Below are 72,089 nucleotides of genomic sequence, written 5' to 3'. Positions count from 1 at the left end.
ATACCGAAAATATGCCAATTACTGTAAACGGCTATGGGTCATATTTTGCCCAAACCCCCCTGCAGTTTTCAAAATGTCTGAAGTGTCGGAAATTTGACTCCTGAGCGTGATTTTTTATCCGAATTCTGACTCTCTGCAACTTTTTTCAGTTTCAAATTACGAATTTTTATACTGAAAATATGCCAATTACTGAAAACGGCGATTGGTCATATTTTGCCCAAACCCCCCTGCAGTTTTCGAAATGTCGGAAATTTGACTCCTAAGCGTGATTTTTGAGCCGAATTCTGACTCTCTGCACCTATTTTCAGTTTCAAATTACGACGTTTCATACCGAAAATATGCCAATTACTGAAAACGGCGATGGGTATATTTTGCCCAAACCCCCCTGCAGTTTTTAAAATGTCTGAAATGTCGGAAATTTGGCTCCTGAGTGTGATTTTTGAGCTGAATTCTGACTCTCTGCACCTATTTTCAGTTTCAAATTACGACGTTTCATACCGAAAATATGCACATTACTGAAAACGGCGATGGGTCATATTTTGCCAAAACCCCCCTGCAGTTTTCAAAATGTCTGAAATGTCGGAAATTTGACTCCTGAGCGTGATTTTTTATCCGAATTCTGTCTCTCTGCACCTATTTTTATTTTCAAAATACGACTTTTCATACCGAAAATATGCCAATTACGTTAAACGGCGATGGGTCATATTTTGTCCAAACTCCCCTGCAGTTTTCAAAATGTCGGAAATGTCGGAAATTTGACTCCTGAGAGTGATTTTTTTATCCGAATTCTGACTCTCTGCACCTGTTTTCAGTTTCAAATTACGAAGTTTCATAACGAAAATATGCCAATTACTGTAAACGGCGATGGGTCATATTTTGCCCAAACCCCCCTGCAGTTTTCAAAATGTCTGAAGTGTCGGAAATTTGACTCCTGAGCGTGATTTTTTATCCGAATTCTGACTCTCTGCAACTTTTTTCAGTTTCAAATTACGACTTTTTATACCGAAAATATGCCAATTACTGAAAACGGCGATGGGTCATATTTTGCCCAAACCCCCCCTGCAGTTTTCAAAATGTCTGAAATGTCGGAAATTTGACTCCTGAGCGTGATTTTTTATCCGAATTCTGACTCTCTGCAACTTTTTTCAGTTTCAAATTACGACTTTTTATACCGAAAATATGCCAATTACTGAAAACGACGATGGGTCATATTTTGCCCAAACCCCCCTGCAGTTTTTAAAATGTCTGAAATGTCGGAAATTTGGCTCCTGAGCGTGATTTTTGAGCCGAATTCTGACTCTCTGCCCCTATTTTCAGTTTCAAATTACGAAGTTTCATACCGAAAATATGCACATTACTGAAAACGGCGATGGGTCATATTTTGCCCAAACCCCCTGCAGTTTTTAAAATGTCTGAAATGTCGGAAATTTGACTCCTGAGCGTGATTTTTGAGCCGAATTCTGACTCTCTGCACCTATTTTTATTTTCAAAATACGACGTTTCATACCGAAAATATTCCAATTACTGTAAACGGCGATGGGTCATATTTTGCCCAAACCCCCCTGCAGTTTTCAAAATGTCTGAAATGTCGGAAATTTGACTCCTGAGCGTGATTTTTTATTCAAATTCTGTCTCTCTGCACCTATTTTCAGTTTCAAATTACGACTTTTTATACCGAAAATATGCCAATTACTGAAAACGGCGATTGGTCATATTTTGCCCAAACCCCCCTGCAGTTTTCAAAATATCGGAAATGTCGGAAATTTGACTCCTGAGCTTGATTTTTTATCCGAATTCTGACTCTCTGCACCTATTTTCAGTTTCAAATTACGACGTTTCATACCGAAAATATGCCAATTACTGTAAACGGCTATGGGTCATATTTTGCCCAAACCCCCCTGCAGTTTTCAAAATGTCTGAAGTGTCGGAAATTTGACTCCTGAGCGTGATTTTTTATCCGAATTCTGACTCTCTGCAACTTTTTTCAGTTTCAAATTACGAATTTTTATACTGAAAATATGCCAATTACTGAAAACGGCGATTGGTCATATTTTGCCCAAACCCCCCTGCAGTTTTCGAAATGTCTGAAATTTGACTCGTAAGCGTGATTTTTGAGCCGAATTCTGACTCTCTGCACCTATTTTCAATTTCAAATTACGACGTTTCATACCGAAAATATGCCAATTACTGAAAACGGCGATGGGTCATATTTTGCCCAAACCCCCCTGCAGTTTTTAAAATGTCTGAAATGTCGGAAATTTGGCTCCTGAGCGTGATTTTTGAGCCGTATTCTGACTCTCTGCACCTATTTTCAGTTTCAAATTACGACGTTTCATACCGAAAATATGCACATTACTGAAAACGGCGATGGGTCATATTTTGCCCAAACCCCCCTGCAGTTTTCAAAATGTCTGAAATGTCGGAAATTTGACTCCTGAGCGTGATTTTTTATCCGAATTCTGTCTCTCTGCACCTATTTTCAGTTTCAAATTACGACTTTTCATACCGAAAATATGCCAATTACTCTAAACGGCGATGGGTCATATTTTTTTCCAAACTCCCCTGCATTTTTCAAAATGTCGGAAATGTTGGAAATTTGACTCCTGAGCGTGATTTTTTATCCGAATTCTGACTCTCTGCACCTATTTTCAGTTTCAAATTACGACGTTTCATACCGAAAATATGCCAATTACTGTAAACGGCGATGGGTCATATTTTGCCCAAACCCCCCTGCAGTTTTCAAAATGTCTGAAGTGTCGGAAATTTGACTCCTGAGCGTGATTTTTTATCCGAATTCTGACTCTCTGCAACTTTTTTCAGTTTCAAATTACGACTTTTTATACCGAAAATATGCCAATTACTGAAAACGGCGATGGGTCATATTTTGCCCAATCCCCCCCTGCAGTTTTCAAAATGTCTGAAATGTCGGAAATTTGACTCCTGAGCGTGATTTTTTAGCCAAATTCTGACTCTCTGCACCTATTTTTAGTTTCAAATTACGAAGTTTCATACCGAAAATATGCCAATTACTGAAAACGGCAATGGGTCATATTTTGCCCAAACCCCCCTGCAGTTTTTAAAATGTCTGAAATGTCGGAAATTTGGCTCCTGAGCGTGATTTTTGAGCCGAATTCTGACTCTCTGCACCTATTTTCAGTTTCAAATTACGAAGTTTCATACCGAAAATATGCACATTACTGAAAACGGCGATGGGTCATATTTTGCCCAAACCCCCTGCAGTTTTTAAAATGTCTGAAATGTCGGAAATTTGACTCCTGAGCGTGATTTTTGAGCCGAATTCTGACTCTCTGCACCTATTTTTATTTTCAAAATACGACGTTTCATACCGAAAATATTCCAATTACTGTAAACGGCGATGGGTCATATTTTGCCCAAACCCCCCTGCAGTTTTCAAAATGTCTGAAATGTCGGAAATTTGACTCCTGAGCGTGATTTTTTATCAAAATTCTGTCTCTCTGCACCTATTTTCAGTTTCAAATTACGACTTTTCATACCGAAAATATGCCAATTACTGAAAACGGCGATAGGTCATATTTTGCCCAAACCCCCCTGCAGTTTTCAAAATGTCTGAAATGTCGAAAATTTGACTCCTGAGCGTGATTTTTTATCCGAATTCTGACTATCTACACCTGTTTTCAGTTTCAAATTACGACTTTTTATACCGAAAATATGCCAATTACGTTAAACGGCGATGGGTCATATTTTGTCCAAACTCCCCTGCAGTTTTCAAAATGTCGGAAATGTCGGAAATTTGACTCCTGAGAGTGATTTTTTTATCCGAATTCTGACTCTCTGCACCTGTTTTCAGTTTCAAATTACGAAGTTTCATAACGAAAATATGCCAATTACTGTAAACGGCGATGGGTCATATTTTGCCCAAACCCCCCTGCAGTTTTCAAAATGTCTGAAGTGTCGGAAATTTGACTCCTGAGCGTGATTTTTTATCCGAATTCTGACTCTCTGCAACTTTTTTCAGTTTCAAATTACGACTTTTTATACCGAAAATATGCCAATTACTGAAAACGGCGATGGGTCATATTTTGGCCAAACCCCCCCTGCAGTTTTCAAAATGTCTGAAATGTCGGAAATTTGACTCCTGAGCGTGATTTTTGAGCCAAATTCTGACTCTCTGCACCTATTTTTAGTTTCAAATTACGAAGTTTCATACCGAAAATATGCCAATTACTGAAAACGGCAATGGGTCATATTTTGCCCAAACCCCCCTGCAGTTTTTAAAATGTCTGAAATGTCGGAAATTTGGCTCCTGAGCGTGATTTTTGAGCCGAATTCTGACTCTCTGCACCTATTTTCAGTTTCAAATTACGACGTTTCATACCGAAAATATGCACATTACTGAAAACGGCGATGGGTCATATTTTGCCCAAACCCCCTGCAGTTTTTAAAATGTCTGAAATGTCGGAAATTTGACTCCTGAGCGTGATTTTTGAGCCGAATTCTGACTCTCTGCACCTATTTATTTTTTTCAAAATACGACGTTTCATACCGAAAATATGCCAATTACTGTAAACTGCGATGGGTCATATTTTGCCCAAACCCCCCTGCAGTTTTCAAAATGTCTGAAATGTCGGAAATTTGACTCCTGAGCGTGATTTTTTATCCAAATTCTGTCTCTCTGCACCTATTTTCAGTTTCAAATTACGACTTTTCATACCGAAAATATGCCAATTACTGAAAACGGTGATGGGTCATATTTTGCCCAAACCCCCCTGCAGTTTTCAAAATGTCTGAAATGTCGAAAATTTGACTCCTGAGCGTGATTTTTTATCCGAATTCTGACTATCTACACCTGTTTTCAGTTTCAAATTACGACCTTTTATACCGAAAATATGCCAATTACTGAAAACGGCGATTGGTCATATTTTGCCCAAACCCCCCTGCAGTTTTTAAAATGTCTGAAATGTCGGAAATTTGACTCCTAATCGTGATTTTTGAGCCGAATTCTGACTCTCTGCACCTATTTTCAGTTTCAAATTACGACGTTTCATACCGAAAATATGCCAATTACTGAAAACGGCGATGGGTCATATTTTGCCCAAACCCCCCTGCAGTTTTTAAAATGTCTGAAATGTCGGAAACTTGGCTCCTGAGTGTGATTTTTGAGCTGAATTCTGACTCTCTGCACCTATTTTCAGTTTCAAATTACGAAGTTTCATACCGAAAATATGCACATTGCTGAAAACGGCGATGGGTCATATTTTGCCACAACTCCCCTGCAGTTTTCAAAATGTCGGAAATGGCGGAAATTTGACTCCTGAGCCTGATTTTTTATCCGAATTCTGACACTTTGCACCTATTTTCAGTTTCAAATTACGACTTTTTATACCGAAAATATGCCAATTACAGAAAACAACGATGGGTCATATTTTGCCCAAACACCCCTGCAGTTTTTAAAATGTCTGAAATGTCGGAAATTTGACTCCTGAGCGTGATTTTTGAGCCGAATTCTGACTCTCTGCACCTATTTTTAGTTTCAAATTTCGACGTTTCATACCGAAAATATGCCAATTACTGAAAACGGCGATGGGTCATATTTTGCCCAAACCCCCCTGCAGTTTTTAAAATGTCTGAAATGTCGGAAATTTGACTCCTGAGCGTGATTTTTTATCCGAATTCTGTCTCTCTGCACCTTTTTTCAGTTTCAAATTACGACTTTACATACCGAAAATATGCCAATTACTGTAAACGGCGATGGGTCATATTTTGCCCAAACTCCCCTGCAGTTCTCAAAATGTCTGAAATGTCGGAAATTTGACTCCTGAGCGTGATTTTTGAGCCAAATTCTGACTCTCTGCACCTAATTTTAGTTTCAAATTACGACGTTTCATACCGAAAATATGCCAATTACTCGAAACGGCAATGGGTCATATTTTGCCCAAACCCCCCTGCAGTTTTTAAAATGTCTGAAATGTCGGAAATTTGGCTCCTGAGCGTGATTTTTGAGCCGAATTCTGACTCTCTGCACTTATTTTCAGTTTCAAATTACGACGTTTCATACCGAAAATATGCACATTACTGAAAACGGCGATGGGTCATATTTTGCCAAAACCCCCTGCAGTTTTTAAAATGTCTGAAATGTCGGAAATTTGCCTCCTGAGCGTGATTTTTGAGCCGAATTCTGACTCTCTGCACCTATTTTTATTTTCAAAATACGACGTTTCATACCGAAAATATGCCAATTCCTGTGAACGGCGATGGTTCATATTTTGCCCAAACCCCCCTGCAGTTTTCAAAATGTCTGAAATGTCGGAAATTTGACTCCTGAACGTGATTTTTTATCCAAATTCTGTCTCTCTGCACCTATTTTCAGTTTCAAATTACGACTTTTCATACCGAAAATATGCCAATTACTGAAAACGGCGATGGGTCATATTTTGACCAAACCCCCCTGCAGTTTTCAAAATGTCTGAAATGTCGAAAATTTGATTCTTGAACGTGATTTTTTATCCGAATTCTGACTCTCTACACCTGTTTTCAGTTTCAAATTACGACTTTTTATACCGAAAATATGCCAATTACTGAAAACGGCGATTGGTCATATTTTGCACAAACCCCCCTGCAGTTTTCAAAATGTCTGAAATGTCGGAAATTTGACTCCTAAGCGTGATTTTTGAGCCGAATTCTGACTCTCTGCACCTATTTTCAGTTTCAAATTACGACGTTTCATACCGAAAATATGCCAATTACTGAAAACGGCGATGGGTCATATTTTGCCCAAACCCCGCTGCAGTTTTTAAAATGTCTGAAATGTCGGAAATTTGGCTCCTGAGTGTGATTTTTGAGCTAAATTCTGACTCTCTGCACCTATTTTCAGTTTCAAATTACGACGTTTCATACCGAAAATATGCCAATTACGAAAGACGGCGATGGGTCATATTTTGCCCAAACCCCCCTGCAGTTTTCAAAATGTCTGAAATGTCGGAAATTTGACTCCTGGGCGTGATTTTTTATCCTAATTCTGTCTCTCTGCACCTATTTTCAGTTTCAAATTACGACTTTTCATACCGAAAATATGCCAATTACTGTAAACGGCGATGGGTCATATTTTGCCCAAACTCCCCTGCAGTTTTCAAAATGTCGGAAATGTCGGAAATTTGACTCCTGAGCGTGATTTTTTATCCGAATTCTGACTCTCTGCACCTATTTTCAGTTTCAAATTACGACTTTTTATACCGAAAATATGCTAATTACTGAAAACGGCGATGGGTCATATTTTGCCCAAACCCCCCTGCAGTTTTCAAAATGTCTGAAATGTCGGAAATTTGACTCCTAAGTGTGATTTTTTATCCGAATTCTGTCTCTCTGCACCTATTTTCAGTTTCAAATTACGACTTTTCATATCGAAAATATGCCAATTACTGAAAACGGTGATGGGTCGTATTTTGCCCAAACCCCCCTGCAGTTTTCAAAATGTCTGAAATGTCGAAAATTTGACTTCGAAGCGTGATTTTTTATCCGAATTCTGACTCTCTACACCTGTTTTCAGTTTCAAATTACGACTTTTTATACCGAAAATATGCCAATTACTGTAAACGGCGATTGGTCATATTTTGCCCAAACCCCCCAGCAGTTTTCAAAATGTCGGAAATTTGACTCCTAAGCGTGATTTTTGAGCCGAATTCTGACTCTCTGCACCTATTTTCAGTTTCAAATTACGACGTTTCATACCGAAAATATGCCAATTACTGTAAACGGCGATAGGTCATATTTTGCCCAAACCCCCCTGCAGTTTTCAAAATGTCTGAAATGTCGGAAATTTGACTCCTAAGTGTGATTTTTTATCCGAATTCTGTCTCTCTGCACCTATTTTCAGTTTCAAATTACGACTTTTCATACCGAAAATATGCCAATTACTGAAAACGGTGATGGGTCGTATTTTGCACAAACCCCCCTGCAGTTTTCAAAATGTCTGAAATGTCGAAAATTTGACTTCGAAGCGTGATTTTTTATCCGAATTCTGACTCTCTACACCTGTTTTCAGTTTCAAATTACGACTTTTTATACCGAAAATATGCCAATTACTGTAAACGGCGATTGGTCATATTTTGCCCAAACCCCCCTGCAGTTTTCAAAATGTCTGAAATTTGACTCCTAAGCGTGATTTTTGAGCCGAATTCTGACTCTCTGCACCTATTTTCAGTTTCAAATTACGACGTTTCATACCGAAAATATGCCAATTACTGTAAACGGCGATAGGTCATATTTTGCCCAAACCCCCCTGCAGTTTTCAAAATGTCTGAAATGTCGGAAATTTGACTCTTGAGCGTGATTTTTGAGCCGAATTCTGACTCTCTGCACCTATTTTCAGTTTCAAATTACGACGTTTCATACCGAAAATATGCACATTACTGAAAACGGCGATGGGTCATATTTTGCTCAAACCCCCTGCAGTTTTTAAAATGTCAGAAATGTCGGAAATTTGACTCCTGAGCGTGATTTTTGAGCCGAATTCTGACTCTCTGCACCTATTTTTATTTTCAAAATTCGACGTTTCATACCGAAAATATGCCAATTACTGTAAACGGCGATGGGTCATATTTTGCCCAAACCCCCCTGCAGTTTTCAAAATGTCTGAAATGTCGGAAATTTGACTCTTGAGCGTGATTTTTTATCCAAATTCTGTCTCTCAGCACCTATTTTCAGTTTCAAATTACGACTTTTCATACCGAAAATATGCCAATTACTGAAAACGGCGATGGGTCATATTTTGCCCAAACCCCCCTGCAGTTTTCAAAATGTCTGAAATGTCGAAAATTTGACTCCTGAGCGTGATTTTTTAACCGAATTCTGACTATCTACACCTGTTTTCAGTTTCAAATTACGACTTTTTTTTACCGAAAATATGCCAAATACTGAAAACGGCGATTGGTCATATTTTGCCCAAACCCCCCTGCAGTTTTCAAAATGTCAGAAATGTCGGAAATTTGGCTCCTGAGTCTGATTTTTGAGCTGAATTCTGACTCTCTGCACCTATTTTCAGTTTCAAATTACGACATTTCATACCGAAAATATGCACATTACTGAAAACGGCGATGGGTCATATTTTGCCAAAACCCCCCTGCAGTTTTCAAAATGTCTTAAATGTCGGAAATTTGACTCCTGAGCGTGATTTTTTATCCGAATTCTGTCTCTCTGCACCTATTTTCAGTTTCAAATTACGACTTTTCATACCTAAAATATGCCAATTACTGTAAACGGCGATGGGTCATATTTTGCCCAAACTCCCCTGCAGTTTTCAAAATGTCGGAAATGTCGGAAATTTGACTCCTGAGTCTGATTTTTTATCCGAATTCTGACTCTTTGCACCTATTTTCAGTTTCAAATTACGACTTTTTATACCGAAAATATGCCAATTACTGAAAACGGCGATTGGTCATATTTTGACCTAACCCCCCTGCAGTTTTCAAAATGTCTGAAATGTCGGAAATTTGACTCCTAAGCGTGATTTTTGAGCCGAATTCTGACTCTCTGCACCTATTTTCAGTTTCAAATTACGAAGTTTCATACCGAAAATATGCCAATTACTGAAAACGGCGATGGGTCATATTTTGCCCAAACCCCCGTGCAGTTTTTAAAATGTCTGAAATGTCGGAAATTTGGCTCCTGAGTGTGGTTTTTGAGCTGAATTCTGACTCTCTGCACCTATTTTCAGTTTCAAATTACGACGTTTCATACCGAAAATATGCACATTACTGAAAACGGCGATGGGTCATATTTTGCCAAAACCCCCCTGCAGTTTTCAAAATGTCTGAAATGTCGGAAATTTGACTCCTGAGCGTGATTTTTTATCCGAATTCTGTCTCTATGCACCTTTTTTCAGTTTCAAATTACAACTTTTCATACCGAAAATATGCCAATTACTGTAAACGGCGATGGGTCATATTTTGCCCAAACCCCCCTGCAGTTTTTAAAATGTCTGAAATGTCGGAAATTTGACTCCTGAGCGTGATTTTTGAGCCAAATTCTGACTCTCTGCACCTAATTTTAGTTCCAAATTACGACGTTTCATACCGAAAATATGCCAATTACTCAAAACGGCAATGGGTCATATTTTGCCCAAACCCCCCTGCAGTTTTTAAAATGTCTGAAATGTCGGAAATTTGGCTCCTGAGCGTGATTTTTGAGCCGACTTCTGACTCTCTGCACTTATTTTCAGTTTCAAATTACGACGTTTCATAACGAAAATATGCACATTACTGAAAACGGCGATGGGTCATATTTTGCCAAAACCCCCTGCAGTTTTTAAAATGTCTGAAATGTCGGAAATTTGACTCCTGAGCGTGATTTTTGAGCCGAATTCTGACTCTCTGCACCTATTTTTATTTTCAAAATACGACGTTTCATACCGAAAATATGCCAATTCCTGTAATCAGCGATGGTTCATATTTTGCCTAAACCCCCCTGCAGTTTTCAAAATGTCTGAAATGTCGGAAATTTGACTCCTGAACGTGATTTTTTATCCAAATTCTGTCTCTCTGCACCTATTTTCAGTTTCAAATTACGACTTTTCATACCGAAAATATGCCAATTACTGAAAACGGCGATGGGTCATATTTTGCATAAACACCCCTGCAGTTTTCAAAATGTCTGAAATGTCGAAAATTTGACTCCTGAACGTGATTTTGTATCCGAATTCTGACTCTCTACACCTGTTTTCAGTTTCAAATTACGACTTTATACCGAAAATATGCCAATTACTGAACACGGCGATTGGTCATATTTTGCAAAAACCCCCCTGCAGTTTTCAAAATGTCTGAAATGTCGGAAATTTGACTCCTAAGCGTGATTTTTGAGCCGAATTCTGACTCTCTGCACCTATTTTCAGTTTCAAATTACGACGTTTCATACCGAAAATATGCCAATTACTGAAAACGGCGATGGGTCATATTTTGCCCAAACCCCCCTGCAGTTTTTAAAATGTCTGAAATGTCGGAAATTTTCCTCCTGACCATGATTTTTGAGCCGAATTCTGACTCTCTGCACCTATTTTCAGTTTCAAATTACGACGTTTCATACCGAAAATATGCCAATTACTGAAAACGGCGATGGGTCATATTTTGCCCAAACCCCCCTGCAGTTTTCAAAATGTCTGAAATGTCGGAAATTTGACTCCTAAGTGTGATTTTTTATCCGAATTCTGTCTCTCTGCACCTATTTTCAGTTTCAAATTACGACTTTTCATACCGAAAATATGCCAATTACTGAAAACGGTGATGGGTCGTATTTTGCACAAACCCCCCTGCAGTTTTCAAAATGTCTGAAATGTCGAAAATTTGACTTCGAAGCGTGATTTTTTATCCGAATTCTGACTCTCTACACCTGTTTTCAGTTTCAAATTACGACTTTTTATACCGAAAATATGCCAATTACTGTAAACGGCGATTGGTCATATTTTGCCCAAACCCCCCTGCAGTTTTCAAAATGTCTGAAATTTGACTCCTAAGCGTGATTTTTGAGCCGAATTCTGACTCTCTGCACCTATTTTCAGTTTCAAATTACGACGTTTCATACCGAAAATATGCCAATTACTGTAAACGGCGATAGGTCATATTTTGCCCAAACCCCCCTGCAGTTTTCAAAATGTCTGAAATGTCGGAAATTTGACTCTTGAGCGTGATTTTTGAGCCGAATTCTGACTCTCTGCACCTATTTTCAGTTTCAAATTACGACGTTTCATACCGAAAATATGCACATTACTGAAAACGGCGATGGGTCATATTTTGCTCAAACCCCCTGCAGTTTTTAAAATGTCAGAAATGTCGGAAATTTGACTCCTGAGCGTGATTTTTGAGCCGAATTCTGACTCTCTGCACCTATTTTTATTTTCAAAATTCGACGTTTCATACCGAAAATATGCCAATTACTGTAAACGGCGATGGGTCATATTTTGCCCAAACCCCCCTGCAGTTTTCAAAATGTCTGAAATGTCGGAAATTTGACTCTTGAGCGTGATTTTTTATCCAAATTCTGTCTCTCAGCACCTATTTTCAGTTTCAAATTACGACTTTTCATACCGAAAATATGCCAATTACTGAAAACGGCGATGGGTCATATTTTGCCCAAACCCCCCTGCAGTTTTCAAAATGTCTGAAATGTCGAAAATTTGACTCCTGAGCGTGATTTTTTAACCGAATTCTGACTATCTACACCTGTTTTCAGTTTAAAATTACGACTTTTCTTTACCGAAAATATGCCAAATACTGAAAACGGCGATTGGTCATATTTTGCCCAAACCCCCCTGCAGTTTTCAAAATGTCAGAAATGTCGGAAATTTGGCTCCTGAGTGTGATTTTTGAGCTGAATTCTGACTCTCTGCACCTATTTTCAGTTTCAAATTACGACATTTCATACCGAAAATATGCACATTACTGAAAACGGCGATGGGTCATATTTTGCCAAAACCCCCCTGCAGTTTTCAAAATGTCTTAAATGTCGGAAATTTGACTCCTGAGCGTGATTTTTTATCCGAATTCTGTCTCTCTGCACCTATTTTCAGTTTCAAATTACGACTTTTCATACCTAAAATATGCCAATTACTGTAAACGGCGATGGGTCATATTTTGCCCAAACTCCCCTGCAGTTTTCAAAATGTCGGAAATGTCGGAAATTTGACTCCTGAGTCTGATTTTTTATCCGAATTCTGACTCTTTGCACCTATTTTCAGTTTCAAATTACGACTTTTTATACCGAAAATATGCCAATTACTGAAAACGGCGATTGGTCATATTTTGACCTAACCCCCCTGCAGTTTTCAAAATGTCTGAAATGTCGGAAATTTGACTCCTAAGCGTGATTTTTGAGCCGAATTCTGACTCTCTGCACCTATTTTCAGTTTCAAATTACGAAGTTTCATACCGAAAATATGCCAATTACTGAAAACGGCGATGGGTCATATTTTGCCCAAACCCCCGTGCAGTTTTTAAAATGTCTGAAATGTCGGAAATTTGGCTCCTGAGTGTGGTTTTTGAGCTGAATTCTGACTCTCTGCACCTATTTTCAGTTTCAAATTACGACGTTTCATACCGAAAATATGCACATTACTGAAAACGGCGATGGGTCATATTTTGCCAAAACCCCCCTGCAGTTTTCAAAATGTCTGAAATGTCGGAAATTTGACTCCTGAGCGTGATTTTTTATCCGAATTCTGTCTCTATGCACCTTTTTTCAGTTTCAAATTACAACTTTTCATACCGAAAATATGCCAATTACTGTAAACGGCGATGGGTCATATTTTGCCCAAACCCCCCTGCAGTTTTTAAAATGTCTGAAATGTCGGAAATTTGACTCCTGAGCGTGATTTTTGAGCCAAATTCTGACTCTCTGCACCTAATTTTAGTTCCAAATTACGACGTTTCATACCGAAAATATGCCAATTACTCAAAACGGCAATGGGTCATATTTTGCCCAAACCCCCCTGCAGTTTTTAAAATGTCTGAAATGTCGGAAATTTGGCTCCTGAGCGTGATTTTTGAGCCGACTTCTGACTCTCTGCACTTATTTTCAGTTTCAAATTACGACGTTTCATACCGAAAATATGCACATTACTGAAAACGGCGATGGGTCATATTTTGCCAAAACCCCCTGCAGTTTTTAAAATGTCTGAAATGTCGGAAATTTGACTCCTGAGCGTGATTTTTGAGCCGAATTCTGACTCTCTGCACCTATTTTTATTTTCAAAATACGACGTTTCATACCGAAAATATGCCAATTCCTGTAATCAGCGATGGTTCATATTTTGCCTAAACCCCCCTGCAGTTTTCAAAATGTCTGAAATGTCGGAAATTTGACTCCTGAACGTGATTTTTTATCCAAATTCTGTCTCTCTGCACCTATTTTCAGTTTCAAATTACGACTTTTCATACCGAAAATATGCCAATTACTGAAAACGGCGATGGGTCATATTTTGCATAAACACCCCTGCAGTTTTCAAAATGTCTGAAATGTCGAAAATTTGACTCCTGAACGTGATTTTGTATCCGAATTCTGACTCTCTACACCTGTTTTCAGTTTCAAATTACGACTTTTTATACCGAAAATATGCCAATTACTGAACACGGCGATTGGTCATATTTTGCAAAAACCCCCCTGCAGTTTTCAAAATGTCTGAAATGTCGGAAATTTGACTCCTAAGCGTGATTTTTGAGCCGAATTCTGACTCTCTGCACCTATTTTCAGTTACAAATTACGACGTTTCATACCGAAAATATGCCAATTACTGAAAACGGCGATGGGTCATATTTTGCCCAAACCCCCCTGCAGTTTTTAAAATGTCTGAAATGTCGGAAATTTTCCTCCTGACCATGATTTTTGAGCCGAATTCTGACTCTCTGCACCTATTTTCAGTTTCAAATTACGACGTTTCATACCGAAAATATGCCAATTACTGAAAACGGCGATGGGTCATATTTTGCCCAAACCCCCCTGCAGTTTTTAAAATGTCTGAAATGTCGAAAATTTGGCTCCTGAGTGTGATTTTTGAGCCGAATTCTGACTCTCTGCACCTATTTTCAGTTTCAAATTACGACGTTTCATACCAAAAATATGCACATTACTGAAAACGGCGATGGGTCATATTTTGCCCAAACCCCCCTGCAGTTTTCAAAATGTCTGAAATGTCTGAAATTTGACTCCTAAGTGTGATTTTTTATCCGAATTCTGTCTCTCTGCACCTATTTTCAGTTTCAAATTACGACTTTTCATACCGAAAATATGCCAATTACTGAAAACGGTGATGGGTCGTATTTTGCCCAAACCCCCCTGCAGTTTTCAAAATGTCTGAAATGTCGAAAATTTGACTCCGAAGCGTGATTTTTTATCCGAATTCTGACTCTCTACACCTGTTTTCAGTTTCAAATTATGACTTTTTATACCGAAAATATGCCAATTACTGAAAACGGCGATAGGTCATATTTTGCCCAAACCCCCCTGCAGTTTTCAAAATGTCTGAAATTTGACTCCTGAGCGTGATTTTTGAGCCGAATTCTGACTCTCTGCACCTATTTTTAGTTTCAAATTACGACGTTTCATACCGAAAATATGCCAATTACTGAAAACGGCAATGGGTCATATTTTGCCCAAACCCCCCTGCAGTTTTTAAAATGTCTGAAATGTCGGAAATTTGGCTCCTGAGCGTGATTTTTGAGCCTAATTCTGACTCTCTGCACCTATTTTCAGTTTCAAATTACGACGTTTCATACCGAAAATATTTACATTACTGAAAACGGCGATGGGTCATATTTTGCCCAAACCCCCCTGCAGTTTTCAAAATGTCTGAAATGTCGGAAATTTGACTCCTGAGCGTGATTTTTTATCCGAATTCTGTCTCTCTGCACCTATTTTCAGTTTCAAATTACGACTTTTCATACCGAAAATATGCCAATTACTGTAAACAGCGATGGGTCATATTTTGTCCAAACTCCCCTGCAGTTTTCAAAATGTCGGAAATGTCGGAAATTTGTCTCCTGAGCGTGATTTTTTATCCGAATTCTGACTCTCTGCACCTATTTTCAGTTTCAAATTACGACGTTTCATACCTAAAATATGCCAATTACTGTAAACGGCGATGGGTCATATTTTGCCCAAACCCCCCTGCAGTTTTCAAAATGTCTGAAGTGTCGAAAATTGGACTCCTGAGCGTGATTTTTTATCCGAATTCTGACTCTCTGCAACTTTCTTCAGTTTCAAATTACGACTTTTTATACCGAAAATATGCCAATTACTGAAAACGGCGATGGGTCATATTTTGCCCAAACCCCCCCTGCAGTTTTCAAAATGTCGGAAATGTCGGAAATTTGACTCCTGAGCGTGATTTTTGAGCCAAATTCTGACTCTCTGCACCTATTTTTAGTTTCAAATTACGAAGTTTCATACCGAAAATATGCCAATTACTGAAAACGGCAATGGGTCATATTTTGCCCAAACCCCCCTGCAGTTTTTAAAATGTCTGAAATGTCGGAAATTTGGCTCCTGAGCGTGATTTTTGAGCCGAATTCTGACTCTCTGCACCTATTTTCAGTTTCAAATAACGACGTTTCATACCGAAAATATGCCAATTACTGAAAACGGCGATGGGTCATATTTTGCCCAAACCCCCCTGCAGTTTTTAAAATGTCTGAAATGTCGAAAATTTGGCTCCTGAGTGTGACTTTTGAGCCGAATTCTGACTCTCTGCACCTATTTTCAGTTTCAAATTACGACGTTTCATACCGAAAATATGCACATTACTGAAAACGGCGATGGGTCATATTTTGCCCAAACCCCCCTGCAGTTTTCAAAATGTCTGAAATGTCGGAAATTTGACTCCTAAGTGTGATTTTTTATCCGAATTCTGTCTCTCTGCACCTATTTTCAGTTTCAAATTACGACTTTTCATACCGAAAATATGCCAATTACTGAAAACGGTGATGGGTCGTATTTTCCTCAAACCCCCCTGCAGTTTTCAAAATGTCTGAAATGTCGAAAATTTGACTCCGAAGCGTGATTTTTTATCCGAATTCTGACTCTCTACACCTGTTTTCAGTTTCAAATTACGACTTTTTATACCGAAAATTTGCCAATTACTGAAAACGGCGATTGGTCATATTTTGCCCAAACCCCCCTGCAGTTTTCAAAATGTCTGAAATTTGACTCCTAAGCGTGATTTTTGAGCGGAATTCTGACTCTCTGCACCTATTTTCAGTTTCAAATTACGACGTTTCATACCGAAAATATGCCAATTACTGAAAACGGCGATGGGTCATATTTTGCCCAACCCCCCCCCCCCCCCCCCTGCAGTTTTCAAAATGTCTGAAATGTCGGAAATTTGACTCCTGAGCGTGATTTTTTAGCCAAATTCTGACTCTCTGCACCTATTTTTAGTTTCAAATTACGACGTTTCATACCGAAAATATGCCAATTACTGAAAACGGCAATGGGTCATATTTTGCCCAAACCCCCCTGCAGTTTTTAAAATGTCTGAAATATCGGAAATTTGGCTCCTGAGCGTGATTTTTGAGCCGAATTCTGACTCTCTGCACCTATTTTCAGTTTCAAATTACGACGTTTCATACCGAAAATATGCACATTACTGAAAACGGCGATGGGTCATATTTTGCCCAAACCCCCCACCAGTTTTCAAAATGTCTGAAATGTCGGAAATTTGACTCCTGTGCGTGATTTTTTATCCGAATTCTGACTCTCTGCAACTTTTTTCAGTTTCAAATTACGACTTTTCATACCGAAAATATGCCAATTACTGTAAACAGCGATGGGTCATATTTTGTCCAAACTCCCCTGCAGTTTTCAAAATGTCGGAAATGTCGGAAATTTGACTCCTGAGCGTGATTTTTTATCCGAATTCTGACTCTCTGCAACTTTTTTCAGTTTCAAATTACGACTTTTTATACCGAAAATATGCCAATTACTGAAAACGGCGATGGGTCATATTTTGCCCAAACCCCCCCTGCAGTTTTCAAAATGTCTGAAATGTCGGAAATTTGACTCCTGAGCGTGATTTTTGAGCCAAATTCTGACTCTCTGCACCTATTTTTAGTTTCAAATTACGAAGTTTCATACCGAAAATATGCCAATTACTGAAAACGGCAATGGGTCATATTTTGCCCAAACCCCCCTGCAGTTTTTAAAATGTCTGAAATGTCGGAAATTTGGCTCCTGAGCGTGATTTTTGAGCCGAATTCTGACTCTCTGCACCTATTTTCAGTTTCAAATTACGACGTTTCATACCGAAAATATGCACATTACTGAAAACGGCGATGGGTCATATTTTGCCCAAACCCCCTGCAGTTTTTAAAATGTCTGAAATGTCGGAAATTTGACTCCTGAGCGTGATTTTTGAGCCGAATTCTGACTCTCTGCACCTATTTTTATTTTCAAAATACGACGTTTCATACCGAAAATATGCCAATTACTGTAAACGGCGATGGGTCATATTTTGCCCAAACCCCCCTGCAGTTTTCAAAATGTCTGAAATGTCGGAAATTTGACTCCTGAGCGTGATTTTTTATCTAAATTCTGTCTCTCTGCACCTATTTTCAGTTTCAAATTACGACTTTTCATACCGAAAATATGCCAATTACTGAAAACGGCGATGGGTCATATTTTGCCCAAACCCCCCTGCAGTTTTCAAAATGTCTGAAATGTCGAAAATTTGACTCCTGAGCGTGATTTTTTATCCGAATTCTGACTATCTACACCTGTTATCAGTTTCAAATTACGACTTTTTATACCGAAAATATGCCAATTACTGAAAACGGCGATTGGTCATATTTTGCCCAAACCCCCCTGCAGTTTTCAAAATGTCTGAAATGTCGGAACTTTGGCTCCTGAGTGTGATTTTTGAGCTGAATTCTGACTCTCTGCACCTATTTTCAGTTTCAAATTTCGACGTTTCATACCGAAAATATGCCAATTACTGAAAACGGCGATGGGTCATATTTTGCCCAAACCCCCCTGCAGTTTTTAAAATGTCTGAAATGTCGGAACTTTGGCTCCTGAGTGTGATTTTTGAGCTGAATTCTGACTCTCTGCACCTATTTTCAGTTTCAAATTACGACGTTTCATACCGAAAATATGCCAATTACTGAAAACGGCGATGGGTCATATTTTGCCCAAACCCCCCTGCAGTTTTTAAAATGTCTGAAATGTCGGAACTTTGGCTCCTGAGTGTGATTTTTGAGCTGAATTCTGACTCTCTGCACCTATTTTCAGTTTCAAATTTCGACGTTTCATACCGAAAATATGCACATTACTGAAAACGGCGATGGGTCATATTTTGCCAAAACCCCCCTGCAGTTTTCAAAATGTCGGAAATTTGACTCCTGAGCGTGATTTTTTATCCGAATTCTGTCTCTCTGCACCTATTTTCAGTTTCAAATTACGACTTTTCATACCGAAAATATGCCAATTACTGTAAACGGCGTTGGGTCATATTTTGCCACAACTCCCCTGCAGTTTTCAAAATGTCTGAAATGTCGGAAATTTGACTCCTGAGCCTGATTTTTTATCCGAATTCTGACTCTTTGCACCTATTTTCAGTTTCAAATTACGACTTTTTATACCGAAAATATGCCAATTACTGAAAACAACGATGGGTCATATTTTGCCCAAACCCCCCTGCAGTTTTTAAAATGTCTGAAATGTCGGAAATTTGACTCCTGAGCGTGATTTTTTAGCCGAATTCTGACTCTCTGCACCTATTTTTAGTTTCAAATTACGACGTTTCATACCGAAAATATGCCAATTACTGAAAACGGCGATGGGTCATATTTTGCCCAAACCCTCCCTGCAGTTTTCAAAATGTCTGAAATGTCGGAAATTTGACTCCTGAGCGTGATTTTTGAGCCAAATTCTGACTCTCTGCACCTATTTTTAGTTTCAAATTACGACGTTTCATACCGAAAATATGCCAATTACTGAAAACGGCAATGGGTCATATTTTGCCCAAACCCCCCTGCAGTTTTTAAAATGTCTGAAATGTCGGAAATTTGGCTCCTGAGCGTTATTTTTGAGCCGAATTCTGACTCTCTGCACCTATTTTCTGTTTCAAATTACGACGTTTCATACCGAAAATATGCACATTACTGAAAACGGCGATGGGTCATATTTTGCCCAAACCCCCTGCAGTTTTTAAAATGTCTGAAATGTCGGAAATTTGACTCCTGAGCGTGATTTTTGAGCCGAATTCTGACTCTCTGCTCCTATTTTTATTTTCAAAATACGACGTTTCATACCGAAAATATGCCAATTACTGTAAACGGCGATGGGTCATATTTTGCCCAAACCCCCCTGCAGTTTTCAAAATGTCTGAAATGTCGGAAATTTGACTCCAGAGCGTGATTTTTTATCCAAATTCTGTCTCTCTGCACCTATTTTCAGTTTCAAATTACGACTTTTCATACCGAAAATATGCCAATTACTGAAAACGGCGATGGGTCATATTTTGCCCAAACCCCCCTGCAGTTTTCAAAATGTCTGAAATGTCGAAAATTTGACTCCTGAGCGTGATTTTTTATCCGAATTCTGACTATCTACACCTGTTTTCAGTTTCAAATTACGACTTTTTATACCGAAAATATGCCAATTACTGAAAACGGCGATTGGTCATATTTTGCCCAAACCCCCCTGCAGTTTTCAAAATGTCTGGAATGTCGGAAATTTAACTCCTAAGCGTGATTTTTGAGCCGAATTCTGACTCTCTGCACCTATTTTCAGTTTCAAATTACGACGTTTCATACCGAAAATATGCACATTACTGAAAACAGCGATGGGTCATATTTTGCCAAAACCCCCCTGCAGTTTTCAAAATGTCTGAAATGTCGGAAATTTGACTCCTGAGCGTGATTTTTTATCCGAATTCTGTCTCTCTGCACCTATTTTCAGTTTCAAATTACGACTTTTCATACCGAAAATATGCCAATTACTGTAAACGGCGATGGGTCATATTTTGCCCAAACTCCCCTGCAGTTTTCAAAATGTCGGAAATGTCGGAAATTTGACTCCTGAGCCTGATTTTTTATCCGAATTCTGACTCTTTGCACCTATTTTCAGTTTCAAATTACGACTTTTTATACCGAAAATATGCCAATTACTGAAAACAACGATGGGTCATATTTTGCCAAAACCCCCCTGCAGTTTTTAAAATGTCTGAAATGTCGGAAATTTGACTCCTGAGCGTGATTTTTGAGCCGAATTCTGACTCTCTGCACCTATTTTCAGTTTCAAATTACGACTTTTTATACCGAAAATATGCCAATTACTGTAAACAGCGATGGGTCATATTTTGTCCAAACTCCCCTGCAGTTTTCAAAATGTCGGAAATGTCGGAAATTTGACTCCTGAGCGTGATTTTTTATCCGAATTCTGACTCTCTGCAACTTTTTTCAGTTTCAAATTAGGACTTTTTATACCGAAAATATGCCAATTACTGAAAACGGCGATGGGTCATATTTTGCCCAAACCCCCCCTGCAGTTTTCAAAATGTCTGAAATGTCGGAAATTTGACTCCTGAGCGTGATTTTTGAGCCAAATTCTGACTCTCTGCACCTATTTTTAGTTTCAAATTACGAAGTTTCATACCGAAAATATGCCAATTACTGAAAACGGCAATGGGTCATATTTTGCCCAAACCCCCCTGCAGTTTTTAAAATGTCTGAAATGTCGGAAATTTGGCTCCTGAGCGTGATTTTTTAGCCGAATTCTGACTCTCTGCACCTATTTTCAGTTTCAAATTACGACGTTTCATACCGAAAATATGCACATTACTGAAAACGGCGATGGGTCATATTTTGCCCAAACCCCCTGCAGTTTTTAAAATGTCTGAAATGTCGGAAATTTGACTCCTGAGCGTGATTTTTGAGCCGAATTCTGACTCTCTGCACCTATTTTTATTTTCAAAATACGACGTTTCATACCGAAAATATGCCAATTACTGTAAACGGCGATGGGTCATATTTTGCCCAAACCCCCCTGCAGTTTTCAAAATGTCTGAAATGTCGGAAATTTGACTCCTGAGCGTGATTTTTTATCTAAATTCTGTCTCTCTGCACCTTTTTTCAGTTTCAAATTACGACTTTTCATACCGAAAATATGCCAATTACTGAAAACGGCGATGGGTCATATTTTGCCCAAACCCCCCTGCAGTTTTCAAAATGTCTGAAATGTCGAAAATTTGACTCCTGAGCGTGATTTTTTATCCGAATTCTGACTATCTACACCTGTTATCAGTTTCAAATTACGACTTTTTATACCGAAAATATGCCAATTACTGAAAACGGCGATTGGTCATATTTTGCCCAAACCCCCCTGCAGTTTTCAAAATGTCTGAAATGTCGGAAATTTGACTCCTAAGCGTGATTTTTGAGCCGAATTCTGACTCTCTGCACCTATTTTCAGTTTCAAATTACGACGTTTCATACCGAAAATATGCCAATTACTGAAAACGGCGATGGGTCATATTTTGCCCAAACCCCCCTGCAGTTTTTAAAATGTCTGAAATGTCGGAACTTTGGCTCCTGAGTGTGATTTTTGAGCTGAATTCTGACTCTCTGCACCTATTTTCAGTTTCAAATTTCGACGTTTCATACCGAAAATATGCACATTACTGAAAACGGCGATGGGTCATATTTTGCCAAAACCCCCCTGCAGTTTTCAAAATGTCTGAAATGTCGGAAATTTGACTCCTGAGCGTGATTTTTTATCCGAATTCTGTCTCTCTGCACCTATTTTCAGTTTCAAATTACGACTTTTCATACCGAAAATATGCCAATTACTGTAAACGGCGTTATGTCATATTTTGCCACAACTCCCCTGCAGTTTTCAAAATGTCTGAAATGTCGGAAATTTGATTCCTGAGCCTGATTTTTTATCCGAATTCTGACTCTTTGCACCAATTTTCAGTTTCAAATTACGACTTTTTATACCGAAAATATGCCAATTACTGAAAACAACGATGGGTCATATTTTGCCCAAACCCCCCTGCAGTTTTTAAAATGTCTGAAATGTCGGAAATTTGACTCCTGAGCGTGATTTTTTAGCCGAATTCTGACTCTCTGCACCTATTTTTAGTTTCAAATTACGACGTTTCATACCGAAAATATGCCAATTACTGAAAACGGCGATGGGTCATATTTTGCCCAAACCCTCCCTGCAGTTTTCAAAATGTCTGAAATGTCGGAAATTTGACTCCTGAGCGTGATTTTTGAGCCGAATTCTGACTCTCTGCACCTATTTTTTGTTTCAAATTACGACGTTTCATACCGAAAATATGCACATTACTGAAAACGGCGATGGGTCATATTTTGCCCAAACCCCCTGCAGTTTTTAAAATGTCTGAAATGTCGGAAATTTGACTCCTAAGTGTGATTTTTTATCCGAATTCTGTCTCTCTGCACCTATTTTCAGTTTCAAATTACGACTTTTCATACCGAAAATATGCCAATTACTGTAAACAGCGATGGGTCATATTTTGTCCAAACTCCCCTGCAGTTTTCAAAATGTCGGAAATGTCGGAAATTTGACTCCTGAGCGTGATTTTTGAGCCGAATTCTGACTCTCTGCACCTATTTTTTGTTTCAAATTACGACGTTTCATACCGAAAATATGCACATTACTGAAAACGGCGATGGGTCATATTTTGCCCAAACCCCCTGCAGTTTTTAAAATGTCTGAAATGTCGGAAATTTGACTCCTAAGTGTGATTTTTTATCCGAATTCTGTCTCTCTGCACCTATTTTCAGTTTCAAATTACGACTTTTCATACCGAAAATATGCCAATTACTGTAAACAGCGATGGGTCATATTTTGTCCAAACTCCCCTGCAGTTTTCAAAATGTCGGAAATGTCGGAAATTTGACTCCTGAGCGTGATTTTTTATCCGAATTCTGACTCTCTGCAACTTTTTTCAATTTCAAATTACGACTTTTTATACCGAAAATATGCCAATTACTGAAAACGGCGATGGGTCATATTTTGCCCAAACCCCCCCTGCAGTTTTCAAAATGTCTGAAATGTCGGAAATTTGACTCCTGAGCGTGATTTTTGAGCCAAATTCTGACTCTCTGCACCTATTTTTAGTTTCAAATTACGAAGTTTCATACCGAAAATATGCCAATTACTGAAAACGGCAATGGGTCATATTTTGCCCAAACCCCCCTGCAGTTTTTAAAATGTCTGAAATGTCGGAAATTTGGCTCCTGAGCGTGATTTTTGAGCCGAATTCTGACTCTCTGCACCTATTTTCAGTTTCAAATTACGACGTTTCATGCCGAAAATATGCACATTACTGAAAACGGCGATGGGTCATATTTTGCCCAAACCCCCTGCAGTTTTTAAAATGTCTGAAATGTCGGAAATTTGACTCCTGAGCGTGATTTTTGAGCCGAATTCTGACTCTCTGCACCTATTTTTATTTTCAAAATACGACGTTTCATACCGAAAATATGCCAATTACTGTAAACGGCGATGGGTCATATTTTGCCCAAACCCCCCTGCAGTTTTCAAAATGTCTGAAATGTCGGAAATTTGACTCCTGAGCGTGATTTTTTATCTAAATTCTGTCTCTCTGCACCTATTTTCAGTTTCAAATTACGACTTTTCATACCGAAAATATGCCAATTACTGAAAACGGCGATGGGTCATATTTTGCCCAAACCCCCCTGCAGTTTTCAAAATGTCTGAAATGTCGAAAATTTGACTCCTGAGCGTGATTTTTTATCCGAATTCTGACTATCTACACCTGTTATCAGTTTCAAATTACGACTTTTTATACCGAAAATATGCCAATTACTGAAAACGGCGATTGGTCATATTTTGCCCAAACCCCCCTGCAGTTTTCAAAATGTCTGAAATGTCGGAAATTTGACTCCTAAGCGTGATTTTTGAGCCGAATTCTGACTCTCTGCACCTATTTTCAGTTTCAAATTACGACGTTTCATACCGAAAATATGCCAATTACTGAAAACGGCGATGGGTCATATTTTGCCCAAACCCCCCTGCAGTTTTTAAAATGTCTGAAATGTCGGAACTTTGGCTCCTGAGTGTGATTTTTGAGCTGAATTCTGACTCTCTGCACCTATTTTCAGTTTCAAATTTCGACGTTTCATACCGAAAATATGCACATTACTGAAAACGGCGATGGGTCATATTTTGCCAAAACCCCCCTGCAGTTTTCAAAATGTCTGAAATGTCGGAAATTTGACTCCTGAGCGTGATTTTTTATCCGAATTCTGTCTCTCTGCACCTATTTTCAGTTTCAAATTACGACTTTTCATACCGAAAATATGCCAATTACTGTAAACGGCGTTGGGTCATATTTTCCCACAACTCCCCTGCAGTTTTCAAAATGTCTGAAATGTCGGAAATTTGACTCCTGAGCCTGATTTTTTATCCGAATTCTGACTCTCTGCAACTTTTTTCAATTTCAAATTACGACTTTTTATACCGAAAATATGCCAATTACTGAAAACGGCGATGGGTCATATTTTGCCCAAACCCCCCCTGCAGTTTTCAAAATGTCTGAAATGTCGGAAATTTGACTCCTGAGCGTGATTTTTGAGCCAAATTCTGACTCTCTGCACCTATTTTTAGTTTCAAATTACGAAGTTTCATACCGAAAATATGCCAATTACTGAAAACGGCAATGGGTCATATTTTGCCCAAACCCCCCTGCAGTTTTTAAAATGTCTGAAATGTCGGAAATTTGGCTCCTGAGCGTGATTTTTGAGCCGAATTCTGACTCTCTGCACCTATTTTCAGTTTCAAATTACGACGTTTCATGCCGAAAATATGCACATTACTGAAAACGGCGATGGGTCATATTTTGCCCAAACCCCCTGCAGTTTTTAAAATGTCTGAAATGTCGGAAATTTGACTCCTGAGCGTGATTTTTGAGCCGAATTCTGACTCTCTGCACCTATTTTTATTTTCAAAATACGACGTTTCATACCGAAAATATGCCAATTACTGTAAACGGCGATGGGTCATATTTTGCCCAAACCCCCCTGCAGTTTTCAAAATGTCTGAAATGTCGGAAATTTGACTCCTGAGCGTGATTTTTTATCTAAATTCTGTCTCTCTGCACCTATTTTCAGTTTCAAATTACGACTTTTCATACCGAAAATATGCCAATTACTGAAAACGGCGATGGGTCATATTTTGCCCAAACCCCCCTGCAGTTTTCAAAATGTCTGAAATGTCGAAAATTTGACTCCTGAGCGTGATTTTTTATCCGCATTCTGACTATCTACACCTGTTATCAGTTTCAAATTACGACTTTTTATACCGAAAATATGCCAATTACTGAAAACGGCGATTGGTCATATTTTGCCCAAACCCCCCTGCAGTTTTCAAAATGTCTGAAATGTCGGAAATTTGACTCCTAAGCGTGATTTTTGAGCCGAATTCTGACTCTCTGCACCTATTTTCAGTTTCAAATTACGACGTTTCATACCGAAAATATGCCAATTACTGAAAACGGCGATGGGTCATATTTTGCCCAAACCCCCCTGCAGTTTTTAAAATGTCTGAAATGTCGGAACTTTGGCTCCTGAGTGTGATTTTTGAGCTGAATTCTGACTCTCTGCACCTATTTTCAGTTTCAAATTTCGACGTTTCATACCGAAAATATGCACATTACTGAAAACGGCGATGGGTCATATTTTGCCAAAACCCCTATGCAGTTTTCAAAATGTCTGAAATGTCGGAAATTTGACTCCTGAGCGTGATTTTTTATCCGAATTCTGTCTCTCTGCACCTATTTTCAGTTTCAAATTACGACTTTTCATACCGAAAATATGCCAATTACTGTAAACGGCGTTGGGTCATATTTTCCCACAACTCCCCTGCAGTTTTCAAAATGTCTGAAATGTCGAAAATTTGACTCCTGAGCCTGATTTTTTATCCGAATTCTGACTCTTTGCACCTATTTTCAGTTTCAAATTACGACTTTTTATAACGAAAATATGCCAATTACTGAAAACAACGATGGGTCATATTTTGCCCAAACCCCCCTGCAGTTTTTAAAATGTCTGAAATGTCGGAAATTTGACTCCTGAGCGTGATTTTTTAGCCGAATTCTGACTCTCTGCACCTATTTTTAGTTTCAAATTACGACGTTTCATACCAAAAATATGCCAATTACTGAAAACGGCGATGGGTCATATTTTGCCCAAACCCTCCCTGCAGTTTTCAAAATGTCTGAAATGTCGGAAATTTGACTCCTGAGCGTGATTTTTGAGCCAAATTCTGACTCTCTGCACCTATTTTTAGTTTCAAATTACGACGTTTCATACCGAAAATATGCCAATTACTGAAAACGGCAATGGGTCATATTTTGCCCAAACCCCCCTGCAGTTTTTAAAATGTCTGAAATGTCGGAAATTTGGCTCCTGAGCGTTATTTTTGAGCCGAATTCTGACTCTCTGCACCTATTTTCTGTTTCAAATTACGACGTTTCATACCGAAAATATGCACATTACTGAAAACGGCGATGGGTCATATTTTGCCCAAACCCCCTGCAGTTTTTAAAATGTCTGAAATGTCGGAAATTTGACTCCTGAGCGTGATTTTTGAGCCGAATTCTGACTCTCTGCTCCTATTTTTATTTTCAAAATACGACGTTTCATACCGAAAATATGCCAATTACTGTAAACGGCGATGGGTCATATTTTGCCCAAACCCCCCTGCAGTTTTCAAAATGTCTGAAATGTCGGAAATTTGACTCCAGAGCGTGATTTTTTATCCAAATTCTGTCTCTCTGCACCTATTTTCAGTTTCAAATTACGACTTTTCATACCGAAAATATGCCAATTACTGAAAACGGCGATGGGTCATATTTTGCCCAAACCCCCCTGCAGTTTTCAAAATGTCTGAAATGTCGAAAATTTGACTCCTGAGCGTGATTTTTTATCCGAATTCTGACTATCTACACCTGTTTTCAGTTTCAAATTACGACTTTTTATACCGAAAATATGCCAATTACTGAAAACGGCGATTGGTCATATTTTGCCCAAACCCCCCTGCAGTTTTCGAAATGTCTGAAATGTCGGAAATTTGACTCCTAAGCGTGATTTTTGAGCCGAATTCTGACTCTCTGCACCTATTTTCAGTTTCAAGTTACGACGTTTCATACCGAAAATATGCACATTACTGAAAACAGCGATGGGTCATATTTTGCCAAAACCCCCCTGCAGTTTTCAAAATGTCTGAAATGTCGGAAATTTGACTCCTGAGCGTGATTTTTTATCCGAATTCTGTCTCTCTGCACCTATTTTCAGTTTCAAATTACGACTTTTCATACCGAAAATATGCCAATTACTGTAAACGGCGATGGGTCATATTTTGCCCAAACTCCCCTGCAGTTTTCAAAATGTCGGAAATGTCGGAAATTTGACTCCTGAGCCTGATTTTTTATCCGAATTCTGACTCTTTGCACCTATTTTCAGTTTCAAATTACGACTTTTTATACCGAAAATATGCCAATTACTGAAAACAACGATGGGTCATATTTTGCCAAAACCCCCCTGCAGTTTTTAAAATGTCTGAAATGTCGGAAATTTGACTCCTGAGCGTGATTTTTGAGCCGAATTCTGACTCTCTGCACCTATTTTCAGTTTCAAATTACGATTTTTTATACCGAAAATATGCTAATTACTGAAAACGGCGATGGGTCATATTTAGCCCAAACCCCCCCTTCAGTTTTCAAAATATCTGAAATGGCGGAAATTTTCCTACTGACCGTGATTTTTGAGCCGAATTCTGACTCTCTGCACCTGTTTTCAGTTTCAAATTACGACTTTTTATACCGAAAATATGCCAATTACTGAACACGGCGTTTGGTCATATTTTGCACAAACCCCCCTGCAGTTTTCAAAATGTCTGAAATGTCAGAAATTTGACTCCTAAGCGTGATTTTTGAGCCGAATTCTGACTCTCTGCACCTATTTTCAGTTTCAAATTACGACGTTTCATACCGAAAATATGCCAATTACTGAAAACGGCGATGGGTCATATTTTGCCCAAACCCCCCTGCAGTTTTTAAAATGTCTGAAATGTCGGAAATTTTCCTCCTGACCATGATTTTTGAGCCGAATTCTGACTCTCTGCACCTATTTTCAGTTTCAAATTACGACGTTTCATACCGAAAATATGCCAATTACTGAAAACGGCGATGGGTCATATTTTGCCCAAACCCCCCTGCAGTTTTTAAAATGTCTGAAATGTCGAAAATTTGGCTCCTGAGTGTGATTTTTGAGCCGAATTCTGACTCTCTGCACCTATTTTCAGTTTCAAATTACGACGTTTCATACCGAAAATATGCACATTACTGAAAACGGCGATGGGTCATATTTTGCCCAAACCCCCCTGCAGTTTTCAAAATGTCTGAAATGTCGGAAATTTGACTCCTAAGTGTGATTTTTTATCCGAATTCTGTCTCTCTGCACCTATTTTCAGTTTCAAATTACGACTTTTCATACCGAAAATATGCCAATTACTGAAAACGGTGATGGGTCGTATTTTGCCCAAACCCCCCTGCAGTTTTCAAAATGTCTGAAATGTCGAAAATTTGACTCCGAAGCGTGATTTTTTATCCGAATTCTGACTCTCTACACCTGTTTTCAGTTTCAAATTACGACTTTTTATACCGAAAATATGCCAATTACTGAAAACGGCGATTGGTCATATTTTGCCCAAACCCCCCTGCAGTTTTCAAAATGTCTGAAATTTGACTCCTAAGCGTGATTTTTGAGCCGAATTCTGACTCTCTGCACCTATTTTCAGTTTCAAATTACGACGTTTCATACCGAAAATATGCCAATTACTGAAAACGGCGATGGGTCATATTTTGCCCCCCCCCCCCTGCAGTTTTCAAAATGTCTGAAATGTCGGAAATTTGACTCCTGAGCGTGATTTTTTGGCCAAATTCTGACTCTCTGCACCTATTTTTAGTTTCAAATTACGACGTTTCATACCGAAAATATGCCAATTACTGAAAACGGCAATGGGTCATATTTTGCCAAACCCCCCTGCAGTTTTCAAAATGTCTGAAATGTCGGAAATTTGACTCCTGAGCGTGATTTTTTATCCGTATTCTGTCTCTCTGCACCTATTTTCAGTTTCAAATTACGACTTTTCATACCGAAAATATGCCAATTACTGTAAACAACGATGGGTCATATTTTGTCCAAACTCCCCTGCAGTTTTCAAAATGTCGGAAATGTCGGAAATTTGGTTCCTGAGCGTGATTTTTTATCCGAATTCTGACTCTCTGCACCTATTTTCAGTTTCAAATTACGACGTTTCATACCGAAAATATGCCAATTACTGTAAACGGCGATGGGTCATATTTTGCCCAAACCCCCCTGCAGTTTTTAAAATGTCTGAAATGTCGAAAATTTGACTCCTGAGCGTGATTTTTTATCCGAATTCTGACTCTCTGCAACTTTTTTCAGTTTCAAATTACGACTTTTTATACCGAAAATATGCCAATTACTGAACACGGCGATTGGTCATATTTTGCACAAACCCCCCTGCAGTTTTCAAAATGTCTGAAATGTCGGAAATTTGACTCCTAAGCGTGATTTTTGAGCCGAATTCTGACTCTCTGCACCTATTTTCAGTTTCAAATTACGACGTTTCATACCGAAAATATGCCAATTACTGAAAACGGCGATGGGTCATATTTTGCCCAAACCCCCCTGCAGTTTTTAAAATGTCTGAAATGTCGGAAATTTTCCTCCTGACCATGATTTTTGAGCCGAATTCTGACTCTCTGCACCTATTTTCAGTTTCAAATTACGACGTTTCATACCGAAAATATGCCAATTACTGAAAACGGTGATGGGTCGTATTTTGCCCAAACCCCCCTGCAGTTTTCAAAATGTCTGAAATGTCGAAAATTTGACTCCGAAGCGTGATTTTTTATCCGAATTCTGACTCTCTACACCTGTTTTCAGTTTCAAATTACGACTTTTTACACCGAAAATATGCCAATTACTGAAAACGGCGATTGGTCATATTTTGCCCAAACCCCCCTGCAGTTTTCAAAATGTCTGAAATTTGACTCCTAAGCGTGATTTTTGAGCCGAATTCTGACTCTCTGCACCTATTTTCAGTTTCAAATTACGACGTTTCATACCGAAAATATGCCAATTACTGAAAACGGCGATGGGTCATATTTTGCCCAACCCCCCTCCCCCCCTGCAGTTTTCAAAATGTCTGAAATGTCGGAAATTTGACTCCTGAGCGTGATTTTTGAGCCAAATTCTGACTCTCTGCACCTATTTTTAGTTTCAAATTACGACGTTTCATACCGAAAATATGCCAATTACTGAAAATGGCAATGGGTCATATTTTGCCCAAACCCCCCTGCAGTTTTCAAAATGTCTGAAATGTCGGAAATTGACTCCTGAGCGTGATTTTTTATCCGAATTCTGTCTCTCTGCACCTATTTTCAGTTTCAAATTACGACTTTTCATACCGAAAATATGCCAATTACTGTAAACAACGATGGGTCATATTTTGTCCAAACTCCCCTGCAGTTTTCAAAATGTCGGAAATGTCGGAAATTTGGTTCCTGAGCGTGATTTTTTATCCGAATTCTGACTCTCTGCACCTATTTTCAGTTTCAAATTACGACGTTTCATACCGAAAATATGCCAATTACTGAAAACGGCGATGGGTCATATTTTGCCCAAACCCCCCTGCAGTTTTTAAAATGTCTGAAATGTCGAAAATTTGGCTCCTGAGTGTGATTTTTGAGCCGAATTCTGACTCTCTGCACCTATTTTCAGTTTCAAATTACGACGTTTCATACCGAAAATATGCACATTACTGAAAACGGCGATGGGTCATATTTTGCCCAAACCCCCCTGCAGTTTTCAAAATGTCTGAAATGTCGGAAATTTGACTCCTAAGTGTGATTTTTTATCCGAATTCTGTCTCTCTGCACCTATTTTCAGTTTCAAATTACGACTTTTCATACCGAAAATATGCCAATTACTGAAAACGGTGATGGGTCGTATTTTGCCCAAACCCCCCTGCAGTTTTCAAAATGTCTGAAATGTCGAAAATTTGACTCCGAAGCGTGATTTTTTATCCGAATTCTGACTCTCTACACCTGTTTTCAGTTTCAAATTACGACTTTTTACACCGAAAATATGCCAATTACTGAAAACGGCGATTGGTCATATTTTGCCCAAACCCCCCTGCAGTTTTCAAAATGTCTGAAATTTGACTCCTAAGCGTGATTTTTGAGCCGAATTCTGACTCTCTGCACCTATTTTCAGTTTCAAATTACGACGTTTCATACCGAAAATATGCCAATTACTGAAAACGGCGATGGGTCATATTTTGCCCCCCCCCCCCCCCTGCAGTTTTCAAAATGTCTGAAATGTCGGAAATTTGACTCCTGAGCGTGATTTTTTAGCCAAATTCTGACTCTCTGCACCTATTTTTAGTTTCAAATTACGACGTTTCATACCGAAAATATGCCAATTACTGAAAACGGCAATGGGTCATATTTTGCCCAAACCCCCCTGCAGTTTTTAAAATGTCTGAAATGTCGGAAATTTGGCTCCTGAGCGTGATTTTTGAGCCGAATTCTGACTCTCTGCACCTATTTTCAGTTTCAAATTACGACGTTTCATACCGAAAATATGCACATTACTGAAAACGGCGATGGGTCATATTTTGCCCAAACCCCCCTGCAGTTTTCAAAATGTCTGAAATGTCGGAAATTTGACTCCTGAGCGTGATTTTTTATCCGAATTCTGTCTCTCTGCACCTATTTTCAGTTTCAAATTACGAATTTTCATACCGAAAATATGCCAATTACTGTAAACAGCGATGGGTCATATTTTGTCCAAACTCCCCTGCAGTTTTCAAAATGTCGGAAATGTCGGAAATTTGACTCCTGAGCGTGATTTTTTATCCGAATTCTGACTCTCTGCACCTATTTTCAGTTTCAAATTACGACGTTTCATACCGAAAATATGCCAATTACTGTAAACGGCGATGGGTCATATTTTGCCCAAACCCCCCTGCAGTTTTCAAAATGTCTGAAGTGTCGAAAATTTGACCCCTGAGCGTGATTTTTTATCCGAATTCTGACTCTCTGCAACTTTTTTCAGTTTCAAATTACGACTTTTTATACCGAAAATATGCCAATTACTGAAAACGGCGATGGGTCATATTTTGCCCAAACCCCCCCTGCAGTTTTCAAAATGTTTGAAATGTCGGAAATTTGATTCCTGAGCGTGATTTTTGAGCCAAATTCTGACTCTCTGCACCTATTTTTAGTTTCAAATTACGAAGTTTCATACCGAAAATATGCCAATTACTGAAAACGGCAATGGGTCATATTTTGCCCAAACCCCCCTGCAGTTTTTAAAATGTCTGAAATGTCGGAAATTTGGCTCCTGAGCGTGATTTTTGAGCCGAATTCTGACTCTCTGCACCTATTTTCAGTTTCAAATTACGACGTTTCATACCGAAAATATGCACATTACTGAAAACTACGATGGGTCATATTTTGCCCAAACCCCCTGCAGTTTTTAATATGTCTGAAATGTCGGAAATTTGACTCCTGAGCGTGATTTTTGAGCCGAATTCTGACTCTCTGCACCTATTTTTATTTTCAAAATACGACGTTTCATACCGAAAATATGCCAATTACTGTAAACGGCGATGGGTCATATTTTGCCCAAACCCCCCTGCAGTTTTCAAAATGTCTGAAATGTCGGAAATTTGACTCCTGAGCGTGATTTTTTATCTAAATTCTGTCTCTCTGCACCTATTTTCAGTTTCAAATTACGACTTTTCATACCGAAAATATGCCAATTACTGAAAACGGCGATGGGTCATATTTTGCCCAAACCCCCCTGCAGTTTTCAAAATGTCTGAAATGTCGAAAATTTGACTCCTGAGCGTGATTTTTTATCCGAATTCTGACTATCTACACCTGTTTTCAGTTTCAAATTACGAATTTTTATACCGAAAATATGCCAATTACTGAAAACGGCGATTGGTCATATTTTGCCCAAACCCCCCTGCAGTTTTCAAAATGTCTGAAATGTCGGAAATTTGACTCCTAAGCGTGATTTTTGAGCCGAATTCTGACTCTCTGCACCTATTTTCAGTTTCAAATTACGACGTTTCATACCGAAAATATGCCAATTACTGAAAACGGCGATGGGTCATATTTTGCCCAAACCCCCCTGCAGTTTTTAAAATGTCTGAAATGTCGGAAATTTGGCTCCTGAGTGTGATTTTTGAGCTGAATTCTGATTCTCTGCACCTATTTTCAGTTTCAAATTTCGACGTTTCATACCGAAAATATGCACATTACTGAAAACGGCGATGGGTCATATTTTGCCAAAACCCCCCTGCAGTTTTCAAAATGTCTGAAATGTCGGAAATTTGACTCCTGAGCGTGATTTTTTATCCGAATTCTGTCTCTCTGCACCTATTTTCAGTTTCAAATTACGACTTTTCATACCGAAAATATGTCAATTACTGTAAACGGCGTTGGGTCATATTTTGCCACAACTCCCCTGCAGTTTTCAAAATGTCGGAAATGTCGGAAATTTGACTCCTGAGCCTGATTTCTTATCCGAATTCTGACTCTTTTCACCTATTTTCAGTTTCAAATTACGACGTTTCATACCGAAAATATGCCAATTACTGAAAACGGCGATGGGTCATATTTTGCCCAAACCCCCCTGCAGTTTTTAAAATGTCTGAAATGTCGGAAATTTGACTCCTGAGCGTGATTTTTTAGCCGAATTCTGACTCTCTGCACCTATTTTTAGTTTCAAATTACGACGTTTCATACCGAAAATATGCCAATTACTGAAAACGGCGATGGGTCATATTTTGCCCAAACCCTCCCTGCAGTTTTCAAAATGTCTGAAATGTCGGAAATTTGACTCCTAAGCGTGATTTTTGAGCCAAATTCTGACTCTCTGCACCTATTTTTAGTTTCAAATTATGACGTTTCATACCGAAAATATGCCAATTACTGAAAACGGCAATGGGTCATATTTTGCCCAAACCCCCCTGCAGTTTTTAAAATGTCTGAAATGTCGGAAATTTGGCTCCTGAGCGTTATTTTTGAGCCGAATTCTGACTCTCTGCACCTATATTCTGTTTCAAATTACGACGTTTCATACCGAAAATATGCACATTACTGAAAACGGCGATGGGTCATATTTTGCCCAAACCCCCTGCAGTTTTTAAAATGTCTGAAATGTCGGAAATTTGACTCCTGAGCGTGATTTTTGAGCCGAATTCTGACTCTCTGCACCTATTTTTATTTTCAAAATACGACGTTTCATACCGAAAATATGCCAATTACTGTAAACGGCGATGGGTCATATTTTGCCCAAACCCCCCTGCAGTTTTCAAAATGTCTGAAATGTCGGAAATTTGACTCCTGAGCGTGATTTTTTATCTAAATTCTGTCTCTCTGCACCTATTTTCAGTTTCAAATTACGACTTTTCATACCGAAAATATGCCAATTACTGAAAACGGCGATGGGTCATATTTTGCCCAAACCCCCCTGCAGTTTTCAAAATGTCTGAAATGTCGAAAATTTGACTCCTGAGCGTGATTTTTTATCCGAATTCTGACTATCTACACCTGTTTTCAGTTTCAAATTACGAATTTTTATACCGAAAATATGCCAATTACTGAAAACGGCGATTGGTCATATTTTGCCCAAACCCCCCTGCAGTTTTCAAAATGTCTGAAATGTCGGAAATTTGACTCCTAAGCGTGATTTTTGAGCCGAATTCTGACTCTCTGCACCTATTTTCAGTTTCAAATTACGACGTTTCATACCGAAAATATGCCAATTACTGAAAACGGCGATGGGTCATATTTTGCCCAAACCCCCCTGCAGTTTTTAAAATGTCTGAAATGTCGGAAATTTGGCTCCTGAGTGTGATTTTTGAGCTGAATTCTGATTCTCTGCACCTATTTTCAGTTTCAAATTTCGACGTTTCATACCGAAAATATGCACATTACTGAAAACGGCGATGGGTCATATTTTGCCAAAACCCCCCTGCAGTTTTCAAAATGTCTGAAATGTCGGAAATTTGACTCCTGAGCGTGATTTTTTATCCGAATTCTGTCTCTCTGCACCTATTTTCAGTTTCAAATTACGACTTTTCATACCGAAAATATGTCAATTACTGTAAACGGCGTTGGGTCATATTTTGCCACAACTCCCCTGCAGTTTTCAAAATGTCGGAAATGTCGGAAATTTGACTCCTGAGCCTGATTTCTTATCCGAATTCTGACTCTTTTCACCTATTTTCAGTTTCAAATTACGACGTTTCATACCGAAAATATGCCAATTACTGAAAACGGCGATGGGTCATATTTTGCCCAAACCCCCCTGCAGTTTTTAAAATGTCTGAAATGTCGGAAATTTGACTCCTGAGCGTGATTTTTTAGCCGAATTCTGACTCTCTGCACCTATTTTTAGTTTCAAATTACGACGTTTCATACCGAAAATATGCCAATTACTGAAAACGGCGATGGGTCATATTTTGCCCAAACCCTCCCTGCAGTTTTCAAAATGTCTGAAATGTCGGAAATTTGACTCCTAAGCGTGATTTTTGAGCCAAATTCTGACTCTCTGCACCTATTTTTAGTTTCAAATTATGACGTTTCATACCGAAAATATGCCAATTACTGAAAACGGCAATGGGTCATATTTTGCCCAAACCCCCCTGCAGTTTTTAAAATGTCTGAAATGTCGGAAATTTGGCTCCTGAGCGTTATTTTTGAGCCGAATTCTGACTCTCTGCACCTATATTCTGTTTCAAATTACGACGTTTCATACCGAAAATATGCACATTACTGAAAACGGCGATGGGTCATATTTTGCCCAAACCCCCTGCAGTTTTTAAAATGTCTGAAATGTCGGAAATTTGACTCCTGAGCGTGATTTTTGAGCCGAATTCTGACTCTCTGCACCTATTTTTATTTTCAAAATACGACGTTTCATACCGAAAATATGCCAATTACTGTAAACGGCGATGGGTCATATTTTGCCCAAACCCCCCTGCAGTTTTCAAAATGTCTGAAATGTCGGAAATTTGACTCCTGAGCGTGATTTTTTATCTAAATTCTGTCTCTCTGCACCTATTTTCAGTTTCAAATTACGACTTTTCATACCGAAAATATGCCAATTACTGTAAACAACGATGGGTCATATTTTGTCCAAACTCCCCTGCAGTTTTCAAAATGTCGGAAATGTCGGAAATTTGGTTCCTGAGCGTGATTTTTTATCCGAATTCTGACTCTCTGCACCTATTTTCAGTTTCAAATTACGACGTTTCATACCGAAAATATGCCAATTACTGTAAACGGCGATGGGTCATATTTTGTCCAAACCCCCCTGCAGTTTTTAAAATGTCTGAAGTGTCGAAAATTTGACTCCTGAGCGTGATTTTTTATCCGAATTCTGACTCTCTGCAACTTTTTTCAGTTTCAAATTACGACTTTTTATACCGAAAATATGCCAATTACTGAACACGGCGATTGGTCATATTTTGCACAAACCCCCCTGCAGTTTTCAAAATGTCTGAAATGTCGGAAATTTGGCTCCTGAGTGTGATTTTTGAGCTGAATTCTGACTCTCTGCACCTATTTTCAGTTTCAAATTTCGACGTTTCATATCGAAAATATGCGCATTACTGAAAACGGCGATGGGTCATATTTTGCCAAAACCCCCCTGCAGTTTTCAAAATGTCTGAAATGTCGGAAATTTGACTCCTGAGCGTGATTTTTTATCCGAATTCTGTCTCTCTGCACCTATTTTCAGTTTCAAATTACGACTTTTCATACCGAAAATATGTCAATTACTGTAAACGGCGTTGGGTCATATTTTGCCACAACTCCCCTGCAGTTTTCAAAATGTCGGAAATGTCGGAAATTTGACTCCTGAGCCTGATTTTTTATCCGAATTCTGACTCTTTGCACCTATTTTCAGTTTCAAATTACGACTTTTTATACCGAAAATATGCCAATTACTGAAAACAACGATGGGTCATATTTTGCCCAAACCCCCCTGCAGTTTTTAAAATGTCTGAAATGTCGGAAATTTGACTCCTGAGCGTGATTTTTTAGCCGAATTCTGACTCTCTGCACCTATTTTTAGTTTCAAATTACGACGTTTCATACCGAAAATATGCCAATTACTGAAAACAGCGATGGGTCATATTTTGCCCAAACCCTCCCTGCAGTTTTCAAAATGTCTAAAATGTCGGAAATTTGACTCCTGAGCGTGATTTTTGAGCCAAATTCTGACTCTCTGCACCTATTTTTAGTTTCAAATTACGACGTTTCATACCGAAAATATGCCAATTACTGAAAACGGCAATGGGTCATATTTTGCCCAAACCCCCCTGCAGTTTTTAAAATGTCTGAAATGTCGGAAATTTGGCTCCTGAGCGTTATTTTTGAGCCGAATTCTGACTCTCTGCACCTATTTTCTGTTTCAAATTACGAAGTTTCATACCGAAAATATGCATATTACTGAAAACGGCGATGGGTCATATTTTGCCCAAACCCCCTGCAGTTTTTAAAATGTCTGAAATGTCGGAAATTTGACTCCTGAGCGTGATTTTTGAGCCGAATTCTGACTCTCTGCACCTATTTTTATTTTCAAAATACGAAGTTTCATACCGAAAATATGCCAATTACTGTAAACGGCGATGGGTCATATTTTGCCAAAACCCCCCTGCAGTTTTCAAAATGTCTGAAATGTCGGAAATTTGACTCCTGAGCGTGATTTTTTATCCGAATTCTGTCTCTCTGCACCTATTTTCAGTTTCAAATTACGACTTTTCATACCGAAAATATGCCAATTACTGTAAACGGCGTTGGGTCATATTTTGCCACAACTCCCCTGCAGTTTTCAAAATGTCGGAAATGTCGGAAATTTGACTCCTGAGCCTGATTTTTTATCCGAATTCTGACTCTTTGCACCTATTTTCAGTTTCAAATTACGAATTTTTATACCGAAAATATGCCAATTACTGAAAACAACGATGGGTCATATTTTGCCCAAACCCCCCTGCAGTTTTTAAAATGTCTGAAATGTCGGAAATTTGACTCCTGAGCATGATTTTTGAGCCAAATTCTGACTCTCTGCACCTTTTTTTAGTTTCAAATTACGACGTTTCATACCGAAAATATGCCAATTACTGTAAACGGCGATGGGTCATATTTTGCCCAAACCCCCCTGCAGTTTTCAAAATGTCTGAAATGTCGGAAATTTGGCTCCTGAGCGTGATTTTTTATCCAAATTCTGTCTCTCTGCACCTATTTTCAGTTTCAAATTACGACTTTTCATACCGAAAATATGCCAATTACTGAAAACGGCGATGGGTCATATTTTGCCCAAACCCCCCTGCAGTTTTCAAAATGTCTGAAATGTCGAAAATTTGACTCCTGAGCGTGATTTTTTATCCGAATTCTGACTCTCTGCAACTTTTTTCAGTTTCAAATTACGACTTTTTATACCGAAAATATGCCAATTACTGAACACGGCGATTGGTCATATTTTGCACTAACCCCCCTGCAGTTTTTAAAATGTCTGAAATGTCGGAAATTTTCCTCCTGACCATGATTTTTGAGCCGAATTCTGACTCTCTGCACCTATTTTCAGTTTCAAATTACGACGTTTCATACCGAAAATATGCCAATTACTTAAAACGGCGATGGGTCATATTTTGCCCAACCCCCCCCCCCCTGCAGTTTTCAAAATGTCTAAAATGTCGGAAATTTGACTCCTGAGCGTGATTTTTTAGCCAAATTCTGACTCTCTGCACCTATTTTTAGTTTCAAATTACGACGTTTCATACCGAAAATATGCCAATTACTGAAAACGGCAATGGGTCATATTTTGCCCAAACCCCCCTGCAGTTTTTAAAATGTCTGAAATGTCGGAAATTTGGCTCCTGAGCGTGATTTTTGAGCCGAATTCTGACTCTCTGCACCTATTTTCAGTTTCAAATTACGACGTTTCATACCGAAAATATGCACATTACTGAAAAAGGCGATGGGTCATATTTTGCCCAAACCCCCCTGCAGTTTTCAAAATGTCTGAAATGTCGGAAATTTGACTCCTGAGCGTGATTTTTTATCCGAATTCTGTCTCTCTGCACCTATTTTCAGTTTCAAATTACGACTTTTCATACCGAAAATATGCCAATTACTGTAAACAGCGATGGGTCATATTTTGTCCAAACTCCCCTGCAGTTTTCAAAATGTCGGAAATGTCGTTAATTTGACTCCTGAGCGTGATTTTTTATCCGAATTCTGACTCTCTGCACCTATTTTCAGTTTCAAATTACGACGTTTCATACCGAAAATATGCCAATTACTGTAAACGGCGATGGGTCATATTTTGCCCAAACCCCCCTGCAGTTTTCAAAATGTCTGAAGTGTCGAAAATTTGACTCCTGAGCGTGATTTTTTATCCGAATTCTGACTCTCTGCAACTTTTTTCAGTTTCAAATTACGACTTTTTATACCGAAAATATGCCAATTACTGAAAACGGCGATGGGTCATATTTTGCCCAAACCCCCCCTGCAGTTTTCAAAATGTCTGAAATGTCGGAAATTTGACTCCTGAGCGTGATTTTTGAGCCAAATTCTGACTCTCTGCACCTATTTTTAGTTTCAAATTACGAAGTTTCATACCGAAAATATGCCAATTACTGAAAACGGCAATGGGTCATATTTTGCCCAAACCCCCCTGCAGTTTTTAAAATGTCTGAAATGTCGGAAATTTGGCTCCTGAGCGTGATTTTTGAGCCGAATTCTGACTCTCTGCACCTATTTTCAGTTTCAAATTACGACGTTTCATACCGAAAATATGCACATTACTGAAAACGGCGATGGGTCATATTTTGCCCAAACCCCCTGCAGTTTTTAATATGTCTGAAATGTCGGAAATTTGACTCCTGAGCGTGATTTTTGAGCCGAATTCTGACTCTCTGCACCTATTTTTATTTTCAAAATACGACGTTTCATACCGAAAATATGCCAATTACTGTAAACGGCGATGGGTCATATTTTGCCCAAACCCCCCTGCAGTTTTCAAAATGTCTGAAATGTCGGAAATTTGACTCCTAAGCGTGATTTTTGAGCCGAATTCTGACTCTCTGCACCTATTTTCAGTTTCAAATTACGACGTTTCATACCGAAAATATGCCAATTACTGAAAACGGCGATGGGTCATATTTTGCCCAAACCCCCCTGCAGTTTTTAAAATGTCTGAAATGTCGGAAATTTGGCTCCTGAGTGTGATTTTTGAGCTGAATTCTGACTCTCTGCACCTATTTTCAGTTTCAAATTTCGACGTTTCATACCGAAAATATGCACATTACTGAAAACGGCGATGGGTCATATTTTGCCAAAACCCCCCTGCAGTTTTCAAAATGTCTGAAATGTCGGAAATTTGACTCCTGAGCGTGATTTTTTAGCCGAATTCTGACTCTCTGCACCTATTTTTAGTTTCAAATTACGACGTTTCATACCGAAAATATGCCAATTACTGAAAACGGCAATGGGTCATATATTGCCCAAACCCCCCTGCAGTTTTTAAAATGTCTGAAATGTCGGAAATTTGGCTCCTGAGCGTTATTTTTGAGCCGAATTCTGACTCTCTGCACCTATTTTCTGTTTCAAATTACGACGTTTCATACCGAAAATATGCACATTACTGAAAACGCGATGGGTCATATTTTGCCCAAACCCCCTGCAGTTTTTAAAATGTCTGAAATGTCGGAAATTTGACTCCTGAGCGTGATTTTTGAGCCGAATTCTGACTCTCTGCACCTATTTTTATTTTCAAAATACGACGTTTCATACCGAAAATATGCCAATTACTGTAAACGGCGATGGGTCATATTTTGTCCAAACCCCCCTGCAGTTTTCAAAATGTCTGAAATGTCGGAAATTTGACTCCTGAGCGTGATTTTTTATCCGAATTCTGTCTCTCTGCACCTATTTTCAGTTTCAAATTACGACTTTTCATACCGAAAATATGCCAATTACTGTAAATAGCGATGGGTCATATTTTGTCCAAACTCCCCTGCAGTTTTCAAAATGTCGGAAATGTCGGAAATTTGACTCCTGAGCGTGATTTTTTATCCGAATTCTGACTCTCTGCACCTATTTTCAGTTTCAAATTACGACGTTTCATACCGAAAATATGCCAATTACTGAAAACGGCGATGGGTCATATTTTGCCAAAACCCCCCTGCAGTTTTCAAAATGTCTGAAATGTCGGAAATTTGACTCCTGAGCGTGATTTTTTATCCGAATTCTGTCTCTCTGCACCTATTTTCAGTTTCAAATTACGACTTTTCATACCGAAAATATGCCAATTAATGTAAACGGCGTTGGGTCATATTTTGCCACAACTCCCCTGCAGTTTTCAAAATGTCGGAAATGTCGGAAATTTGACTCCTGAGCCTGATTTTTTATCCGAATTCTGACTCTTTGCACCTATTTTCAGTTTCAAATTACGACTTTTTATACCGAAAATATGCCAATTACTGAAAACAACGATGGGTCATATTTTTCCCAAACCCCCCTGCAGTTTTTAAAATGTCTGAAATGTCGGAAATTTGACTCCTGAGCGTGATTTTTTAGCCGAATTCTGACTCTCTGCACCTATTTTTAGTTTCAAATTACGACGTTTCATACCGAAAATATGCCAATTACTGAAAACGGCGATGGGTCATATTTTGCCCAAACCCTCCCTGCAGTTTTCAAAATGTCTGAAATGTCGAAAATTTGACTCCTGAGCGTGATTTTTGAGCCAAATTCTGACTCTCTGCACCTATTTTTAGTTTCAAAATACGACGTTTCATACCGAAAATATGCCAATTACTGAAAACGGCAATGGGTCATATTTTGCCCAAACCCCCCTGCAGTTTTTAAAATGTCTGAAATGTCGGAAATTTGGCTCCTGAGCGTTATTTTTGAGCCGAATTCTGACTCTCTGCACCTATTTTCTGTTTCAAATTACGACGTTTCATACCGAAAATATGCACATTACTGAAAACGGCGATGGGTCATATTTTGCCCAAACCCCCTGCAGTTTTTAAAATGTCTGAAATGTCGGAAATTTGACTCCTGAGCGTGATTTTTGAGCCGAATTCTGACTCTCTGCACCTATTTTTATTTTCAAAATACGACGTTTCATACCGAAAATATGCCAATTACTGTAAACGGCGATGGGTCATATTTTGCCCAAACCCCCATGCAGTTTTCAAAATGTCTGAAATGTCGGAAATTTGGCTCCTGAGCGTGATTTTTTATCCAAATTCTGTCTCTCTGCACCTATTTTCAGTTTCAAATTACGACTTTTCATACCGAAAATATGCCAATTACTGAAAACGGCGATGGGTCATATTTTGCCCAAACCCCCCTGCAGTTTTCAAAATGTCTGAAATGTCGAAAATTTGACTCCTGAGCGTGATTTTTATCCGAATTCTGACTATCTACACCTGTTTTCAGTTTCAAATTACGACTTTTTATACCGAAAATATGCCAATTACTGAAAACGGCGATTGGTCATATTTTGCCCAAACCCCCCTGCAGTTTTCAAAATGTCTGAAATGTCGGAAATTTGACTCCTAAGCGTGATTTTTGAGCCGAATTCTGACTCTCTGCACCTATTTTCAGTTTCAAATTACAACGTTTCATACCGAAAATATGCCAATTACTGAAAACGGCGATGGGTCATATTTTGCCCAAACCCCCCCTGCAGTTTTCAAAATGTCTGAAATGTCGGAAATTTGACTCCTGAGCGTGATTTTTGAGCCAAATTCTGACTCTCTGCACCTATTTTTAGTTTCAAATTGCGAAGTTTCATACCGACAATATGCCAATTACTGAAAACGGCAATGGGTCATATTTTGCCCAAACCCCCCTGCAGTTTTTAAAGTGTCTGAAATGTCGGAAATTTGGCTCCTGAGCGTGATTTTTGAGCCGAATTCTGACTCTCTGCACCTATTTTCAGTTTCAAATTACGACGTTTCATACCGATAATATGCACATTACTGAAAACGGCGATGGGTCATATTTTGCCCAAACCCCCTGCAGTTTTTAAAATGTCTGAAATGTCGGAAATTTGACTCCTGAGCGTGATTTTTGAGCCGAATTCAGACTCTCTGCACCTATTTTTATTTTCAAAATACGACGTTTCATACCGAAAATATGCCAATTACTGTAAACGGCGATGGGTCATATTTTGCCCAAACCCCCCTGCAGTTTTCAAAATGTCTGAAATGTCGGAAATTTGACTCCTGAGCGTGATTTTTTATCTAAATTCTGTCTCTCTGCACCTATTTTCAGTTTCATATTACGACTTTTCATACCGAAAATATGCCAATTACTGAAAACGGCGATGGGTCATATTTTGCCCAAACCCCCCTGCAGTTTTTAAAATGTCTGAAATGTCGGAAATTTGACTCCTGAGCGTGATTTTTGAGCCGAATTCTGACTCTCTGCACCTATTTTCAGTTTCAAATTACGACGTTTCATACCGAAAATATGGCAATTACTGAAAACGGCGATGGGTCATATTTTGCCCAAACCCCCCTGCTGTTTTTAAAATGTCTGAAATGTCGGAAATTTGGCTCCTGAGTGTGATTTTTGAGCTGAATTCTGACTCTCTGCACCTATTTTCAGTTTCAAATTTCGACGTTTCATACCGAAAATATGCACATTACTGAAAACGGCGATGGGTCATATTTTGCCAAAACCCCCCTGCAATTTTCAAAATGTCTGAAATGTCGGAAATTTGACTCCTGAGCGTGATTTTTTATCCGAATTCTGTCTCTCTGCACCTATTTTCAGTTTCAAATTACGACTTTTCATACCAAAAATATGCCAATTACTGTAAACGGTGATGGGTCATATTTTGCCCAAACCCCCCTGCAGTTTTCAAAATGTCTGAAATGTCGGAAATTTGACTCCTGAGCGTGATTTTTTATCCAAATTCTGTCTCTCTGCACCTATTTTCAGTTTCAAATTACGACTTTTCATACCGAAAATATGCCAATTACTGAAAACGGCGATGGGTCATATTTTGCCCAAACCCCCCTGCAGTTTTCAAAATGTCTGAAATGTCGAAAATTTGACTCCTGAGCGTGATTTTTTATCCGAATTCTGACTATCTACACCTGTTTTCAGTTTCAAATTACGACTTTTTATACCGAAAATATGCCAATTACTGAAAACGGCAATTGGTCATATTTTGCCCAAACCCCCCTGCAGTTTTCAAAATGTCTGAAATGTCGGAAATTTGACTCCTAAGCGTGATTTTTGAGCCGAATTCTGACTCTCTGCACCTATTTTCAGTTTCAAATTACGACGTTTCATACCGAAAATATGCCAATTACTGAAAACGGCGATGGGTCATATTTTGCCCAAACCCCCCTGCAGTTTTTAAAATGTCTGAAATGTCGGAAATTTGGCTCCTGAGTGTGATTTTTGAGCTGAATTCTGACTCTCTGCACCTATTTTCAGTTTCAAATTACGACGTTTCATACCGAAAATATGCACATTACTGAAAACGGCGATGGGTCATATTTTGCCAAAACCCCCCTGCAGTTTTCAAAATGTCTGAAATGTCGGAAATTTGACTCCTGAGCGTGATTTTTTATCCGAATTCTGTCTCTCTGCACCTATTTTCAGTTTCAAATTACGACTTTTCATACCGAAAATATGCCAATTACTGTAAACGGCGATGGGTCATATTTTGCCCAAACTCCCATGCAGTTTTCAAAATGTCGGAAATGTCGGAAATTTGACTCCTGAGCCTGATTTTTTATCCGAATTCTGACTCTTTGCACCTATTTTCAGTTTCAAATTACGACTTTTTATACCGAAAATATGCCAATTACTGAAAACAACGATGGGTCATATTTTGCCAAAACCCCCCTGCAGTTTTTAAAATGTCTGAAATGTCGGAAATTTGACTCCTGAGCGTGATTTTTGAGCCGAATTCTGACTCTCTGCACCTATTTTCAGTTCCAAATTACGACTTTTTATACCGAAAATATGCTAATTACTGAAAACGGCGATGGGTCATATTTTGCCCAAACCCCCCTTCAGTTTTCAAAATGTCTGAAATGGCGGAAATTTTCCTCCTGACCGTGATTTTTGAGCCGAATTCTGACTCTCTGCACCTGTTTTCAGTTTCAAATTACGACTTTTTATACCGAAAATATGCCAATTACTGAACACGGCGATTGGTCATATTTTGCCCAAACCCCCCTGCAGTTTTCAAAATGTCTGAAATTTGACTCCTAAGCGTGATTTTTGAGCCGAATTCTGACTCTCTGCACCTATTTTCAGTTTCAAATTACGACGTTTCAAACCGAAAATATGCCAATTACTGAAAACGGCGATGGGTCATATTTTGCCCAAACCCCCCTTCAGTTTTCAAAATGTCTGAAATGGCGGAAATTTTCCTCCTGACCGTGATTTTTGAGCCGAATTCTGACTCTCTGCACCTGTTTTCAGTTTCAAATTACGACTTTTTATACCGAAAATATGCCAATTACTGAACACGGCGATTGGTCATATTTTGCACAAACCCCCCTGCAGTTTTCAAAATGTCTGAAATGTCGGAAATTTGGCTCCTGAGTGTGATTTTTGAGCTGAATTCTGACTCTCTGCACCTATTTTCAGTTTCAAATTTCGACGTTTCATACCGAAAATATGCACATTACTGAAAACGGCGATGGGTCATATTTTGCCAAAACCCCCCTGCAGTTTTCAAAATGTCTGAAATGTCGGAAATTTGACTCCTGAGCGTGATTTTTTATCCGAATTCTGTCTCTCTGCAACTATTTTCAGTTTCAAATTACGACTTTTCATACCGAAAATATGCCAATTACTGTAAACGGCGTTGGGTCATATTTTGCCACAACTCCCCTGCAGTTTTCAAAATGTCGGAAATGTCGGAAATTTGACTCCTGAGCCTGATTTTTTATCCGAATTCTGACTCTTTGCACCTATTTTCAGTTTCAAATTACGACTTTTTATACCGAAAATGTGCCAATTACTGAAAACAACGATGGGTCATATTTTGCCCAAACCCCCCTGCAGTTTTTAAAATGTCTGAAATGTCGGAAATTTGACTCCTGAGCGTGATTTTTTAGCCGAATTCTGACTCTCTGCACCTATTTTTAGTTTCAAATTACGACGTTTCATACCGAAAATATGCCAATTACTGAAAACAGCGATGGGTCATATTTTGCCCAAACCCTCCCTGCAGTTTTCAAAATGTCTGAAATGTCGGAAATTTGACTCCTGAGCGTGATTTTTGAGCTCAAATTACGACGTTTCATACCGAAAATATGCCAATTACAGAAAACGGCAATGGGTCATATTTTGCCCAAACCCCCCTGCAGTTTTTAAAATGTCTGAAATGTCGGAAATTTGGCTCCTGAGCGTTATTTTTGAGCCGAATTCTGACTCTCTGCACCTATTTTCTGTTTCAAATTACGACGTTTCATACCGAAAATATGCACATTACTGAAAACGGCGATGGGTCATATTTTGCCCAAACCCCCTGCAGTTTTTAAAATGTCTGAAATGTCGGAAATTTGACTCCTGAGCGTGATTTTTGAGCCGAATTCTGACTCTCTGCACCTATTTTTATTTTCAAAATACGAAGTTTCATACCGAAAATATGCCAATTACTGTAAACGGCGATGGGTCATATTTTGCCAAAACCCCCCTGCAGTTTTCAAAATGTCTGAAATGTCGGAAATTTGACTCCTGAGCGTGATTTTTTATCCGAATTCTGTCTCTCTGCACCTATTTTCAGTTTCAAATTACGACTTTTCATACCGAAAATATGCCAATTACTGTAAACGGCGTTGGGTCATATTTTGCCACAACTCCCCTGCAGTTTTCAAAATGTCGGAAATGTCGGAAATTTGACTCCTGAGCCTGATTTTTTATCCGAATTCTTACTCTTTGCACCTATTTTCAGTTTCAAATTACGACTTTTTATACCGAAAATATGCCAATTACTGAAAACAACGATGGGTCATATTTTGCCCAAACCCCCCTGCAGTTTTTAAAATGTCTGAAATGTCGGAAATTTGACTCCTGAGCGTGATTTTTTAGCCGAATTCTGACTCTCTGCACCTTTTTTTAGTTTCAAATTACGACGTTTCATACCGAAAATATGCCAATTACTGAAAACGGCGATGGGTCATATTTTGCCCAAACCCTCCCTGCAGTTTTCAAAATGTCTGAAATGTCGGAAATTTGACTCCTGAGCGTGATTTTTGAGCCAAATTCTGACTCTCTGCACCTATTTTTAGTTTCAAATTACGACGTTTCATACCGAAAATATGCCAATTACTGAAAACGGCAATGGGTCATATTTTGCCCAAACCCCCCTGCAGTTTTTAAAATGTCTGAAATGTCGGAAATTTGGCTCCTGAGCGTTATTTTTGAGCCGAATTCTGACTCTCTGCACCTATTTTCTGTTTCAAATTACGACGTTTCATACCGAAAATATGCACATTACTGAAAACGGCGATGGGTCATATTTTGCCCAAACCCCCTGCAGTTTTTAAAATGTCTGAAATGTCGGAAATTTGACTCCTGAGCGTGATTTTTGAGCCGAATTCTGACTCTATGCACCTATTTTTATTTTCAAAATACGACGTTTCATACCGAAAATATGCCAATTACTGTAAACGGCGATGGGTCATATTTTGCCCAAACCCCCCTGCAGTTTTCAAAATGTCTGAAATGTCGAAAATTTGACTCCTGAGCGTGATTTTTTATCCGAATTCTGACTCTCTGCAACTTTTTTCAGTTTCAAATTACGACTTTTTATACCGAAAATATGCCAATTACTGAACATGGCGATTGGTCATATTTTGCACAAACCCCCCTGCAGTTTTTAAAATGTCTGAAATGTCGGAAATTTTCCTCCTGACCATGATTTTTGAGCCGAATTCTGACTCTCTGCACCTATTTTCAGTTTCAAATTACGAAGTTTCATACCGAAAATATGCCAATTACTGAAAACGGCGATGGGTCATATTTTGCCCAAACCCCCCTGCAGTTTTTAAAATGTCTGAAATGTCGAAAATTTGGCTCCTGAGTGTGATTTTTGAGCCGAATTCTGACTCTCTGCACCTATTTTCAGTTTCAAATTACGACGTTTCATACCGAAAATATGCACATTACTGAAAACGGTGATGGGTCATATTTTGCCCAAACCCCCCTGCAGTTTTCAAAATGTCTGAAATGTCGGAAATTTGACTCCTAAGTGTGATTTTTTATCCGAATTCTGTCTCTCTGCACCTATTTTCAGTTTCAAATTACGACTTTTCATACCGAAAATATGCCAATTACTGAAAACGGTGATGGGTCGTATTTTGCCCAAACCCCCCTGCAGTTTTCAAAATGTCTGAAATGTCGAAAATTTGACTCCGAAGCGTGATTTTTTATCCGAATTCTGACTCTCTACACCTGTTTTCAGTTTCAAATTACGACTTTTTATACCGAAAATATGCCAATTACTGAAAACGGCGATTGGTCATATTTTGCCCAAACCCCCCTGCAGTTTTCAAAATGTCTGAAATTTGACTCCTAAGCGTGATTTTTGAGCCGAATTCTGACTCTCTGCACCTATTTTCAGTTTCAAATTACGACGTTTCATACCGAAAATATGCCAATTACTTAAAACGGCAATGGGTCATATTTTGCCCAACCCCCCCCTGCAGTTTTCAAAATGTCTAAAATGTCGGAAATTTGACTCCTGAGCGTGATTTTTTAGCCAAATTCTGACTCTCTGCACCTATTTTCAGTTTCAAATTACGACTTTTCATACCGAAAATATGCCAATTACTGTAAACAGCGATGGGTCATATTTTGTCCAAACTCCCCTGCAGTTTTCAAAATGTCGGAAATGTCGGAAATTTGACTCCTGAGCGTGATTTTTTATCTGAATTCTGACTCTCTGCACCTATTTTCAGTTTCAAATGACGATGTTTCATACCGAAAATATGCCAATTGCTGTAAACGGCGATGGGTCATATTTTGCCCAAACCCCCCTGCAGTTTTCAAAATGTCTGAAGTGTCGAAAATTTGACTCCTGAGCGTGATTTTTTATCCGAATTCTGACTCTCTGCAACTTTTTTCAGTTTCAAATTACGACTTTTTATACCGAAAATATGCCAATTACTGAAAACGGCGATGGGTCATATTTTGCCCAAACCCCCCCTGCAGTTTCCAAAATGTGTGAAATGTCGGAAATTTGACTCCTGAGCGTGATTTTTGAGCCAAATTCTGACTCTCTGCACCTATTTTTAGTTTCAAATTACGAAGTTTCATACCGAAAATATGCCAATTACTGAAAACGGCAATGGGTCATATTTTGCCCAAACCCCCCTGCAGTTTTTAAAATGTCTGAAATGTCGGAAATTTGGCTCCTGAGCGTGATTTTTGAGCCGAATTCTGACTCTCTGCACCTATTTTCAGTTTCAAATTACGACGTTTCATACCGAAAATATGCACATTACTGAAAACGGCGATGGGTCATATTTTGCCCAAACCCCCTGCAGTTTTTAATATGTCTGAAATGTCGGAAATTTGACTCCTGAGCGTGATTTTTGAGCCGAATTCTGACTCTCTGCACCTATTTTTATTTTCAAAATACGACGTTTCATACCGAAAATATGCCAATTACTGTAATCGGCGATGGGTCATATTTTGCCCAAACCCCCCTGCAGTTTTCAAAATGTCTGAAATGTCGGAAATTTGACTCCTAAGCGTGATTTTTGAGCCGAATTCTGACTCTCTGCACCTATTTTCAGTTTCAAATTACGACGTTTCATACCGAAAATATGCCAATTACTGTAATCGGCGATGGGTCATATTTTGCCCAAACCCCCCTGCAGTTTTTAAAATGTCTGAAATGTCGGAAATTTGGCTCCTAAGTGTGATTTTTGAGCTGAATTCTGACTCTCTGCACCTATTTTCAGTTTCAAATTTCGACGTTTCATACCGAAAATATGCACATTACTGAAAACGGCGATGGGTCATATTTTGCCAAAACCCCCCTGCAGTTTTCAAAATGTCTGAAATGTCGGAAATTTGACTCCTGAGCGTGATTTTTTATCCGAATTCTGTCTCTCTGCACCTATTTTCAGTTTCAAATTACGACTTTTCATACCGAAAATATGCCAATTACTGTAAACGGCGTTGGGTCATATTTTGCCACAACTCCCCTGCAGTTTTCAAAATGTCTGAAATGTCGGAAATTTGACTCCTGAGCCTGATTTTTTATCCGAATTCTGCCTCTTTGCACCTATTTTCAGTTTCAAATTACGACTTTTTATACCGAAAATATGCCAATTACTGAAAACAACGATGGGTCATATTTTGCCCAAACCCCCCTGCAGTTTTTAAAATGTCTGAAATGTCGGAAATTTGACTCCTGAGCGTGATTTTTTAGCCGAATTCTGACTCTCTGCACCTATTTTTAGTTTCAAATTACGACGTTTCATACCGAAAATATGCCAATTACTGAAAACGGCGATGGGTCATATTTTGCCCAAACCCTCCCTGCAGTTTTCAAAATGTCTGAAATGTCGGAAATTTGACTCCTGAGCGTGATTTTTGAGCCAAATTCTGACTCTCTGCACCTATTTTTAGTTTCAAATTACGACGTTTCATACCGAAAATATGCCAATTACTGAAAACGGCAATGGGTCATATTTTGCCCAAACCCCCCTGCAGTTTTTAAAATGTCTGAAATGTCGGAAATTTGGCTCCTGAGCGTTATTTTTGAGCCGAATTCTGACTCTCTGCACCTATTTTCTGTTTCAAATTACGACGTTTCATACCGAAAATATGCACATTACTGAAAACGGCGATGGGTCATATTTTGCCCAAACCCCCTGCAGTTTTTAAAATGTCTGAAATGTCGGAAATTTGACTCCTGAGCGTGATTTTTGAGCCGAATTCTGACTCTCTGCACCTATTTTTATTTTCAAAATACGACGTTTCATACCGAAAATATGCCAATTACTGTAAACGGCGATGGGTCATATTTTGTCCAAACCCCCCTGCAGTTTTCAAAATGTCTGAAATGTCGGAAATTTGACTCCTGAGCGTGATTTTTTATCCGAATTCTGTCTCTCTGCACCTATTTTCAGTTTCAAATTACGACTTTTCATACCGAAAATATGCCAATTACTGTAAACAGCGATGGGTCATATTTTGTCCAAACTCCCCTGCAGTTTTCAAAATGTCGGAAATGTCGGAAATTTGACTCCTGAGCGTGATTTTTTATCCGAATTCTGACTCTCTGCACCTATTTTCAGTTTCAAATTACGAAGTTTCATACCGAAAATATGCCAATTACTGTAAACGGCGATGGGTCATATTTTGCCCAAACCCCCCTGCAGTTTTCAAAATGTCTGAAGTGTCGAAAATTTGACTCCTGAGCGTGATTTTTTATCCGAATTCTGACTCTCTGCAACTTTTTTCAGTTTCAAATTACGACTTTTTATACCGAAAATATGCCAATTACTGAAAACGGCGAAGGGTCATATTTTGCCCAAACCCCCCCTGCAGTTTTCAAAATGTCTGAAATGTCGGAAATTTGACTCCTGAGCGTAATTTTTGAGCCAAATTCTGACTCTCTGCACCTATTTTTAGTTTCAAATTACGAAGTTTCATACCGAAAATATGCCAATTACTGAAAACGGCAATGGGTCATATTTTGCCCAAACCCCCCTGCAGTTTTTAAAATGTCTGAAATGTCGGAAATTTGGCTCCTGAGCGTAATTTTTGAGCCGAATTCTGACTCTCTGCACCTATTTTCAGTTTCAAATTACGACGTTTCATACCGAAAATATGCACATTACTGAAAACGGCGATGGGTCATATTTTGCCCAAACCCCCTGCAGTTTTTAATATGTCTGAAATGTCAGAAATTTGACTCCTGAGCGTGATTTTTGAGCCGAATTCTGACTCTCTGCACCTATTTTTATTTTCAAAATACGACGTTTCATACCGAAAATATGCCAATTACTGTAAACGGCGATGGGTCATATTTTGCCCAAACCCCCCTGCAGTTTTCAAAATGTCTGAAATGTCGGAAATTTGACTCCTAAGCGTGATTTTTGAGCCGAATTCTGACTCTCTGCGCCTATTTTCAGTTTCAAATTACGACGTTTCATACCGAAAATATGCCAATTACTGAAAACGGCGATGGGTCATATTTTGCCCAAACCCCCCTGCAGTTTTCAAAATGTCTGAAATGTCGAAAATTTGACTCCTGAGCGTGATTTTTTATCCGAATTCTGACTATCTACACCTGTTTTCAGTTTCAAATTACGACTTTTTATACCGAAAATATGCCAATTACTGAAAACGGCGATTGGTCATATTTTGACCAAACCCCCCTGCAGTTTTCAAAATGTCTGAAATGTCGGAAATTTGACTCCTAAGCGTGATTTTTGAGCCGAATTCTGACTCTCTGCACCTATTTTCAGTTTCAAATTACAACGTTTCATACCAAAAATATGCCAATTACTGAAAACGGCGATGGGTCATATTTTGCCCAAACCCCCCCTGCAGTTTTCAAAATGTCTGAAATGTCGGAAATTTGACTCCTGAGCGTGATTTTTGAGCCAAATTCTGACTCTCTGCACCTATTTTTAGTTTCAAATTGCGAAGTTTCATACCGAAAATATGCCAATTACTGAAAACGGCAATGGGTCATATTTTGCCCAAACCCCCCTGCAGTTTTTAAAATGTCTGAAATGTCGGAAATTTGGCTCCTGAGCGTGATTTTTGAGCCGAATTCTGACTCTCTGCACCTATTTTCAGTTTCAAATTACGACGTTTCATACCGAAAATATGCACATTACTGAAAACGGCGATGGGTCATATTTTGCCCAAACCCCCTGCAGTTTTTAAAATGTCTGAAATGTCGGAAATTTGACTCCTGAGCGTGATTTTTGAGCCGAATTCTGACTCTCTGCACCTATTTTTATTTTCAAAATACGACGTTTCATACCGAAAATATGCCAATTACTGTAAACGGCGATGGGTCATATTTTGCCCAAACCCCCCTGCAGTTTTCAAAATGTCTGAAATGTCGGAAATTTGACTCCTGAGCGTGTTTTTTTTATCTAAATTCTGTCTCTCTGCACCTATTTTCAGTTTCAAATTACGACTTTTCATACCGAAAATATGCCAATTACTGAAAACGGCGATGGGTCATATTTTGCCCAAACCCCCCTGCAGTTTTCAAAATGTCTGAAATGTCGAAAATTTGACTCCTGAGCGTGATTTTTTATCCGAATTCTGACTATCTACACCTGTTGTCAGTTTCAAATTACGACTTTTTATACCGAAAATATGCCAATTACTGAAAACGGCAATTGGTCATATTTTGCCCAAACCCCCCTGCAGTTTTTAAAATGTCTGAAATGTCGGAAATTTGGCTCCTGAGTGTGATTTTTGAGCTGAATTCTGACTCTCTGCACCTATTTTCAGTTTCAAATTTCGACGTTTCATACCGAAAATATGCACATTACTGAAAACGGCGATGGGTCATATTTTGCCAAAACCCCCCTGCAGTTTTCAAAATGTCTGAAATGTCGGAAATTTGACTCCTGAGCGTGATTTTTTATCCGAATTCTGTCTCTCTGCACCTATTTTCAGTTTCAAATTACGACTTTTCATACCAAAAATATGCCAATTACTGTAAACGGTGATGGGTCATATTTTGCCCAAACCCCCCTGCAGTTTTCAAAATGTCTGAAATGTCGGAAATTTGACTCCTGAGCGTGATTTTTTATCCAAATTTTGTCTCTCTGCACCTATTTTCAGTTTCAAATTACGACTTTTCATACCGAAAATATGCCAATTACTGAAAACGGCGATGGGTCATATTTTGCCCAAACCCCCTGCAGTTTTCAAAATGTCTGAAATGTCGAAAATTTGACTCCTGAGCGTGATTTTTTATCCGAATTCTGACTATCTACACCTGTTTTCAGTTTCAAATTACGACTTTTTATACCGAAAATATGCCAATTACTGAAAACGGCAATTGGTCATATTTTGCCCAAACCCCCCTGCAGTTTTCAAAATGTCTGAAATATCGGAAATTTGACTCCTGAGCGTGATTTTTTATCCGAATTCTGTCTCTCTGCACCTATTTTCAGTTTCAAATTACGACTTTTCATACCGAAAATATGCCAATTACTGTAAACGGCGATGGGTCATATTTTGCCCAAACTCCCCTGCAGTTTTCAAAATGTCGGAAATGTCGGAAATTTGACTCCTGAGCCTGATTTTTTATCCGAATTCTGACTCTTTGCACCTATTTTCAGTTTCAAATTACGACTTTTTATACCGAAAATATGCCAATTACTGAAAACAACGATGGGTCATATTTTGCCAAAACCCCCCTGCAGTTTTTAAAATGTCTGAAATGTCGGAAATTTGACTCCTGAGCGTGATTTTTGAGCCGAATTCTGACTCTCTGCACCTATTTTCAGTTCCAAATTACGACTTTTTATACCGAAAATATGCTAATTACTGAAAACGGCGATGGGTCATATTTTGCCCAAACCCCCCTTCAGTTTTCAAAATGTCTGAAATGTCGGAAATTTGACTCCTAAGTGTGATTTTTTATCCGAATTCTGTCTCTCTGCACCTATTTTCAGTTTCAAATTACGACTTTTCATACCGAAAATATGCCAATTACTGAAAACGGTGATGGGTCGTATTTTGCCCAAACCCCCCTGCAGTTTTCAAAATGTCTGAAATGTCGGAAATTTGACTCCTAAGCGTGATTTTTGAGCCGAATTCTGACTCTCTGCACCTATTTTCAGTTTCAAATTACAACGTTTCATACCAAAAATATGCCAATTACTGAAAACGGCGATGGGTCATATTTTGCCCAAACCCCCCCTGCAGTTTTCAAAATGTTTGAAATGTCGGAAATTTGACTCCTGAGCGTGATTTTTGAGCCAAATTCTGACTCTCTGCACCTATTTTTAGTTTCAAATTGCGAAGTTTCATACCGAAAATATGCCAATTACTGAAAACGGCAATGGGTCATATTTTGCCCAAACCCCCCTGCAGTTTTTAAAATGTCTGAAATGTCGGAAATTTGGCTCCTGAGCGTGATTTTTGAGCCGAATTCTGACTCTCTGCACCTATTTTCAGTTTCAAATTACGACGTTTCATACCGAAAATATGCACATTACTGAAAACGGCGATGGGTCATATTTTGCCCAAACCCCCTGCAGTTTTTAAAATGTCTGAAATGTCGGAAATTTGACTCCTGAGCGTGATTTTTGAGCCGAATTCTGACTCTCTGCACCTATTTTTATTTTCAAAATACGACGTTTCATACCGAAAATATGCCAATTACTGTAAACGGCGATGGGTCATATTTTGCCCAAACCCCCCTGCAGTTTTCAAAATGTCTGAAATGTCGGAAATTTGACTCCTGAGCGTGATTTTTTATCTAAATTCTGTCTCTCTGCACCTATTTTCAGTTTCAAATTACGACTTTTCATACCGAAAATATGCCAATTACTGAAAACGGCGATGGGTCATATTTTGCCCAAACCCCCCTGCAGTTTTCAAAATGTCTGAAATGTCGAAAATTTGACTCCTGAGCGTGATTTTTTATCCGAATTCTGACTATCTACACCTGTTGTCATTTTCAAATTACGACTTTTTATACCGAAAATATGCCAATTACTGAAAACGGCGATTGGTCATATTTTGCCCAAACCCCCCTGCAGTTTTTAAAATGTCTGAAATGTCGGAAATTTGGCTCCTGAGTGTGATTTTTGAGCTGAATTCTGACTCTCTGCACCTATTTTCAGTTTCAAATTTCGACGTTTCATACCGAAAATATGCACATTACTGAAAACGGCGATGGGTCATATTTTGCCAAAACCCCCCTGCAGTTTTCAAAATGTCTGAAATGTCGGAAATTTGACTCCTGAGCGTGATTTTTTATCCGAATTCTGTCTCTCTGCACCTATTTTCAGTTTCAAATTACGACTTTTCATACCACAAATATGCCAATTACTGTAAACGGTGATGGGTCATATTTTGCCCAAACCCCCCTGCAGTTTTCAAAATGTCTGAAATGTCGGAAATTTGAATCCTGAGCGTGATTTTTTATCCAAATTTTGTCTCTCTGCACCTATTTTCAGTTTCAAATTACGACTTTTCATACCGAAAATATGCCAATTACTGAAAACGGCGATGGGTCATATTTTGCCCAAACCCCCTGCAGTTTTCAAAATGTCTGAAATGTCGAAAATTTGACTCCTGAGCGTGATTTTTTATCCGAATTCTGACTATCTACACCTGTTTTCAGTTTCAAATTACGACTTTTTATACCGAAAATATGCCAATTACTGAAAACGGCAATTGGTCATATTTTGCCCAAACCCCCCTGCAGTTTTCAAAATGTCTGAAATATCGGAAATTTGACTCCTGAGCGTGATTTTTTATCCGAATTCTGTCTCTCTGCACCTATTTTCAGTTTCAAATTACGACTTTTCATACCGAAAATATGCCAATTACTGTAAACGGCGATGGGTCATATTTTGCCCAAACTCCCCTGCAGTTTTCAAAATGTCGGAAATGTCGGAAATTTGACTCCTGAGCCTGATTTTTTATCCGAATTCTGACTCTTTGCACCTATTTTCAGTTTCAAATTACGACTTTTTATACCGAAAATATGCCAATTACTGAAAACAACGATGGGTCATATTTTGCCAAAACCCCCCTGCAGTTTTTAAAATGTCTGAAATGTCGGAAATTTGACTCCTGAGCGTGATTTTTGAGCCGAATTCTGACTCTCTGCACCTATTTTCAGTTCCAAATTACGACTTTTTATACCGAAAATATGCTAATTACTGAAAACGGCGATGGGTCATATTTTGCCCAAACCCCCCTTCAGTTTTCAAAATGTCTGAAATGTCGGAAATTTGACTCCTAAGTGTGATTTTTTATCCGAATTCTGTCTCTCTGCACCTATTTTCAGTTTCAAATTACGACTTTTCATACCGAAAATATGCCAATTACTGAAAACGGTGATGGGTCGTATTTTGCCCAAACCCCCCTGCAGTTTTCAAAATGTCTGAAATGTCGGAAATTTGACTCCTAAGCGTGATTTTTGAGCCGAATTCTGACTCTCTGCACCTTTTTTCAGTTTCAAATTACAACGTTTCATACCAAAAATATGCCAATTACTGAAAACGGCGATGGGTCATATTTTGCCCAAACCCCCCCTGCAGTTTTCAAAATGTTTGAAATGTCGGAAATTTGACTCCTGAGCGTGATTTTTGAGCCAAATTCTGACTCTCTGCACCTATTTTTAGTTTCAAATTGCGAAGTTTCATACCGAAAATATGCCAATTACTGAAAACGGCAATGGGTCATATTTTGCCCAAACCCCCCTGCAGTTTTTAAAATGTCTGAAATGTCGGAAATTTGGCTCCTGAGCGTGATTTTTGAGCCGAATTCTGACTCTCTGCACCTATTTTCAGTTTCAAATTACGACGTTTCATACCGAAAATATGCACATTACTGAAAACGGCGATGGGTCATATTTTGCCAAAACCCCCTGCAGTTTTTAAAATGTCTGAAATGTCGGAAATTTGACTCCTGAGCGTGATTTTTGAGCCGAATTCTGACTCTCTGCACCTATTTTTATTTTCAAAATACGACGTTTCATACCGAAAATATGCCAATTACTGTAAACGGCGATGGGTCATATTTTGCCCAAACCCCCCTGCAGTTTTCAAAATGTCTGAAATGTCGGAAATTTGACTCCTGAGCGTGATTTTTTATCTAAATTCTGTCTCTCTGCACCTATTTTCAGTTTCAAATTACGACTTTTCATACCGAAAATATGCCAATTACTGAAAACGGCGATGGGTCATATTTTGCCCAAACCCCCCTGCAGTTTTCAAAATGTCTGAAATGTCGAAAATTTGACTCCTGAGCGTGATTTTTTATCCGAATTCTGACTATCTACACCTGTTGTCATTTTCAAATTACGACTTATTATACCGAAAATATGCCAATTACTGAAAACGGCGATTGGTCATATTTTGCCCAAACCCCCCTGCAGTTTTTAAAATGTCTGAAATGTCGGAAATTTGGCTCCTGAGTGTGATTTTTGAGCTGAATTCTGACTCTCTGCACCTATTTTCAGTTTCAAATTTCGACGTTTCATACCGAAAATATGCACATTACTGAAAACGGCGATGGGTCATATTTTGCCAAAACCCCCCTGCAGTTTTCAAAATGTCTGAAATGTCGGAAATTTGACTCCTGAGCGTGATTTTTTATCCGAATTCTGTCTCTCTGCACCTATTTTCAGTTTCAAATTACGACTTTTCATACCAAAAATATGCCAATTACTGTAAACGGTGATGGGTCATATTTTGCCCAAACCCCCCTGCAGTTTTCAAAATGTCTGAAATGTCGGAAATTTGACTCCTGAGCGTGATTTTTTATCCAAATTTTGTCTCTCTGCACCTATTTTCAGTTTCAAATTACGACTTTTCATACCGAAAATATGCCAATTACTGAAAACGGCGATGGGTCATATTTTGCCCAAACCTCCCTGCAGTTTTCAAAATGTCTGAAATGTCGAAAATTTGACTCCTGAGCGTGATTTTTTATACGAATTCTGACTATCTACACCTGTTTTCAGTTTCAAATTACGACTTTTTATACCGAAAATATGCCAATTACTGAAAACGGCAATTGGTCATATTTTGCCCAAACCCCCCTGCAGTTTTCAAAATGTCTGAAATATCGGAAATTTGACTCCTGAGCGTGATTTTTTATCCGAACTCTGTCTCTCTGCACCTATTTTCAGTTTCAAATTACGACTTTTCATACCGAAAATATGCCAATTACTGTAAACGGCGATGGGTCATATTTTGCCCAAACTCCCCTGCAGTTTTCAAAATGTCGGAAATTTGACTCCTGAGCCTGATTTTTTATCCGAATTCTGACTCTTTGCACCTATTTTCAGTTTCAAATTACGACTTTTTATACCGAAAATATGCCAATTACTGAAAACAACGATGGGTCATATTTTGCCAAAACCCCCCTGCAGTTTTTAAAATGTCTGAAATGTCGGAAATTTGACTCCTGAGCGTGATTTTTGAGCCGAATTCTGACTCTCTGCACCTATTTTCAGTTCCAAATTACGAATTTTTATACCGAAAATATGCTAATTACTGAAAACGGCGATGGGTCATATTTTGCCCAAACCCCCCTTCAGTTTTCAAAATGTCTGAAATGGCGGAAATTTTCCTCCTGACCGTGATTTTTGAGCCGAATTCTGACTCTCTGCACCTGTTTTCAGTTTCAAATTACGACTTTTTATACCGAAAATATGCCAATTACTGAACACGGCGATTGGTCATATTTTGCCCAAACCCCCCTGCAGTTTTCAAAATGTCTGAAATTTGACTCCTAAGCGTGATTTTTGAGCCGAATTCTGACTCTCTGCACCTATTTTCAGTTTCAAATTACGACGTTTCATACCGAAAATATGCCAATTACTGAAAACGGCGATGGGTCATATTTTGCCCAAACCCCCCTTCAGTTTTCAAAATGTCTGAAATGGCGGAAATTTTCCTCCTGACTGTGATTTTTGAGCCGAATTCTGACTCTCTGCACCTGTTTTCAGTTTCAAATTACGACTTTTTATACCGAAAATATGCCAATTACTGAACACGGCGATTGGTCATATTTTGCACAAACCCCCCTGCAGTTTTCAAAATGTCTGAAATGTCGGAAATTTGGCTCCTGAGTGTGATTTTTGAGCTGAATTCTGACTCTCTGCACCTATTTTCAGTTTCAAATTTCGACGTTTCATACCGAAAATATGCACATTACTGAAAACGGCGATGGGTCATATTTTGCCAAAACCCCCCTGCAGTTTTCAAAATGTCTGAAATGTCGGAAATTTGACTCCTGAGCGTGATTTTTTATCCGAATTCTGTCTCTCTGCAACTATTTTCAGTTTCAAATTACGACTTTTCATACCGAAAATATGCCAATTACTGTAAACGGCGTTGGGTCATATTTTGCCACAACTCCCCTGCAGTTTTCAAAATGTCGGAAATGTCGGAAATTTGACTCCTGAGCCTGATTTTTTATCCGAATTCTGACTCTTTGCACCTATTTTCAGCTTCAAATTACGACTTTTTATACCGAAAATATGCCAATTACTGAAAACAACGATGGGTCATATTTTGCCCAAACCCCCCTGCAGTTTTTAAAATGTCTGAAATGTCGGAAATTTGACTCCTGAGCGTGATTTTTTAGCCGAATTCTGACTCTCTGCACCTATTTTTAGTTTCAAATTACGACGTTTCATACCGAAAATATGCCAATTACTGAAAACAGCGATGGGTCATATTTTGCCCAAACCCTCCCTGCAGTTTTCAAAATGTCTGAAATGTCGGAAATTTGACTCCTGAGCGTGATTTTTGAGCCAAATTCTGACTCTCTGCACCTATTTTTAGTTTCAAATTACGACGTTTCATACCGAAAATATGCCAATTACTGAAAACGGCAATGGGTCATATTTTGCCCAAACCCCCCTGCAGTTTTTAAAATGTCTGAAATGTCGGAAATTTGGCTCCTGAGCGTTATTTTTGAGCCGAATTCTGACTCTCTGCACCTATTTTCTGTTTCAAATTACGACGTTTCATACCGAAAATATGCACATTACTGAAAACGGCGATGGGTCATATTTTGCCCAAACCCCCTGCAGTTTTTAAAATGTCTGAAATGTCGGAAATTTGACTCCTGAGCGTGATTTTTGAGCCGAATTCTGACTCTCTGCACCTATTTTTATTTTCAAAATACGAAGTTTCATACCGAAAATATGCCAATTACTGTAAACGGCGATGGGTCATATTTTGCCAAAACCCCCCTGCAGTTTTCAAAATGTCTGAAATGTCGAAAATTTGACTCCTGAGCGTGATTTTTTATCCGAATTCTGTCTCTCTGCACCTATTTTCAGTTTCAAATTACGACTTTTCATACCGAAAATATGCCAATTACTGTAAACGGCGTTGGGTCATATTTTGCCACAACTCCCCTGCAGTTTTCAAAATGTCGGAAATGTCGGAAATTTGACTCCTGAGCCTGATTTTTTATCCGAATTCTGACTCTTTGCACCTATTTTCAGTTTCAAATTACGACTTTTTATACCGAAAATATGCCAATTACTGAAAACAACGATGGGTCATATTTTGCCCAAACCCCCCTGCAGTTTTTAAAATGTCTGAAATGTCGGAAATTTGACTCCTGAGCGTGATTTTTTAGCCGAATTCTGACTCTCTGCACCTTTTTTTAGTTTCAAATTACGACGTTTCATACCGAAAATATGCCAATTACTGAAAACGGCGATGGGTCATATTTTGCCCAAACCCTCCCTGCAGTTTTCAAAATGTCTGAAATGTCGGAAATTTGACTCCTGAGCGTGATTTTTGAGCCAAATTCTGACTCTCTGCACCTATTTTTAGTTTCAAATTACGACGTTTCATACCGAAAATATGCCAATTACTGAAAACGGCAATGGGTCATATTTTGCCCAAACCCCCCTGCAGTTTTTAAAATGTCTGAAATGTCGGAAATTTGGCTCCTGAGCGTTATTTTTGAGCCGAATTCTGACTCTCTGCACCTATTTTCTGTTTCAAATTACGACGTTTCATACCGAAAATATGCACATTACTGAAAACGGCGATGGGTCATATTTTGCCCAAACCCCCTGCAGTTTTCAAAATGTCTGAAATGTCGAAAATTTGACTCCTGAGCGTGATTTTTTATCCGAATTCTGACTCTCTGCAACTTTTTTCAGTTTCAAATTACGACTTTTTATACCGAAAATATGCCAATTACTGAACACGGCGATTGGTCATATTTTGCCCAAACCCCCCTGCAGTTTTTAAAATGTCTGAAATGTCGGAAATTTTCCTCCTGACCATGATTTTTGAGCCGAATTCTGACTCTCTGCACCTATTTTCAGTTTCAAATTACGAAGTTTCATACCGAAAATATGCCAATTACTGAAAACGGCGATGGGTCATATTTTGCCCAAACCCCCCTGCAGTTTTTAAAATGTCTGAAATGTCGAAAATTTGGCTCCTGAGTGTGATTTTTGAGCCGAATTCTGACTCTCTGCACCTATTTTCAGTTTCAAATTACGACGTTTCATACCGAAAATATGCACATTACTGAAAACGGCGATGGGTCATATTTTGCCAAAACCCCCCTGCAGTTTTCAAAATGTCTGAAATGTCGGAAATTTGACTCCTGAGCGTGATTTTTTATCCGAATTCTGTCTCTCTGCACCTATTTTCAGTTTCAAATTACGACTTTTCATACCAAAAATATGCCAATTACTGTAAACGGTGATGGGTCATATTTTGCCCAAACCCCCCTGCAGTTTTCAAAATGTCTGAAATGTCGGAAATTTGACTCCTGAGCGTGATTTTTTATCCAAATTTTGTCTCTCTGCACCTATTTTCAGTTTCAAATTACGACTTTTCATACCGAAAATATGCCAATTACTGAAAACGGCGATGGGTCATATTTTGCCCAAACCCCCTGCAGTTTTCAAAATGTCTGAAATGTCGAAAATTTGACTCCTGAGCGTGATTTTTTATCCGAATTCTGACTATCTACACCTGTTTTCAGTTTCAAATTACGACTTTTTATACCGAAAATATGCCAATTACTGAAAACGGCAATTGGTCATATTTTGCCCAAACCCCCCTGCAGTTTTCAAAATGTCTGAAATATCGGAAATTTGACTCCTGAGCGTGATTTTTTATCCGAATTCTGTCTCTCTGCACCTATTTTCAGTTTCAAATTACGACTTTTCATACCGAAAATATGCCAATTACTGTAAACGGCGATGGGTCATATTTTGCCCAAACTCCCCTGCAGTTTTCAAAATGTCGGAAATGTCGGAAATTTGACTCCTGAGCCTGATTTTTTATCCGAATTCTGACTCTTTGCACCTATTTTCAGTTTCAAATTACGACTTTTTATACCGAAAATATGCCAATTACTGAAAACAACGATGGGTCATATTTTGCCAAAACCCCCCTGCAGTTTTTAAAATGTCTGAAATGTCGGAAATTTGACTCCTGAGCGTGATTTTTGAGCCGAATTCTGACTCTCTGCACCTATTTTCAGTTCCAAATTACGACTTTTTATACCGAAAATATGCTAATTACTGAAAACGGCGATGGGTCATATTTTGCCCAAACCCCCCTTCAGTTTTCAAAATGTCTGAAATGTCGGAAATTTGACTCCTAAGTGTGATTTTTTATCCGAATTCTGTCTCTCTGCACCTATTTTCAGTTTCAAATTACGACTTTTCATACCGAAAATATGCCAATTACTGAAAACGGTGATGGGTCGTATTTTGCCCAAACCCCCCTGCAGTTTTCAAAATGTCTGAAATGTCGGAAATTTGACTCCTAAGCGTGATTTTTGAGCCGAATTCTGACTCTCTGCACCTATTTTCAGTTTCAAATTACAACGTTTCATACCAAAAATATGCCAATTACTGAAAACGGCGATGGGTCATATTTTGCCCAAACCCCCCCTGCAGTTTTCAAAATGTTTGAAATGTCGGAAATTTGACTCCTGAGCGTGATTTTTGAGCCAAATTCTGACTCTCTGCACCTATTTTTAGTTTCAAATTGCGAAGTTTCATACCGAAAATATGCCAATTACTGAAAACGGCAATGGGTCATATTTTGCCCAAACCCCCCTGCAGTTTTTAAAATGTCTGAAATGTCGGAAATTTGGCTCCTGAGCGTGATTTTTGAGCCGAATTCTGACTCTCTGCACCTATTTTCAGTTTCAAATTACGACGTTTCATACCGAAAATATGCACATTACTGAAAACGGCGATGGGTCATATTTTGCCCAAACCCCCTGCAGTTTTTAAAATGTCTGAAATGTCGGAAATTTGACTCCTGAGCGTGATTTTTGAGCCGAATTCTGACTCTCTGCACCTATTTTTATTTTCAAAATACGACGTTTCATACCGAAAATATGCCAATTACTGTAAACGGCGATGGGTCATATTTTGCCCAAACCCCCCTGCAGTTTTCAAAATGTCTGAAATGTCGGAAATTTGACTCCTGAGCGTGATTTTTTATCTAAATTCTGTCTCTCTGCACCTATTTTCAGTTTCAAATTACGACTTTTCATACCGAAAATATGCCAATTACTGAAAACGGCGATGGGTCATATTTTGCCCAAACCCCCCTGCAGTTTTCAAAATGTCTGAAATGTCGAAAATTTGACTCCTGAGCGTGATTTTTTATCCGAATTCTGACTATCTACACCTGTTGTCATTTTCAAATTACGACTTTTTATACCGAAAATATGCCAATTACTGAAAACGGCGATTGGTCATATTTTGCCCAAACCCCCCTGCAGTTTTTAAAATGTCTGAAATGTCGGAAATTTGGCTCCTGAGTGTGATTTTTGAGCTGAATTCTGACTCTCTGCACCTATTTTCAGTTTCAAATTTCGACGTTTCATACCGAAAATATGCACATTACTGAAAACGGCGATGGGTCATATTTTGCCAAAACCCCCCTGCAGTTTTCAAAATGTCTGAAATGTCGGAAATTTGACTCCTGAGCGTGATTTTTTATCCGAATTCTGTCTCTCTGCACCTATTTTCAGTTTCAAATTACGACTTTTCATACCAAAAATATGCCAATTACTGTAAACGGTGATGGGTCATATTTTGCCCAAACCCCCCTGCAGTTTTCAAAATGTCTGAAATGTCGGAAATTTGAATCCTGAGCGTGATTTTTTATCCAAATTTTGTCTCTCTGCACCTATTTTCAGTTTCAAATTACGACTTTTCATACCGAAAATATGCCAATTACTGAAAACGGCGATGGGTCATATTTTGCCCAAACCCCCTGCAGTTTTCAAAATGTCTGAAATGTCGAAAATTTGACTCCTGAGCGTGATTTTTTATCCGAATTCTGACTATCTACACCTGTTTTCAGTTTCAAATTACGACTTTTTATACCGAAAATATGCCAATTACTGAAAACGGCAATTGGTCATATTTTGCCCAAACCCCCCTGCAGTTTTCAAAATGTCTGAAATATCGGAAATTTGACTCCTGAGCGTGATTTTTTATCCGAATTCTGTCTCTCTGCACCTATTTTCAGTTTCAAATTACGACTTTTCATACCGAAAATATGCCAATTACTGTAAACGGCGATGGGTCATATTTTGCCCAAACCCCCCTGCAGTTTTCAAAATGTCTGAAATGTCGGAAATTTGACTCCTGAGCGTGATTTTGTATCCGAATTCTGTTTCTCTGCACCTATTTTCAGTTTCAAATTACGACTTTTCATACCGAAAATATGCCAATTACTGTAAACGGCGATGGGTCATATTTTGCCCAAACTCCCCTGCAGTTTTCAAAATGTCGGAAATGTCGGAAATTTGACTCCTGAGCGTGATTTTTGAGCCGAATTCTGACTCTCTGCACCTATTTTCAGTTTCAAATTACGACTTTTTATACCGAAAATATGCCAATTACTGAAAACAACGATGGGTCATATTTTGCCAAAACCCCCCTGCAGTTTTTAAAATGTCTGAAATGTCGGAAATTTGACTCCTGAGCGTGATTTTTGAGCCGAATTCTGACTCTCTGCACCTATTTTCAGTTCCAAATTACGACTTTTTATACCGAAAATATGCTAATTACTGAAAACGGCGATGGGTCATATTTTGCCCAAACCCCCCTTCAGTTTTCAAAATGTCTGAAATGGCGGAAATTTTCCTCCTGACCGTGATTTTTGAGCCGAATTCTGACTCTCTGCACCTGTTTTCAGTTTCAAATTACGACTTTTTATACCGAAAATATGCTAATTACTGAACACGGCGATTGGTCATATTTTGCCCAAACCCCCCTGCAGTTTTCAAAATGTCTGAAATTTGACTCCTAAGCGTGATTTTTGAGCCGAATTCTGACTCTCTGCACCTATTTTCAGTTTCAAATTACGACGTTTCATACCGAAAATATGCCAATTACTGAAAACGGCGATGGGTCATATTTTGCCCAACCCCCCCTGCAGTTTTCAAAATGTCTGAAATGTCGGAAATTTGACTCCTGAGAGTGATTTTTTAGCCAAATTCTGACTCTCTGCTCCTATTTTTAGTTTCAAATTACGACGTTTCATACCGAAAATATGTCAATTACTGAAAACGGCAATGGGTCATATTTTGCCCAAACCCCCCTGCAGTTTTTAAAATGTCTGAAATGTCGGAAATTTGGCTCCTGAGCGTGATTTTTGAGCCGAATTCTGACTCTCTGCACCTATTTTCAGTTTCAAATTACGACGTTTCATACCGAAAATATGCACATTACTGAAAACGGCGATGGGTCATATTTTGCCCAAACCCCCCTGCAGTTTTCAAAATGTCTGAAATGTCGGAAATTTGACTCCTGAGCGTGATTTTTTATCCGAATTCTGTCTCTCTGCACCTATTTTCAGTTTCAAATTACGACTTTTCATACCGAAAATATGCCAATTACTGTAAACAACGATGGGTCATATTTTGTCCAAACTCCCCTGCAGTTTTCAAAATGTCGGAAATGTCGGAAATTTGACTCCTGAGCGTGATTTTTTATCCGAATTCTGACTCTCTGCACCTATTTTCAGTTTCAAATTACGACGTTTCATACCGAAAATATGCCAATTACTGTAAACGGCGATGGGTCATATTTTGCCCAAACCCCCCTGCAGTTTTCAAAATGTCTGAAATGTCGAAAATTTGACTCCGAAGCGTGATTTTTTATCCGAATTCTGACTCTCTACACCTGTTTTCAGTTTCAAATTACGACTTTTTATACCGAAAATATGCCAATTACTGAAAACGGCGATTGGTCATATTTTGCCCAAACCCCCCTGCAGTTTTCAAAATGTCTGAAATTTGACTCCTAAGCGTGATTTTTGAGCCGAATTCTGACTCTCTGCACCTATTTTCAGTTTCAAATTACGACGTTTCATACCGAAAATATGCCAATTACTGAAAACGGCGATGGGTCATATTTTGCCCAAACCCTCCCTGCAGTTTTCAAAATGTCTGAAATGTCGGAAATTTGACTCCTGAGCGTGATTTTTGAGCCAAATTCTGACTCTCTGCACCTATTTTTAGTTTGAAATTACGACGTTTCATACCGAAAATATGCCAATTACTGAAAACGGCAATGGGTCATATTTTGCCCAAACCCCCCTGCAGTTTTTAAAATGTCTGAAATGTCGGAAATTTGGCTCCTGAGCGTTATTTTTGAGCCGAATTCTGACTCTCTGCACCTATTTTCTGTTTCAAAATACGACGTTTCATTCCGAAAATATGCCAATTACTGTAAACGGCGATGGGTCATATTTTGCCCAAACCCCCCTGCAGTTTTCAAAATTTCTGAAATGTCGGAAATTTGACTCCTGAGCGTGATTTTTTATCCAAATTCTGTCTCTCTGCACCTATTTTCAGTTTCAAATTACGACTTTTCATACCGAAAATATGCCAATTACTGAAAACGGCGATGGGTCATATTTTGCCCAAACCCCCCTGCAGTTTTCAAAATGTCTGAAATGTCGAAAATTTGACTCCTGAGCGTGATTTTTTATCCGAATTCTGACTATCTACACATGTTTTCAGTTTCAAATTACGACTTTTTTATACCGAAAATATGCCAATTACTGAAAACGGCGATTGGTCATATTTTGCCCAAACCCCCCTGCAGTTTTCAAAATGTCTGAAATGTCGGAAATTTGACTCCTAAGCGTGATTTTTGAGCCGAATTCTGACTCTCTGCACCTATTTTCAGTTTCAAATTACGACGTTTCATACCGAAAATATGCCAATTACTGAAAACTGCGATGGGTCATATTTTGCCCAAACCCCCCTGCAGTTTTTAAAATGTCTGAAATGTCGGAAATTTGGCTCCTGAGTGTGATTTTTGAGCTGAATTCTGACTCTCTGCACCTATTTTCAGTTTCAAATTACGACGTTTCATACCGAAAATATGCACATTACTGAAAACGGCGATGGGTCATATTTTGCCAAAACCCCCCTGCAGTTTTTAAAATGTCTGAAATGTCGGAAATTTGACTCCTGAGCGTGATTTTTGAGCCGAATTCTGACTCTCTGCACCTATTTTCAGTTTCAAATTACGACGTTTCATACCGAAAATATGCACATTACTGAAAACGGCGATGGGTCATATTTTGCCAAAACCCCCCTGCAGTTTTTAAAATGTCTGAAATGTCGGAAATTTGACTCCTGAGCGTGATTTTTTAGTCGAATTCTGACTCTCTGCACCTATTTTTAGTTTCAAATTACGACGTTTCATACCGAAAATATGCCAATTACTGAAAACGGCGATGGGTCATATTTTGCCCAAACCCTCCCTGCAGTTTTCAAAATGTCTGAAATGTCGGAAATTTGACTCCTGAGCGTGATTTTTGAGCCAAATTCTGACTCTCTGCACCTATTTTTAGTTTCAAATTACGACGTTTCATACCGAAAATATGCCAATTACTGAAAACGGCAATGGGTCATATTTTGCCCAAACCCCCCTGCAGTTTTTAAAATGTCTGAAATGTCGGAAATTTGGCTCCTGAGCGTTATTTTTGAGCCGAATTCTGACTCTCTGCACCTATTTTCTGTTTCAAATTACGACGTTTCATACCGAAAATATGCACATTACTGAAAACGGCGATGGGTCATATTTTGCCCAAACCCCCTGCAGTTTTTAAAATGTCTGAAATGTCGGAAATTTGACTCCTGAGCGTGATTTTTGAGCCGAATTCTGACTCTCTGCACCTATTTTTATTTTCAAAATACGACGTTTCATACCGAAAATATGCCAATTACTGTAAACGGCGATGGGTCATATTTTGCCCAAACCCCCCTGCAGTTTTCAAAATGTCTGAAATGTCGGAAATTTGGCTCCTGAGCGTGATTTTTTATCCAAATTCTGTCTCTCTGCACCTATTTTCAGTTTCAAATTACGACTTTTCATACCGAAAATATGCCAATTACTGAAAACGGCGATGGGTCATATTTTGCCCAAACCCCCCTGCAGTTTTCAAAATGTCTGAAATGTCGAAAATTTGACTCCTGAGCGTGATTTTTTATCCGAATTCTGACTATCTACACCTGTTTTCAGTTTCAAATTACGACTTTTTATACCGAAAATATGCCAATTACTGAAAACGGCGATTGGTCATATTTTGCCCAAACCCCCCTGCAGTTTTCAAAATGTCTGAAATGTCGGAAATTTGACTCCTAAGCGTGATTTTTGAGCCGAATTCTGACTCTCTGCACCTATTTTCAGTTTCAAATTACAACGTTTCATACCGAAAATATGCCAATTACTGAAAACGGCGATGGGTCATATTTTGCCCAAACCCCCCCTGCAGTTTTCAAAATGTCTGAAATGTCGGAAATTTGACTCCTGAGCGTGATTTTTGAGCGAAATTCTGACTCTCTGCACCTATTTTTAGTTTCAAATTGCGAAGTTTCATACCGAAAATATGCCAATTACTGAAAACGGCAATGGGTCATATTTTGCCCAAACCCCCCTGCAGTTTTTAAAATGTCTGAAATGTCGGAAATTTGGCTCCTGAGCGTGATTTTTGAGCCGAATTCTGACTCTCTGCACCTATTTTCAGTTTCAAATTACGACGTTTCATACCGAAAATATGCACATTACTGAAAACGGCGATGGGTCATATTTTGCCCAAACCCCCTGCAGTTTTTAAAATGTCTGAAATGTCGGAAATTTGACTCCTGAGCGTGATTTTTGAGCCGAATTCTGACTCTCTGCACCTATTTTTATTTTCAAAATACGACGTTTCATACCGAAAATATGCCAATTACTGTAAACGGCGATGGGTCATATTTTGCCCAAACCCCCCTGCAGTTTTCAAAATGTCTGAAATGTCGGAAATTTGACTCCTGAGCGTGATTTTTTATCTAAATTCTGTCTCTCTGCACCTATTTTCAGTTTCAAATTACGACTTTTCATACCGAAAATATGCCAATTACTGAAAATGGCGATGGGTCATATTTTGCCCAAACCCCCCTGCAGTTTTCAAAATGTCTGAAATGTCGAAAATTTGACTCCTGAGCGTGATTTTTTATCCGAATTCTGACTATCTACACCTGTTTTCAGTTTCAAATTACGACTTTTTATACCGAAAATATGCCAATTACTGAAAACGGCGATTGGTCATATTTTGCCCAAACCCCCCTGCAGTTTTTAAAATGTCTGAAATGTCGGAAATTTGGCTCCTGAGTGTGATTTTTGAACTGAATTCTGACTCTCTGCACCTATTTTCAGTTTCAAATTTCGAAGTTTCATACCGAAAATATGCACATTACTGAAAACGGCGATGGGTCATATTTTGCCAAAACCCCCCTGCAGTTTTCAAAATGTCTGAAATGTCGGAAATTTGACTCCTGAGCGTGATTTTTTATCCGAATTCTGTCTCTCTGCACCTATTTTCAGTTTCAAATTACGACTTTTCATACCAAAAATATGCCAATTACTGTAAACGGTGATGGGTCATATTTTGCCCAAACCCCCCTGCAGTTTTCAAAATGTCTGAAATGTCGGAAATTTGACTCCTGAGCGTAATTTTTTATCCAAATTTTGTCTCTCTGCACCTATTTTCAGTTTCAAATTACGACTTTTCATACCGAAAATATGCCAATTACTGAAAACGGCGCTGGGTCATATTTTGCCCAAACCCCCCTGCAGTTTTCAAAATGTCTGAAATGTCGAAAATTTGACTCCTGAGCGTGATTTTTTATCCGAATTCTGACTATCTACACCTGTTTTCAGTTTCAAATTACGACTTTTTATACCGAAAATATGCCAATTACTGAAAACGGCAATTGGTCATATTTTGCCCAAACCCCCCTGCAGTTTTCAAAATGTCTGAAATGTCGGAAATTTGACTCCTGAGCGTGATTTTTTATCCGAATTCTGTCTCTCTGCACCTATTTTCAGTTTCAAATTACGACTTTTCATACCGAAAATATGCCAATTACTGTAAACGGCGATGGGTCATATTTTGCCCAAACTCCCCTGCAGTTTTCAAAATGTCGGAAATGTCGGAAATTTGACTCCTGAGCCTGATTTTTTATCCGAATTCTGACTCTTTGCACCTATTTTCAGTTTCAAATTACGACTTTTTATACCGAAAATATGCCAATTACTGAAAACAACGATGGGTCATATTTTGCCAAAACCCCCCTGCAGTTTTTAAAATGTCTGAAATGTCGGAAATTTGACTCCTGAGCGTGATTTTTGAGCCGAATTCTGACTCTCTGCACCTATTTTCAGTTCCAAATTACGACTTTTTATACCGAAAATATG

This window comes from Procambarus clarkii, unplaced genomic scaffold (assembly GCF_040958095.1).
Source record: "Procambarus clarkii isolate CNS0578487 unplaced genomic scaffold, FALCON_Pclarkii_2.0 HiC_scaffold_130, whole genome shotgun sequence".
NCBI lineage: Eukaryota > Metazoa > Arthropoda > Malacostraca > Decapoda > Cambaridae > Procambarus > Procambarus clarkii.
The sequence above is the reverse complement of the archived record's forward strand: the minus strand, read 5'-3'. Positions refer to the sequence as shown.